This window comes from Peromyscus leucopus, unplaced genomic scaffold (genome assembly GCF_004664715.2).
Source record: "Peromyscus leucopus breed LL Stock unplaced genomic scaffold, UCI_PerLeu_2.1 scaffold_1379, whole genome shotgun sequence".
Classification (NCBI taxonomy): domain Eukaryota; kingdom Metazoa; phylum Chordata; class Mammalia; order Rodentia; family Cricetidae; genus Peromyscus; species Peromyscus leucopus.
Genome location: NW_023504533.1, coordinates 1 through 58009, shown reverse-complemented (window position 1 = coordinate 58009; position 58009 = coordinate 1). Strand labels below are relative to the sequence as shown.

General features: G+C 39.8%; 4 gene segments (V, D, J or C); all 4 read left to right on the top strand.

Moving 5' to 3' along the window:
* The first annotated feature begins 5017 nt into the window (after window positions 1–5017).
* Window positions 5018–5536, top strand: LOC114688477. The segment is given in 2 exon segments: window positions 5018–5121; window positions 5205–5536. Coding segments are annotated over 2 exon segments (378 nt in total).
* Window positions 5537–17184: 11648 nt separating this feature from the next.
* Window positions 17185–18040, top strand: LOC114688476. The segment is given in 2 exon segments: window positions 17185–17299; window positions 17383–18040. Coding segments are annotated over 2 exon segments (378 nt in total).
* Window positions 18041–35702: 17662 nt separating this feature from the next.
* LOC114688475 lies at window positions 35703–36211 on the top strand. The segment is given in 2 exon segments: window positions 35703–35751; window positions 35835–36211. Coding segments are annotated over 2 exon segments (423 nt in total).
* Window positions 36212–54522: 18311 nt separating this feature from the next.
* On the top strand, window positions 54523–55481 carry LOC114688474. The segment is given in 2 exon segments: window positions 54523–54882; window positions 54964–55481. Coding segments are annotated over 2 exon segments (426 nt in total).
* The last annotated feature ends 2528 nt before the right edge of the window (window positions 55482–58009 follow it).

The window sequence follows — 58009 nt, the reverse complement described above, 5'->3', positions numbered from 1 at the left end:
GGTGGTCAATGCAACTTTTGAGCATCACAAATATGGTTGATCCTAAGGAGGTTTAGATGATCCTTGAATCCTTAAAGTGTGGTCTACTTTAATAAACAAGAATGCGGTGACTAGATTCTCACTGGGATGAAAGAGCTCTATCTGCACAGGTGCCAAGATTAGCAGGGAATGCATTTCTCTGGACAGGTATAGTACTTGAACCTCATCCTCCCATTGACTAACATAAAAAGTCTCTCTGTTCTGTCTCAAAAAGGATAAGGTCTTGATCTGAGAAATACCATTCCTCATGTTTACATACATAACAGAGATTGTGATCGTAAATACAGGGATATCCACTCAAGCAAGTGTTCCACATTAGTCCTCATTTATCCAAAGTCCCTGAACACACAAGCTCTCACTGTGGACTGAAGTAGATCATCCTCTACATGGTGGCAGCAGCTATAAGTAAGTACATTCCTAGGAGAAGGCCTAATGGGGAGCCAGAGACTGAAGTGATCATAGCATCCTTTCTATATGTGATGTCCATTTCTAGGTTCAGCTGCAGTATTCTGGAGATGGGCTGAGGATTTCTGGAGATTCAGTAAAGTTTTCCTGTAAGGACTTTGACTCAGATAGCTTCCCTATGTCCTATATGAATTGAGTGAGGCAGAACCTAGACGAGCTTGAAACGATTGCATGGATACTCCCAATCATTGGCCAAAGAAACTAAGGGAAGAAGTTTTAGGACAGAGCCACACTAGATGCAGACCCAAGATCCAACACAGTGTACATGGAGCTCAGCTATCTATTACTGTGCGAAGATCACTGTCAAAGCACACATCTGATGTGTGTCAGAAACCCTGAAGGAGCAGGAAGCTACTTGGAGTTGAAAGGACAGGAAAGAGTAGCCTGAAGACTTTCTCAGAACTTGTGGTTAAATACTGAGGAAAGGAACAACAGACTAAGGATTAATTATATTACATGAAGAATTTTACTAGCCACACTGCATGCAAGATTCAGAGAGCAGGATTTTTAAATTAGGGAACTTGATCCATACATTCTTTTGAAGATATAAATGTGAGCATGTGGTGACCATAACTGAATCAATACATTGGAGTAGAAATGTTTGATCACATTTCACATCGATGTCAAATTCTTAGATGACCAATGTTGCTGTTGAGTTTTTATTAACAAAATTAATTCATCAAATGAGTTCATAATTCTGAGCATTTAGGAATAGGTTTTGAAACTAAGCTGTGATCACTTATTCCACATTCATAGTCTTGTCCAGTTTCAATACCTGCCTTGTAATCACAGCCTGTTACAGAACAGTGAACACAGTGACACAAGACGTTCTCCTCCAGTCTTTGGGATACATGGGTTTCACAATCATCCTCAGTGCTTTTCTCAAGACTGTTTAGTAGTTAGTGTTGCTGCTTCATGACATTTTCCCAGAGGAATCATCTTCAGAATTTGTCTATAACTTCCTGCAGAGGTAAGTTACAGAGTGGACCCTCCAGAGATGTCCAGAAACATCTCTAAACTGGGTCTTCCTGCATCTTAGATATCTGACCACTGAGAAAACCATAGTGCATCAAACTGTGGGAGAATCACAGTGAGGAGATGTGAGCCTGTTTCCAGACACAATCCTCCGCATGGAGGGCTTCAGAAATTGTATAAGTGGTGCTCAGGTCCTTAAGTGGTGTTTAGAAAAGTAAAACACAGCACAATTACAGAAGGAATTCCTGGAATTTATGATTATGAAAACAGGGCCAAGCCAGAGGAGAAGGGAAAATAATCCACAGACCAAAGAGATAATGGGAAAAAAGATAGAAATAAATGTGTGATGTGTGAGAATTTTGTGATTGGATGACATTGTAAGAGGAGGATAACTCTATGCTATTTAAGTAAGCATGCACTACTGTCCATTGCAATCTATGATAGACATCAGAATCTCATGTACTGAAATGCAGGTTTATAGACCTTACTCAGCCCAACAGAGATTCTGTAAAGCCAACACAGAACCATCCAGTACCCTGAACTATAGGAATAAGTGTTCCTCTACAATGAGAAGTGGGTGTTGCCTTGTGAACCAACAGTCCACATGACATCATATCAATTCTGACCAGTGACAGAAGAGAAGACATGTACCAGACTGGTCCCAGCTTCTTTTATCCTGTAACATTAGGTACATCTGATTCATGACCTGATATTAGAGCAAATGTACATGAATAACCTGAATTTATGTAGTATATTTTTGCTTTAATATTGTAGCAATACTTCAGATATTTAAACACACATGCACACATATCCCTACATAGTGCTATTGGATTGTTCCATCCCTGGGAGCATATCCCAAATCCACCATTTTTTTATGAAAATTTTCAGCTTCTGAAAAGCTTAATTAACACATGCTCTTTTTAAGAATAAGAGGACTCAGTACTTGGAATGGTAGATGTGGAGAGATAAAGCCGTGTAAGTACACATATCCTCCACCCAAGAGGATCCTTGTCAAGCAGATCTCCTCTTTCCCCTATTCCTTTAAATGTCAGTGAAGGCAGTGTGGAAAACAAATTGAGTCACAGTGCATATTTGATTCATTTCTACTTCCTTATTATGCAAGTGAATTTTTTGAAATTGCTAACTTTTCCATGAGTACCACAGTGGTTTGTACTCTTTCTGTCAACCCCTTTATCTACATGTCTTAGGAGTTCATATGTAGATACATGGGGGGGCTGCATCTGAGCTTCACACTCATTATGGTTCTCTGACATCATGTGCTCTGCCCCAGGTACAGTCTGAAGAAGGTAGTCAAGACTTTGTTCTCTCCTTTTGTCCCCTTACTGCAAGTGGGAACTGCTAGAGATGGATCCAACTGTCACCAGGGAGGAGCCTGACATCGAGAGGGGCATTGATCATAGTATAGGGACAAATTAACATCAATCTCTGATTCATCTAGTCAGCATCTTCAGATAAACAGGAGCCATTTCTGCCTGCACCTGAGCTCTGTGAGCACTGAAGTTTCAGGGATCTGTTACTGCTGCAGGAAGACAGTACAACTTCAGTGTAAGCCAGGACAGACCAACCTGCAGGGGAGCTCCTGACCAGCAGGGGGCACAATGGAACCAAGAATCCCCAGTAGAGGGTGAAGGTGGAATGAAGGGGACTCTACCCTCTGTGGTTTCCTTTCTTACTAGCTGACATGCACCTACTGTGATTGCCATGTGATGTCTCCATGCTCAAACACAGTAAAGATTATTTGTTAAATTCTTTACAGGTTTGTATTTTCTTGTTTATTTTATTCGGTTTTCATTTACTTTTTACAATTTTTTCAAAAATTTCATGCCATGAATTCTCATTCTACTCCTTCCAAATCTTTCCTATATCCTCTCCAACCCAACTCCACAGTCTGTCTTTCTCTCTGTAGGGAAAAAACAGACAAAAAAGCTTTTAAAAAAGAGATTAAAATCAAACAAAACTAAAACAATAAATATTCAGACACAAGCATACACAAAATCCTAAAAAAAATACTCTGACTGTGACATATAGGTAAAAGCCAAGTGATACAAAAAGTGCACATTGTGATAGAAAACATCTATATTTTGATACAGTGAGTTCATTTTGGTTTTTGAGAGCCTGTGAAGTTGCTGAGCAGGTAAACGTGTCTACTGGAAAGATTAGCAATATCAGTTTGATTGCTTGGACCCACATGATAGGATACAAGAATTGAATTCCATAAGTTGTCCTCTGAGGATCGCACAAACAGCTTGGTGTATGTGTGCCCTGTTCTCTCCATTAAAGATAGTATAACAATTTTTAAAACTGTTGCATAAATGGAGATGGAGATAAACTCCAGAGGACCCATGTCAAGCTGAGGATCCATTGGCATTTGATGACTGATGAGGAAAATATAGTCAATTTGCTTTGGAAGGTTTCTGGAGGTTTCCTATGTACCAGAGAAAGAACCCACTTATGTGTATATAGATAGCACTGATTGAACTCATTGCATTATGAGTTAATAAATAAGAGGTCAGGAAGTTGGGAGAGAGTCTTATTGGAAAGTCCCAAGAGGAACCAAAGGGCATAGTGGCTGTAGATACGATCATATTATATTTTATACATGGATTAAAATTTCAAAGAATATAAATTGTGAAATGTAAAAATAACAATTTGATATGTGTTTAGAATTTTTATACACATGTATTTTCTACGTTGCGTGTATTTCTGCCATAATCTCTACCCTTCATTTTCCTTCCCCTCCTACTTTGCTTTTATTCTACTAAACCATTTCACTTATACTTCACCATGTGTTTGTATTCCTAGTTGTACGTAAGTATGAAATATCTAAGAACTACTAATGAGAGTCTCATTTAATGTCTGTGTTTCTGAGATGGTCTAAATAAGTTTATCACTAGTTGCATCCTATAACTTATGAAGTTCCATACTGCTTGCAGGTAAAAAACTTGTTTGTTGTTTATATGAACATGTCTTCTTGGTGAAATTGTGTATTGACAGACAAATAGTTAATTCCACAATGTAGTTATTTTGATGTTTTTTGCAATAATCATTGTTGTGCAAATATTTCTGAAGTGTATTTACTTTGTGTCATTTGGAAGAGTTCTTTGGTATATAAACTGTTGGAAAGGCAAATATTAATTGCATATATCTGAAATGAGGTTGTAAATTTCAAACTTAGGAGCTTTCAAATTTCTTCTCTCTCTCATTATTATCACAACCAACATCTGCAAATTAATCTCATAACCTTGTCACAAAGTGGAGCATCTGCCTCAGGCCTGAAATATATTAAGAACTTAGGTCCTGATGCTATTTCCTCAGCATGTTCACAGGGCTCAGGGAAGGAGTATATTATACATTTCCTCAGAGAGGATTATGACTTGGCCCTCAGCATCCTGCTGTCTGACTCAAGTGTTCTCTACCTTCTTCTCCAGCTGTACTAGAACCTTATCTAAGAAGTACCCTGCTCATGAATATGCAAATCACATGAGACTATGATAGTAATTACAGAGATGTCCACACCCTAGAACAGCATATGATCAGTGTCCTCTCCACAATCACTGAGTACACAGATCCTCACCATGGGATGGAGCTGGATCATCCTCTTCCTCCTGTCAGTAACTACAGGTAAGGGGCTTTCCAGTTCCAAACCTGAAGAAGGAACAGGGACTGAGGTGACAATGACATCCACTCTGCCTTTCTCTCCACAGGTGTCCACTGCCAGGTCCAGCTGCAGCAGTCTGGTCCTGAGCTGAGGAAACCTGGGGACACAGTGAAGTTGTCCTGCAAGGCTTCAGGCTACACTTTCACTAGCAACACTATGCACTGGGTGAAGCAGAGTCCTGGACAGGGCCTGGAGTGGATTGGAGGTATTTATCCTGGAAATGGCGATACTGGCTACAATCAGAAGTATAAGGGCAAGGCCACACTGACTGCAGACACATCCTCCAGCACAGCCTACATGGATCTCAGCAGCCTGACATCTGAGGACTCTGCGGTCTACTATTGTGCAAGAGACACAGTGTTGCAGCCCACATCCTGAGTGTGTCAGAAACCCTGGGGGAGCAGGAAGCTGCCCTGGGACTGAGATAACAGAGAAGATTAGCCTGGAAACTAGCTCAAAAATATTCATTCTTAGTTTTCCTTTGTCTGTTATTTCACAGTCTTATAGGGTCTTTGTCAACTTTTCAAAAGGACTGTTAGGAATAAAATGATACTGATTCAGGAGGCATTAGAGTACACTGTAGGTAGAAGTTTATTGGTCCTCCCTGGCCCTGTGGTCCAGACTAATCTTTCCCATCCTCAGTCCCACAGCTGCTTATAAAATAATCACTTAACGGCTTTATATTAATTACAAACTGTGTGGCCTATGGCTCAAGCTTCTCCTTAGGTAGTTCTTATAATTTAAATCAATCTATTTCTATTAATCTATGTATCGCCACATGTTCAAGGTGGCTTTACCTGTGTCCCACCCATTACATGTTGCTTCTTGGACAGCAGCTGGTGTCTCCCTGGACTCTACCCTTCTTTGTCTCATCTTCAGTTTGAATGTACAGCCTAACTTTATCCAGCTCTGCTATAGAACAATGCAGCTTTATTTATTATCCAATGGGAGCCACACATATTCATAGCATACAGAAAGATATCCCACAGCATTATACCGTACTTTGACCAACTGTTTACCAGTGACCACTTTCACTGACATGATTCTTTTTTAATAAAGCAAAACAGGACAAGCTGTGGCAACACATTATGATACAAATATCTCTTAAATCTAAGGGACTCGAACTGTTGCTGGAGTGGCTGGGAATAAATTATAATATGAGTTACGCCAGTAAAAGAGAAATTAACAGATTTAATGTGCACAAACAAAGCCCCTTTCATAGTCCAATTTTGTTTGACTAAATCAAGCAAAAGCAGTTTGTTGTAAGGGATCCCCATAGATTTTGGGGTAGATGCTTTAATCTCTGCTATGAAATTCAATTTTATATCTTTACTTATTGAGACATCTGATCATGAATTGCTTTTGACAGTAGTAATCGAATCTCTTATTGTTTTAGGATTAGGGATGGAGCTGAGTGTCATATTGTGGAGTTCCCAGGGTGTGGAGTCTGATACTTTGACAACATGCTGGGCTCTTGCTCAGATAGTTCTGGGAAAGAGCAGTGGATTCCAAGCTGGGAAGTAGAGACCTGATCCTGTCATCAGCAACCCTGGGTGCTCATTCCCGTTTCCTGAAATTGGATTCTCTTTATCACCACTGTCCACACAGACTGGACCAGTGAAAATGCATCTTACATTGTACAGGTATTTTAGGGGGAGGTTTACTATATTGATGACAATTAGCAAGTTTTAATTTGTATTATTTTTGTAAATGGCCTCTTCCCTCCACATAGGAGGCCACAAGGACACAGCCAGAATCTAAGCCTTATGCTTCTCTGTGGCATCATTTTGACATGCTTTTACTAAATCAGCAATAGTAGTGGAAGTATTAGTAACTTCAGAATGAAGATTTCTACAGTTAAAGTTTGCATTTTAATATGTAATTAAAAAAGACAAGGTGGAAGCAGCTTCTTTATTATCTGTCTTCTGCTCCATAGCTTGTTGCAGATGATGGACAAAGTCATAAAGGGCTCTGTAGATTTCTGTCTATTGTGGAAAAGATGCCTGTGGGAATATTTATATCAGGAACTTTATTCCAAACCTTTATAGCAGTTTGGTGTTTTGGCTGTGAATCACGTGAAGGCTGGGAAGCAGTTGGGCCACGGTTTGGAAGTTCCCTTGTCTGTTAAACTGAATGACAAGTAATGTTTATACTGGTTCCTGAGTTTGTTCATGAGCAACAGTGGACACACATTTGTCCATCCATTAATGTAGCTACAGACTAAAGTCAAGGGTAGTGAGAATTGTTTACATAAGGGCTTGTCAGGCTAAGGGTATTATTTCGTAAATATTTTGAAAATGTCTATTATTCCTGTAGGGAAACGATTCTCAACCCAAATTTCCATAACATAATTTTTGAGAACTTTCTATCTTGAGAATGAGGGAGGGTTTTCATGGGCAGGATTCTTTATACTTTTCTAATGACTGGAAACACAGTCAGTAATTGTCCTGCCTGAGAAACATTTTTCAGGCCTTTTGTGGGTAAGAGTCATTTATTTATACATTAACATCCCAAAGGGATATATGCTGAGAAGATGCAAGAAGTTTAGTAGGAAAACTTTTTTTCTGGGACTTCCTTTTCCTTTGGTGAGAATGTAGTGCTAGCCTAGGCTGGTACCAAAGGATTAAAGTTGTTTTTTTTTTCTTTATTGGTGTGTGTGTTCTTTTATTATTATTATTTTATTTTATTCTACAATATAATTTAATTCTACATATCAGCCACAGATTCCCTTGTTCTCTCCCTTCCTGCCCCCCTCCCCTTCCCCCAAGCCCACCCCCCATTCCCACCTCCTCCAGATCAAGGTCTTCCCCGAGGACTGGGATCAACTTGGTAGACTCAGTCCAGGCAGGTCCAGTCCCCTCCTCCCAGATTGAGCCAAGTGTCCCTCCATAAGTCCCAGGTTTCAAACAGCTAACTCGTGCAACGAGCACAGGACCTGGTACCACTGCCTAGATGCCTCCCAAACAGATCAAGCCAATCAACTGTCTCACCTATTCAGAGGGCCTGATCCAGTTGGGGCCCTTCAGCCTTTGGTTCATAGTTCATGTGTTTCCATTCATTTGGTTATTTGTCCCTGTGCTTTATCCAACCTTGGTTTCAACAATTCTCGCTCATATAAACCCTCCTGTTTTTCACTAATTAGACTCCAATCGCTCCACCAGGGGCCTAGCTGTGGATGCCTGTATCCAGATTCCTCAGTCCTTGGATGGGGTTTCTGGAACAACTATTAGGGTGTTTGGCCATCCCATCACCAGAGTAGCTCAGTCCTGGCTGTCTCTTGACCATTGCCAGCAGTCTTTTGTGGGGGTATCTTTGTGGATTTCTGTGGGCCTCTTTAGCTATTTGTTTCTTCCTTTTCTCATGTGGTCTTCATTTACCATGGTCTCCTATTCTTTGTTCTCCCTCTCTTTTCTTGATCCAGCTATGATCTCCCGCTCTCTTTCCCTAGACCCTTGCCCTTCATTGCTCCCACTCATATCCAGGCTGTTCATGTTTTAAAGAGTTGCATGGACATAATACCTTAAAAAAGAGTAGAAATATACATACAATATAACAAAATTGACCTTAAATTTGTATCAATAAAGCAAAATCCATACAAATGTATAGTATTTTGAGATTAATAGTTGTTTTTGGACTAACGTAGATTCAATAATCTACTCATTTTTATCATTTCTATATCCTATCCCCCCTTTTTTAGAAAGAAATTGACTATGACCATTAACCATTATAATCAACCCCCTTTAAATAAAAGCAGACATTTATAAACAATATTTTGGGGATTTGGGCATAGTTTGTAGGCTTCTTCCTCCTGATTGGTGGGTGCTGGTGATCTTAAGGGACTCTGAGAAAATTTAGAATTACGATTAAGCCTTGGCTGTAGTAGTCTGTGAGCCTGCAGTGACTCAGCCAAGTTGCCTTGAAGCTGTTCTGGATGTTGGATCATCTGGGCCATTTCTCCATTGGAGACCTCTCAGGTCTTTCTTGATGGAACCATAGTAGCCAGGAAAGAACCCACAACTTCTCATCTTCTGTGGAAACAAAAGCAGAACCTCTTTTCCAAAGCAACATATCCTTAGACCCAAATTTTCAAGTCCAGGTAACTTTAAAATATATATGTTGGTTTAATTTAGCTGCCTTTACAATCAAATGTGTTTCTGGAGTTAGCTCATTAACAGTCAAACAATTCAAAGAAAATATAATCATATACATTATCCAGACTTTACGTGTATTTTCCATCTTTGTGTGGCTTATTTTTTTTATATTCCTTTTACTGCCTTTTTAAATACTTTTTTAAAAACCATTTATTTCATCGTATTACTGTCTATACTTCTTTTCCTCTCTCTTCCAAGACTATGTACATTTTAAAACACACTATAAACTGTTTAGAGGTTTTTTCTCATATAAATCTGTCCTATTATGTATCTGCAATCCTTTTCTAATCAGAAGAGGTTTTAAATTCCTAAGCTGTGTGGCTAGAACATAGTTTTGGTTGATGGCTCTGTCTTGCTCCATTTTTCAACATGGCAGAAGTACACTTACCGCCTGCTCTGGGAAGCATTGTGTCTGTGCCTCCACCAAGCAGCATGCAGGCCAGAAACTTAGAGCAAAAGCCAAATCTGCCAGGCAGCATGCTGCATGGCTTGGAGAAACCTCTGTGTACCATGGCAGGAATTTGCCATGCTGTGCTCAAGCAGGAATGCCACAGAGTCTCTGTGTCTCATCATCTTTGTACCATAGCTAGAGTTTTCCTGGTCCTGCCTGGCCCACCTTCAGGACAAATCTCTCTCACCCACCAGTCCTGCAGCCACTCAGACCCATCCAAGCAAACACACAGAGACTTATATTTCTTATAAACTGTATGGCCATGGCAGGCTTCTTGTTAACTGTTCTTATATCTTAAATCAACCCATTTCTGTTAATCTATAAGTTGCCACATGGCTCATGGCTTCCTGGTATCTTAACATCTGCTTCTCATCAGAGCATCTCTCTTCCACAGCCTTCGATTTCCCAGAATTCACTTCTCTGTTTGTCCCACCTATACTTCCTGCCTGGCCAATCGACATTTTATTTATAGAGGGCAAAATCTACAGCATTGTACCATGGACTGTATGAGAGACAAGAACTAGAGAGCTGCTCTTAGCTCCATTTTAAAGATTTTTTTTAACCTTTCAGGTTGTATACGGAAATTCTTGCCAAATGTCTGGGCATCATATGTAGCTGGAAATTTTCCTGTATCTAGCAGCCACTTGGTCCCAAATGAACACATAGATGCTTGTATTAATTGCAAACTATTTGGTCTATGGCTCAGGGTTTTTAATTGACCAGTTCATGCATTTTAAGTGAAACCATTTCTATAGGTCAATGTATCACCACGTGTCTCATGGCTTTACCTGTGTTGTATGACATCTTGCTTTCCTGGGCAGCTCTCAGAATCTCCTCCAGCCCCACCTTTCCTCCACCAGTATCTTCCTTGGATTTCATGCCTGGCTGTCTCCTGTCTTACCATAGGCCAAAACAGCTTCTTTATTAACCAATGGGGGGAACACATATTCACAGTGTAGAGAAGGACCATCCCACAACACATGGTCCTAAAGATTCTTCAATAAGGGGAGAATCTTTAGGGTCAGGTTTTATTGTAAATTCTCAGCTTTCTTTAGGAAGAATCAACAGCAGTAGCCTGTTTCAGCAATGTTAGAAAGAAACATCATGGAAACAAAAGTATCTACAATGTATGATGTATATCATTCATGTGAGCTTGCCTTCAAACATCCCTCTTTGTAGCAAGCCTTGAATACAGAAGGTAATTAAAGCAGTTACATATAAATGCAAAATCAATACCACGAAACAATTTAAGCTTTTCAAACATGGACAAACTTGTATGCATTAGACTCATGATCATATTGCTTACTTCCAAACAAATGCATCTACACCCTGATATGCAACTTATTTTTAGGAGTTAACATGTGTGCTTACATGTCACATGTATTCATGTGCAAGGCCACACATGGGTCATATACATTTGTGTTGGCTTCATTAACTCCTTGGAGCTGGTAGTCAATTACTCAATTCCAAAGCTGCCATTCACTAAGATTATGGCAAATACATCCACGTCTCTGAATATCATTAACCATGATCTTACATGAATAAGAGGATATTGAGCTTGGAGAAGCTAGATCCAATGAGAAGGGAGAGATACCTGAGGGCATAGACTGTAGTTTGAATCTTAAAGGTACTTATTAATAAAATCAAACCTGAGGCCAGTTATTGGGGTGAACTCTGGAAAATAAGAGAGACAGAACAAGCCACAGCTAACCTCACCTGGCCAACTTCTCAGCTGATATTGTTTCCTCAGACTGGAAACCTCTGAGTCCTCATCCAGAATGAATCTCAGCTGAACAGCTGCTCCAAAGCCTGAAAGCTTAGCCAGCTAAAGGCTTCTAGTTTCTGGTCCTCATGCCTTATATACCTTTCTGCTTTCTGCCATCAGTCCCTGGATTAAAGGCTCACTTTCTGGGATTAAAGGCGTGTGTCACCCTGCCTGGCTGTTTCCAATGTGGCCTTGAACTCACAGAGATCCAGATGGATTTCTGCCTCTGGAATACTAGGAGTAAAGGTGTGTGTGCCACCATTTTCTAGCCTCTGTATCTAGTGACTGTTCTGTCTCTGACCCAAGATAAGTTTATTAGGGTGCACAATATTTTGGGGAACACAATACCACCACAACAGACTGCATTTTCCACCCAGAAAGATCCATGAAAGAGGGTCAAACAATCACTTTTAAGTCTTTATATACAAATCTACAACCCATCCCTGATACAAATGCTGAATTAGCAGATTGAGTCACAGTCTAAATTTTTCTAAGATCTGGTTACTTCTCAAATGTGAATATATTTTCTATAGGTAGGAACTGAACCGGGGATACAACATTTGTTCCTCTTGCTGGTGTAGTGAGGTTTCTGTCCCAACACAGCTGCAGAAGCGGGGAAATTACATTGTTGAGCAATTATAAATTCAGCCCATCACTTGTGCTGTCTCTGGTAACTCACTTCAGTACCTGTGGTCACTGCTAAAGCAAGATCTAACAGCACCTAGAGAAAGGATTGTGGTTCTTGGAGACAACCTTTGAGGCACAGCTCATCATCCATCCTTGAAATGTCTACTCAGCATCACCAGGCACATTACAAAGAAGAGAAACAAGGGTCATAGTGAGCTGCCTGTGTGTGAGAACTTATGCGAGCCTATACTCATAAACAGCAGGGAGCGCTGTGGATTCAGCAATTCTCTAAGAAGTAAAGGGTAACTGAAGCAGGTAATGATGTTGTTCATTGAGGACATTTCAACAGCCTCTGTGGATTTCATTGCCAGTATCATTACATTTAGAGACCATGGTCTAGTTGACATGGGAGATCTCCAGGCCACAACATTGGAGAGGTTATTTGTTAAATAAAACCCATAGTGAGGTCACCAATGCAGAATGGATTCCTGCTGCTGCTAGATAGGATACTAGTTCATGAAAGATGTATCAGTAAAGTTTAAGGATATTGGAGCAACATTTTAGGAAATTTTGTCTGCCCAGGAGATCCCAGCTGATGTAAGAGGTGTGCATATTCCTGCTGATCACTGGTGTGGAATAGACAGCAGCCTGAAGCAGGGAATGAATTTTCCCAGACTTGAACTTCACTATCAAACTGGCTAAGATAGAAAAACCTACACCTGTTATGTCCCAAAAAAAGAGCAGGCCTGGCTCTAAGAAATACCATTCCTCACAGTTACATAAATTTTAGTTTGTGGTTATGAATACAGGGATATTCACAAAACAACAGTACCAAGTTAGTGCACATTGGCCACAGTCTGAGCACACAGGTTCTCACTGTGGTGATGATCTCACTGAAATCAGATCATCCTCTCCCTGGAGGCAGCAGCTGTAGATAAGTGTATTACTAGGAGCCAGGCTGTTGGGGAGCCAGTGACTGAAGTGATCATGGCATCCTTTCTACATGTGATGTTCATTCCAAGGTTCAGCTGCAGCAGTCTGGAGTTGGACTGAAAAGTCCTGGAGATTCAGTAAGGTTTTCCTGTGGTATGTGTTCCCTGAAATATTGTGCACCCTAATAAACTTATCTGGGGTTAAAGACAGAACATCCACAATATTAAACATAGAGGATAGGCAGTGGTAGCACATGCATTTAATCACAGCACTTGGGAGGCAGAGCTGGGCAGAAATCCATGTGCTCAATGATACAGCCAAGCCTGGTGACTCACACCTTTAATCTCAGGAAGTGATGGTAGAAGGCAGAAAGATATATTAGGTGTGAAAACCAGGAACTAGAAGTATTTGGCTAGTTAAGCATTTGACTGGTTAAGGTTTTAGGTATTGAGCAACACAGTTCAGCTGAGAGCCACTTGGATATGAGGACAAAGAGGCCTCCAGTCTGAGGAAATAAGACCAGCTGAGGATCTGGCGAGGTGAAGTAGCTGTGGTTTGTTCTGGTTCTCTGATCTTTCAGTTCGCCCCAATACCTGGCTGAGTTTATTTTATTAATAAGAACTTTTAAGATTCATGCTACATTTTCCTGCAAGGACGTTGACTCAGATAGCTCCTCCATTTCCTATATGAATTGGGTAAGGCAGAATCTGGACCTGAGCTTGAAAAGATTGAATGGATACTCCTAAACATTGGTCCAACAAACTACAGACAGAAGTTTCAGGACAGAGCCACACTAGATGCAGACACAGTCCAAAACTGTGTACATGGAGCTCAGTAGCCTGACATCTGAGGACTCTACCATCATTATTGGGGAAAGATAAGTGTCATAGCACACATCTGACCTGTGTCAGACTCCCTAAAGGAGCATGAACCTGCTTTGGGGTTGAGAGGACAGGGAAGAATAACGTGAAGACTTTCTCAAAACTTGTGTTTAAGTACCAAGGAAAGGAACAAAAGACTAAGGATTAGTTCTATTACATGAAGAATTTCCTAGTCACAGTGCATGCAAGATTCAGAGAGTAGGAGTTTTAAATTAGTGAACTTGATCCACTCATTCTCCTGTAGATATCAATGTGAGCATGTGTGTACCATAATTAAGTCAATACCTTGGAGTAGAAATGTTTAATCACATTTCACATTAATGTCTAATTTGTAGATAACTAATGTTGCTATTGAATATTAACAAGTTTTATTCATCACACTAGTTTACATTTATGAGCTTTTAGATATAGGCTCTGAGATAAAGCAATGATCACTGATTCCACATTCACAGTCTTCCCAGTCTTAATATCCTACCCTGTAATCACAGCCTGTTACAGAACAGTGAATGCAGAAAGAACAGGAAGGCAGAGGAGTCACTGCCAGCCACTACCATGACAAGCAGCATGTGAAGATGCCGGTAAGCCACAAGCCACTTAGCAAGGTATAGATTTGTGGAAATGGATTAATATAAACTATAATAACAGTTAGCAAGAAGTCTGCCACGACCATACAGTTTGTATGCAATATAAATCTCTGTGTTTACTTGGTTGGGTCTGAGTGGCTGTGGGACTGGCGGGTGAGAGAGATTTGTCCTCACTGTGGGCAAGGCAGGAAAGCTCTAGTTACAAATGGTGCCCAACATGTTGGCAAGAGTTTCCACCTAAAACCTGAATAAAAATATTCTGAAATGGAGCTAAAAACAGTTCCTAGTGGTTTCTCTCAAGTTAGTGGCAGCCTGCATGTTTGATCTACTATGGCGGGTTCCTGGTGTGTGTCCTCAACCTGCAGTTTGGCGGGAATGAGGCCTCTGCAAGTGGCACATGAAGCTGCATCATGGATTTAGCCTTTGCTAGTACAAAACAAAAGAGAGGTTTCTGGGCTACATGCTGCTTTGAAAGAAGCATAGACCCACTATTTCTGAGAGTTGATGGCTCCCAGAGCTGGCAGAAAATGTACCACTACCATGTTGGGAAGCTGAAGTGGGTGGAGCCAGCAGCCACAGTGCCAGTGCCCTTTCAGGCTTAGAAGGCTGCAGTTTAAAGCAATAGGCTCAAGGTAATATAAAAAATAAGCCACGTAAAGATGGATACCACACAGAGAATATGCATTATGTCCTCTTTGATATTCATAACTGAAGAAAAACATTGATTGCAAAAGCTGTTTAGTTATGCAAAAATGTATATTTTAAAGGTACCTTGACTTCAAAATGTGGATGTAAGGGTATGTTGCTTTGGAAAGGAGGCTCTGCTTTTGTTTCCACAGAAAGCCAGAGGCTATGGATTTGTTCCAGATTAAGATACATCAGGTTGTACCAGCCAAGACCCCCTGAAAAGTCTTTGATGACACCATGGCACAGATAATCCAACATCCAGATTGGATTCAAGGCAACTGGCTCAGACGATACACCCTCACGGACTTCTCTATAATCCTAAAATTTTCTTTGTGTCCCCATAAGATACAGCAGCCCCCTCCAGCAGGAAGTAGTAAGAGAAGCTACACCCAATTTCCCAAATATACTTAGCTGGCTTTGGAGATGTGTAAATGTTAAAACCTTCCTCTTTTAAAAAAAGAAAAAAGAAAAGGGGAAGTGCTGTGGGATGGTCTGTATGTCAAATTGCTCTGATTGGTCAATAAATAAAACACTGATTGGCCAGTGGCCAGGCAGGAAGTATAGGCGGGACTAACAGAGAGGAGAAAAGAAAGAACAGGAAGGCAGAAGGAGTTACTGCCAGCCACTGCCATGTTAACAGCATGTGAAGATGCCAGTAAGCCATGATCCACATGGCAAGGTATAGATTTGTGGAAATGGATTAATTTAAGCTATAGGAACAGTTAGCAAGAAGCCTGCCACGGCCATATAGTTTGTAAGGAATATAAGTCTCTGTGTTTACTTGGTTGGGTCTGAGTGGCTGTGGGACTGTCAATTGACAGAGATTTGTCCTGACTGTGGGCAAAGCAGGAAAACTCTTGTTACAGAACACAGTGACACAAAACATTCTCTTCCAGGCTTTGGGATACATGAGTTTCACAGTCATCCTCAGTGCCTTGTTGAAGGCAGTGTAGTAGTTATTGTTGCTGATTCATGACATTTTCCAAGAGGAATTGGATGCAGAGGTTGTCTGTAACTTCCTTCAGAGGTAAGTTACAGATTGGACACTCCAGAGAGGCCCAGAAACATCTCTAAACTCAATCTTCCTTCATCTTAGATAACTGGACACTGAGAAAACCATTTTGTACACTGCATATATTTCCCCATAATATCTACCCTACATTTTCTTTCCCTTCCTACTTTACCTTTATTATATTAGACAATTTCACTTATACTTCATCATGTATTTCTATTCCTAGTTGTATATAACTATGGAATATCTAAGAACTATTAGTGAGAGTCTCATTTAATGTCAGTGTTCCTGAGATGCTCTTAATTAATACATTTATTTCTAGTTGCATCCCTTTTTCTATAACTGATGTAGTTTCCATATTCCTTGCAGATGGAAGACTTTGGTTGTTTTGTTTATATAAACATGTCTTCTTGATGAAATCCTCTGTTGACAGATACATAGTTTATTTCCATAATTTATTGTGATGTTGCTGAAATATTCATTGCTGTGCAAATATTTCTGAAATATATTTAATTTTGGACATTTTGATAAGTTTTTTGGTATATAATCTGCTGGAATGGCAAATATTAATTGCATTTATCTGAAAGGAGGCTGTAAATTCTCATAACTTGACAGGTTTTAAATTTCCCATCACTATCATCATCATCACAGTCACTAATCTGAAAGCATTTTCACAAAGTGAAGCAACTTTCTCAGGCCTGAAATCTGTTGAGAACATTTGTCCTGATGTTATATCCTCAGCATCTGCACAGGGATCACAGAACGAGAATGCTGCTCATTTCCTCAGAGAGGATTATGACTAGGCCCTCACTATCCTGCTGCCTGACTCAGCTGTTCTCTCCCTCTTTCTTCTCCAGCAGAACTAGGTACTTATCTAAGAAGTACCCTGCTCATGAATATGCAAATTACATGAGACTATGATAGTAATTACGGAGATGTCCACACCCTAGAACAGCATATGATCAGTGTCCTCTCCACAATCACTGAGTACACAGATCCTCACCATGGGATGGAGCTGGATCATCCTCTTCCTCCTGTCAGTAACTACAGGTAAGGGGCTTTCCAGTTCCAAACCTGAAGAAGGAACAGGGACTGAGGTGACAATGACATCCTCTCTGTCTTTCTCTCCACAGGTGTCCACTCCCAGGTCCAGCTGCAGCAGTCTGGTCCTGAGCTGAGGAAACCTGGGGACACAGTGAAGTTGTCCTGCAAGGCTTCAGGCTACACTTTCACTAGCCACTATATGCACTGGGTGAAGCAGAGTCCTGGACAGGGCCTGGAGTGGATTGGAGGTATTTATCCTGGAAATGGCGATACTGGCTACAATCAGAAGTATAAGGGCAAGGCCACACTGACTGCAGACAAATCCTCCAGCACAGCCTACATGGAGCTCCGCAGCCTGACATCTGAGGACTCTGCGGTCTATTACTGTGCAAGAGACACAGTGTTCCAACCCACATCCTGAGTGTGTCAGAAACCCTGGGGTATCAGGAAGCTGCCCTGGGGCTGAGATAACAGAAGATTAGCCTGGAAACTAGCTCAAAAATAATCATTCTTAGTGTTCCTTTGTCTGTCATTTCACAATCTTATAGGGTCTTTGTCAACTTTTCAAAAGGACTGTTAGGAATAAAATGATGCTGATTTAGGAGGCTGTTAGAGTACACTGTAGGCAGAACTTTCTTGGTCCTGCCTGGCCCTGTGGTCCAGACTAATCTTTCCCATCCTTAGTCCCACAGCTGCTTATAAAATAATCACTTAGCAGCTTTATATTAATTACAAACTGTATGGCCTATGGCTCAAGCTTCTCCTTAGGTAGTTCTTATAATTTAAATCATTCTGTTTCTATTAATCTATGTATTGGCACATGTTCAAGGTGGCTTTACCTGTGTCCCATCCATTAAATGTTGCTTCTTGGACAGCAGCTGGTGTCTCCCTGGACTCTACCCTTCTTTGTCTCATCTTCAGTTTGAATGTACAGCCTAACTTTATCCAGCTCTGCTATAGAACAATGCAGCATTATTTATTATCCAGTGGGAGCCACACATATTCATAGTATACAGAAAGACATCCCACAGCAATATACCATACTTTGACCAGCTGTTTACCAGTGACCACTTCCACTGACATGGTTCGTTTTTAATAAAGCAAAACAGGACAAGCTGTGGCAACTCATTATGATACAAATATCTCTTAAATCTAAGGGACTGGAACTGTTGCTGGAGTGGCTGGGAATAAGGTATAATATGAGTTACGCCAGTAAAAGAGAAATTAACAGATTTAATGTGCACAAAAAAAGCCCCTTTCATAGTCCAATTTTGTTTGACTAAATCAAGCAAAAGCAGTTTGTTGTAAGGGATCACCATAGATTTTGGGGTAGATGATTTAATCTCTGCTATGAAATTCAATTTTATATCTTTACTTATTGATACATCTGATCATGAATTGCTTTTGACGGTAGTAATCGAATCTCTTATTGTTTTAGGATTAGGGATGGAGCTGAGTGTCACATTGTGGAGTCCCCAGGATGTGGAGTCTGCTACTTTGGCAACAAGCTGGGCTCCTGCTCACACAGCACTGGGGAAACTGCAGTGGGATTCCAAGCTGGGAATGTAGAGACCTGATCCTGTCATTATTTATTCATTAACATCCCAAAGGGATATATGCTGAGAAGATGCAAGAAATTTAGTAGGAAAACTTTTTTTTTCAGGGACTTCCTTTTCCTTTGGTGAGAATGTAGTGCTAGCCTAGGCTGGTACCAAAGGATTAAAGTTTTATTTTATTTTATTTTTTTTGGTGTGTGTGTGTTCTTTTTTTATTATTATTTTATTTTACAATATAATTTAATTCTACATATCAGCCACGAATTCCCTTGCTCTCCCCCCTCCTGCCCCCTCCCCTTCTCCCCAACGAACCCCCATTCTCATCTCCTCCAGGGCAAAGACTCCCCTGAGGATTGAGATCAACCTGGTAGACTCAGTTCAGGCAGGTCCAGTCACCTCCTCCCAGGCTGAGCCAATCTTCCCTGCATAAGCCTCAGGTTTCAAACAGCCAACTCATGCAATGAGCCCAGGACCCGGTCCCACTGCCTGGATGCCTCTCAAACAGATCAAGCCAATCAACTGTCTCACCTATTCTGAGGGCCTGATCCAGTTGGGGGCCCCTCAGACATGTGTTTCCATTCATTTGGCTATTTGTCCCTGTGCTTTATCCAACCTTAGTCTCAACAATTCTTGCTCATGTAAACCCTCCTCTTTCTTGCCAATTGGACTCCCAGAGCTCCACCTTGGGCCTGGTCCTGGATCTCTGCATCCAGTTCCCTCAGTCAATGGATGGGGTTTCTAGCACGACAATTAGGGTTTGCAGGCAAATGGATGGGTCTAGAAAAAATCATCCTGAGTGAGGTAACCCAGACTCAGAAAGACAAACGTGGTATGTACTCATAGGAGGATATTAGATGTGGAACAAGGATGACTGGACTGCTACTCACAAAACCAGGGAGGCTACCTGGAAAACAGGACCCCATAAAAGACATGGGAATCCTCCAATGACGGAGAAATGGATGAGTTCTGTATGAACAGCCTGGACGTGAGTGGGCGTAATGAAGGGCGAGGGTCTAGGGAAAGAGAGCCTGTGGGAGCAGGAGATTCCAGCTGGATCAAGAACAGAGAGGGAGAACAAGGAATAGGAGACCATGGTAAATGAAGGCCACATGAGAATAGGAAGAAGCAGTGTGCTAGAGAGGCCCACAGAAATCCACAAAGATGCCCCCACAATAGACTGCTGGCAATGGTCGAGAGAGCCCAAACCAAACACCCTAATTGTCGTGCTAGGATTAAAGTTATTTTTAATGTTTGTTTGTTTATTTATTTATTTTTAATTATTGAGAAATTTTCTACTCATTTTACATACTAACCCATAGATTCCCCCTCTCCTCCCTCATCCCACTTCCCAGCTTCCCCCAACCAGTCCATCCACTGTTCCCACCTTGGATTGCAAGCCAGACTAGTGGAAATACGGGAACTGTGGACAAAGAGCTGTATAGACCCCATGGTACTGGACTAGGCCCTGTGGATAGTCGAGGAATAAATGTTTTATTATAACTGGTCCCATAGATCAGCACAACATATCACCATTCTTTCCTCAAGATTCTTAGTCTCATGGTTGTCATAACATGGACGTTTCTTAGTCATGGTCAATTCTTGATGACTTTCTCTTAATTATGCTCTGGCTCCAATTCATTTATATATGTTTTCTAGTTGGTTTGAACACATTCATAATACACTCTGATTCATCAACGTTGTTTCCACATATTAAGGAAAGAAATAAAACCACTTCCCTGTGATGTCATTTACCCAAGAGCAAGCACAGATTTGAATTCCCTTCTTGATTCTTCCCATGTTGTCTCTGTCGTCGGATCTGAATCTCCGTATCTATCTCCACCTCTTCCTCTGCAGCTCTATCTTTCCCTCTGAGCCCCTCTATCTGTCTCTGTGTCTCTGTCTCCCTCTGTGTCTCTGTCTCCCCTTGCCTCTGTCTTTCTCTGTCATTAACACAGATCTTTACTCTGTATTTGTTGAACAACACAGAATGCATCACATTAGAAAAGAATTAGGGATATTAGACAGAAATCTTTAACAGAGTTTTACTGGAAATTGGTAACTTATTCCAGCTTGCTCATTCAAATAAAAAAAAAAACAGTGCTACAAACAGCTTTTCTTATTCAAACAATATCTGTATATTATTTTTAACTATTCTAGGTATTTCATAAAATTTATTGAAACCCAAATTTGTGTTTTAAGCAAATATTATTCATAACACACATATATACACATGTGAATTAGTCTTCCATCAGGTGCATGAAGATCACACAAAATAAGGTTAGAACTATGCATTATCTCATTTTGTAAAAGCTGAATATATGGGATATCATAGGTGAATAATGTTTGGTGTTACTATGTTCTCTTTTTTAAATAAGTATTTTTATTTTAGAATTAATTTAATTTTACATATCAGCCACGGTTTCCCCTGTTCTCCCTCCTCCCACCCTCCAGCCTTCCTTCCAATCCATTCCCCATTTCCATCTCCTCCAAGGCAAGATCTCCCCTGGGGATTGAGCACAGTCTGGTAGATTCAGCTGAGGCAGGTCCAGTCTCCTCCACCCTGCATCAAGGCTGAGCAAAGTGTCTCAGCATAGGCCGTAGGTTTCAAAAAGCCAGGTAATGCACCAAGGACAGGTCCTGGTCCCACTGCCTGGAGGCCTCCTAAACAGTTCAAGCTCATCTACTGTCTCACTTATCCAGAGGGCCTGGTCCAGTTCCATGGGGGCTCCTCAGCTATTTCACAGTTCATGTGTTTCCGCTTGTTTGGCTGTTTGTCCCTGTGCTTTTTCCAATCATGGTCTTAATATGTCTTGCTCATATAATCCCTCATCTCTCTCACCAGTGGACTCCTGGAGCTCCACCTGGGGTTTGGCCGTGGATCTCTGCATCTGCTTCCTCCAGCCACTGGATGAAGGACATGGTCAATAAGACAAAACGACAATGTTTTTTTGTTTGTTTGTTTGTTTGTTTGTTTTTAAAGCAGGAACTCATTTATTAAACATCAGCACACCCTTTATAAAGCACCAAACCACAAGCCAGCTTTCCTTCTACCAGTCACAATAAAGGTCATGTATCCATGAGCCTCTCTGGGCATAGCTCAGCACGATGATCACAAGGAGGTCATGCACCTATGTCATCTCTCCTGATCCCAAGAGCCAATCATAATTTTTGGTGAACAAGTTAGGTCCCCGCCCAGCTCACTTCCTCTCAGGGCCATCTTTGGCTTTTGCAGCCCAACATGTGCTTGGCATACCCACATCCCCAGTACTGGGATTAAAAGATATGTGTGCCCGGCAGAAGCCTAATTTTTAAGCATCATTAACCTATGACTTTACACATTAAGTTTCAGTATATTTTGTAGCGGACAAACCCCTTCACTATACCAGATCATGACTTCCAGAGATCGAAATTGACAGGAAAGTACACCTCAGTATACATAAATATTTCACTTCAATATTGAATGGGATTACATTAATAAGGCATAATAGACATTGAATAAATACAAACCAGTTCTGTTTTAAACATATCTATGCATATAGACATACATTCAAAACAAGGCAAGAATACTCCAGCCATGTCTATTTTAAAGATTTCTATATATTAAAACCTTCTTTATTTATCTGTATCCTCTCTCTCTCTTTTGTCCCCCCAAAAAGGAGAGAAAACTTAATTCTGAACTTAAGTTTGTGGTAGCTACATAAACCCAGAGTTTCAGGAGGCAATAAAAATGAACTTTGGTTATTTAGAAGCAAGAGAAACTATGACCTGCACAGTGAATGCAGTAACCAAATTCCACTGAGAGAATGGAGAGAAAGAGAGAGAGAGAGGGAGAGAGAGAGAGAGAGAGAGAGAGAGAGAGAGAGAGAGAGAGAGAATGTTCTCTTAAATGAAGGTTAAACTAACAGCGTGAGTGTACAGTATGAACACAGTACGAAGAATTTCAAAGTGTATTGTTCACTCTGGCTGTGTAGTCTAGCAAAACTTTCAGTCTCTTAGAGTGTCAGAAATATATTTATCATAATTTATTACCACAAAAATATAATTCTTATAAGCTGGTTAAAAGTACTATTAAAACATTTTTCACAGAACTCATTTACTGACAAAATATATGTATGTGTTAATTGTCAATTCTTCTGAAATTATGCATTATGCAGTATTCTCTAGTCTCATATTTACTGCCTTCCCAGTCTCAGTACTCTGACCTACACTCTAAAGTCTTTACAGAACATGGACCTACACTGATACAGAAATATCTCTCACAGTCCTTTGGGTAGTTGTTGGTCACACTTCTGTGAGCATAAGGTTTTGGTTAAACGTATGAATAACACCGAACATGGAGACCTGTGGTACTTGGCATTCTCAAGGATTTGATTCCATAAGAAGACTCAATATCAGAACAATAACATTTCATGCTCCTCTAGCAGACATTCCTTTTCTATGACTTGTATGCATCTATTTGGATAATATATTGTGGCAGGCATGATTTCTCTAGGCCAATTCTATGCTAAAGATTACACAAACTTATGTTGAGTTTTAAACACTGTTTCAAATACCAATGATTTCATAAAACATCTTCCTGTCTTCCTCCAACTGAAAAGCAGTGATTGTTCAGGAGGCAGTTGATCTGATAATATTGATCTGATAATCAGTAGCATTATTTCATATTAAGTAACAAATTTTATGTATCATAGGGCAATTGATATCCAATCACAGATTTAGACTCTGTGTGAGTTTACAAAGACATTTCTAGCAGACCTCATGGAAGACTCAGAGAACCTGAGCTCTGGCATCTCTGCCTGTAAAGTCTGAGGTCCCAAAACTCAAATATTATTCTACTCTCATGATGGGGAAATGCATTCTTGGTAGAGGGAAGTGCACAGGTCTCTGCTTACACAGGGTGGAGCAACCAGGGCAGGGACAGGTATGCTTTTCTTTCTGTTTCAGCTTCCCAAGTTCAGAGTTCCTGTCTGTCACCCATGAATGCAGTGTCTAGATTTCTGTCTGTCTTTGGGTACTCACAGGCATGGGTCCTTTATTACAGGAGGGCTACATGAAATAGCCCACAGCAGATAAATAATAAATACAAACACAGTAGTTCAAAACTGTAAGACATCATTCACATAGAAATGATGCTCTGTAGAATTAATGCAGTTTTATTTTTCAACACGGGGTATCACACACCCATTGTTTTGCATGAATAAGCACTAAGCTTCATTCTTGAAACCAGTTTCTTCACTTTAATATCTGGATTCAACATTCATAAACTTTGTTACTCCTTCTAAAGTTATCAACATTGTTCTCTATGGAGCACATGGCATTGAGTCTGAGCTGAGATTTCTCTATTGATTTGTAAAAAAAAATTAATTAAAATGATGTTTTTCTGAGAATATCTTACCGGAGTACTGTACCCTTCAATATCCATGCTCATATCCATCCCTCACTCCATCTCAAGTTCATTATTTCTTCACCTTTAATTAATACTTTTACATGAGTGTATTTCTCTCTGTGTGTAGGTGTGTATAACATTTGAGCACAGTTAATTTTATGTATATGTACATGTGTTTTTAGCTGACCTTTCGGGGAGCTTGATCATGGAGAAAACACGTCCTCCCTCTCTCAGCAGTCATTGATTACCTGACACTCTTTATTTAGTGGGGAGAACTGAGATGTCACCCCTATACTATGGACATCTAGTTTAGGAAGCAATATTATTGATCTTTCATAGCTGCAGTATCCCTGTTCTGTATAGAAGATACCATCTCACAATCACATCTTGGTTCTTTAGATCTTACAGTCTTTCTGCTCCCTCTTCAAGGATTTTCCCCTGAGCCTTAGATGTAGCGTTAACATTAAAGATGTATCAGGTGTAGTTGGCCATCCCAGGATCACTTGTTCTCTGCATGTTTACCTGACATGGATCTCTGTAATAGTCTCCATCTGTAATTAAAAACAAAAGCTTCTTTGATGAGGGAGTGGGAGTATTTATATGAGAGTATAAAGATAAGATTTTAGAAAACAGTTGGAAAATATATTTGTGTCTTGCAGACAGGTCACCATTGTAGGTCAAAGGGTTTGTAGTTGGGTTGCTGTTTACATTTCTCCTTTGGTAGCATGCACAGTATCTTTTGTCAGAGTAACCAAACAATATCTGATTGTAATTCTGACTGACCACCTAAGATTGAACCTGTTCCCATTCTGGAATGCCAGATAGTCTGACAGCACTTGGATGCAAGAACCTATTGGGTAAGAAATAGCAATGTCTACTCAGCAGTTGAGAGAAGCAAGGCCACTTAAGATGTGGGAAAGAGCAAAAACAACATGATGTGAGGGGGAGGGATGTCACAGGAAGAGATTAGACTGTAGGGAAAAAGGGACTGGACTCCCTAGTGGTGCAGGGAGGGGAAGTCTCTAATGGGCATGTGGTACTTTTCTTTAAGAGCGACCTGTAGCATGAATCTTAACAGGTCTTATTAATAAAAACAAACTCAGAGCCAGGTATTGGAGTGAATGCTGGAAGATCAGAGAAGCAGAATAAGCCACAGATACTTCACCTTGCCAGTTCCTCAGCTAATCCTGTTTCCTCAGACTGGAAGCCTCCCAGTCCTTATCCACAATGAATCTCAGCTGAACTGTTGCTCAAAAGCCTAAAAGTTTAACCAGCCTCTAGTTCCTGGTTTTCACGCCTTATTACCTTTCTGCCATCACTTCCTGGGATTAAAGGCGTGTGTCACCATGCCTGGCTGTTTCCAATGTGGCCTTGAACTCATAGAGATCCAGAAGGATTTCTGCCTCTGTAATGCTAGGATTAAAGGTGTGTGTGCCACAATTTTCTGGCCTCTCTATCTAGTGGTTGTTCTGTTCTCTGACCCCAGATAAGTTTATTAGGGTGTACAATATATTGGGGAACACAATACTACCACAGTGACCTGGCTCCTGGGGAGAGAAAGACAACCCCTTGAGGATCTGGAGAGCAGAAGAATGTGTCAGGGAAAGAAATGAGCCTACCTGGTGTCTTAGGGAAGTCACAGAAGAGCTGGGAGTGCCTTTGGGATGGATAGGAGGAGATCTGTACTGTGGGTGGCATAATTCAGGCCTAGAGGATCTAAATTGTAAACACAGGTCTTCAATGTGTTTTTAATATTGACCAAATAGTAAACTCAGATAGTATTTATATTTATATAACATTTCTTTTAATTTTTGAGGATCAATTATGGAGCTTTATCCATGCTATACTGTACCACTGAGCTGGAACTGCTTCATCCACATATTGCAACTCAATTTTATGAATTCATTATAAACAAATCCTTAAACAACATTGCTTAAATTATCATATTTTAGTTTTTCTCTTCTTAATTTTCTATGAATGTATTTGATAAGTTTGGCTAAGACATCAGAGGAGTTTACATGTACAAAGTACAAAAAAGTAAGGCTGCAAAGTTGTGTTTTTACTGTTAATAACTGAATTCATACTAAGAAGTCTCATTTCTTCTTTCCTTCCTTCTTTTTTCTTTCTTCCTTTCTCTCTTCTCTTTTGTGAGACACAGTTCATGTAGCCCAATCATAACTCGATCCCATGATTCTTTTGCTCCTCTCTCTTGCCTATCATGCAGTTCTGGGGATGAACACAGAACACTTCAGTTGATGAACTCTGTCGACTGAGCTGTACCCTGTTAGTGACAGTGATAGGACAATGACAAGTGATACTTTGATGCTGTAAATGTGACTTTGGCCCTTATTTCATCTCCTCTAAGGCTCCTACCTGGCCTGTCTATCTAGGGGCTGTTCTGTTCTAACCCCAGAACAGCCACTAGATAAGTCATGATATAGCAGGAAGATATGCAAATAATGTTCCCATCTGCTCGTGAAAACCACACTTGACCCTACAGCTCTGACAGAGGCTCCCAGATCTGGACTCACAGGTCCTCTCATTCTGTGATCATTACATCTAACATGTAGTTGAGACTGAGCTGAGTTTTCCTCATTGCCCTTTTAAAAGGTAATTAATAGATAAGGAAAGATACTCAGTGTGTGAGTGCACATGAGTGTGAGGGACAGTGGACATTTGTGGTATTTTACTGACATGATTTTCTGTTTGTAGGTGTCCAGTGTGAGGTACAGCTGGTGGAGTCTGGGGTAGACTTGGTGCAGCCTGGAAAGTCCCTAAAACTCTCCCGTGCAGCCTCTGGATTCACATTCAGTGACTATGCAATGAACTGGGTCTGCCAGGCTCCGGGGAAGGGGCTGGAGTGGGTTGCTCTAATTATGACTCAAGCTAATAATTATGCAGCATACTATGCGCAGTCTGTGAAATGAAGATTCACCATCTCAAGAGATGATTCCAAAAGCAGCCTCTACCTGCAAATGAATAGCTTAAGAGCCGAAGACACTGCCATTTATTACTTTAGTAGATACACAGTGAGCAATCTTGAGTGTGAATCCTGATACAAACCTCCTTGCAGGAGCACTAAGTACCAGCAGGGGGCGCAGTGCGTTCTTGGGGAACAGACACTTTGTAGAAATGTGTGCAGATATCATTGAGTGCTGATTTCTTGGTTCTCACCTTTCACTCCATCTAATGATTTCTCAGAATGCTCTCTACATATATGGTCTGTGACATCTGGGAAAACAGGGTTCCAATTGCCACAATATAAAACATATGCACTACTGTCTAACATGAACTAAGTGCAGAGAATCACCTCTAAACGCAGAAATGTGTCTGGTGAAGTTGCCGGGATCCAATGCTTAGGAAGGTCCAGGGTGACAGTGAGGCTTCTCCCTCGTGAGATTCAGAGCAAAGCCTCACTGCTAGTCGGATTAGGACAGTGTTTGGGATTAGGGTAACCAAGGGGAGGTGAGGCCTTAATCAGTGACCCATACACCATAACATGTAGCTGTAAGTTTTTCTGTGTCCTGACAGCTGCACGGTCCCTCAGACCCTGCTTATAAAATAATCACTAAGAAGCTTATATTAATTATAACTGCTCAGGAATTTCCTCAAGCTTATTACTGACCAGCTCTAACACTTAAATTAGCCCATATTTCTTATCTAAGCTTAGCCAAGTGGCTTGGTAACTTTTCTCAGTTCTGCCTTGTCATCTTGCTTCCTCTGTGTCTGGCTGGTGACTCCTGTCTCCTTTCCTCTTCCCAGCATTCTCCGAGGCTGCTTGCCTCCTATACTTCCTGCCTGGCTACTGGCCAATCAGCCTTTTAATAAACCAGTGTACAAAAGCATTATCTCACAGCATTTCTCCCTTTCTGTCTAATCAAAAAGGAAGATTTTAACTTTAACATAGTAAAATTACGTATAATAGAACAGTTATCAAGCAAGAATTACAGTTACAATATCTAGTTTATTTGTAATTGGCAAAATGGAAGAAATTATTTTATTATCTATCCTATATTTGTGAGTCTAAAGTTTCATACCTAATTTAACTTTTATCATAACTAAGGAAAATTATAACTGTAACTATCTAGTCTTAAACTACATCAAAGACCTCAGAAGGATATAATATTAACTATTAAACAGGAAGAGCATTATAAGCAACTTCCAAAAATCTAGAATGGCAGAGACAGCTGGCTGCCTGGAGAGTCACCCAAAGTCTCCAGTCTTTCTGTTTTCCCTGAGAACTGTGCACATCAGGCACAGATCTGACTGCTTTATATTTCTAGCTAATTCAATTACTTAATCTGTAAATTTCATCATCTTATCTCCCACAACATTTTGTTCATCTAGAAAAGCTTCAGACCTTTGTTCTAAACAAACGTGAGCCATTTACCTTAAACTCAGCTGAGGCCCAGGCTGTGCTCTGGGGGGATTTGACGAAGGTTGTTGGTAGATTTTCAGTCCACATTTCCCTGATTCCTTCAACCATTTCATGTCATAAACTCTTGTAATATGAAAAAGTACAGGCATCAGTTTGCTAAATGAAATATTCTGTAGATGAAGGACTCACCATGTTCTGTTCCAACATCACACACCACTTTTTGGAGATGGACAGATGGCTTTCCTGCTGAGCATCGAGCTCTAGCTCTCAGTGCCCAGGTCTCTGTGAACCATATTGTCCTTCTTCATGATGATTACCTTCCGGCCACTGAATCTTGTTTCAGGAATGTCTTGCCGTTGGTGGACCTCTATCAAGAGTCTGCCACATTAACCTACACTTACAGCAAAGGACAAAATAATTTCTTGTTTTCCACCCATTATTTATTATCAGTTGAAAACAGACATTTTCATTGAACAAAGATTGGTGTGAGGACAGCGTTAGCTCATAAAATGAATAATTAGAATGTACTTTATTTCATGCATGATTCTTGTGGACAGTGAGGAAAACCATTCACCTAACTGCACATGTCCTTTATTGAGTAACTCATTGCTTGACATGAAAAGACAGAAATGTCCTCATATACAGTAGAAGACTGGACTTGTATGACCTGCACTACAGAGAGACTTGAATGAGTCCCATTGTTAGTTAAGCCACATTGCATTTAATAGTTTGTGGGATCAGGGAAGATATCTCAACAATAGACAACACCCTTACCCTACAGACATGTGCTCATTTTGTCATTTGTAGATATTTACATTAAAAATAGATGTAAGATGAGAACAAGTACCATTTACACAAAACACAAATATTAAACAAATAAATGTAATTTCTGTGGTGATAACAGGCAAAATCCTCAAACATGGTGAATTATACAAATAGCATGTCAAAGAGTTCATGTGTGTGCAGTAAGGGAAATGGTTAGCAGAATAAAGAAACAGAACATGGTGAGATAAATCTCTTTATGCCCTGTTTTATCTCTTTATCCCCTATTACACTCCTTTCTCCATCTACCACTCCTGCTGACCCTGCTCAGCCACTCCTGCTGAACTTTTCTCTCTCTCAACCATTGCCCTTCCTATTCTCTTGCCTTTCTCATATGCAAATAGCCACATCCTCTGAATGTTCATGGCTGTGATGGCCTTGTCACATCCAAAGACAGTATTTCATGGCTCTTCTCTCCATATTCTAGCTCTTATGATCTTTCCACCTCATCCTCCATAATGTTCCTTAATCCTCGGAGGAGATGCTATCCATGATTCCTTTAATGCTTTGCACTCCAGAGTTTTCTATCCATAATACTTTGGCTCTGTTGCTAGTCCCTGCATTTGCTATCACTCTCTAGAATTAGAAAGAAGCTCTTTTGACCTAAACAGTGAGCAGAACTGAGCAGAACTATGATTATAAACATAAAGACTTAAACAGGAGTTTGCATACTTGTCCATTTAGCAGAATCTCAGCAGTACATTCTAACCCAGGGCCTATTACCTTCAGCTATATGCTTTGGATTAGGTGAAGAGTGCCAGGCATGCAATGAACTAGTGGTTGCTCTCCACAAACTGATTTGGGATAATCAACCATTTTTTCAAAAACGTGTATGTGAGCCATGAAACAGGAGATAATACAGGCACATTACTGTTCTTTCATTGAAAATAAAACTTTTATGCAATGTATTCTGATCATAGTTCTCTTCTCATCTCCTCCCAGATCCTCTCAACACTCTATCCTTCTATAATTCACCCCATTGCAGAAGATAACACTAAAATGAACCATTGAATATGAGGAAGTCATGCTGGTCTCTAATTAGAAGTTTCACCCACCCAGGCTGACTAGAATTCATAACTGGAAGGGATCCAGAAAACCTCTACCTGCTCTGTCTCAATCTGGGTCAGATCTTGATGTAAGAAATACACTGCCTCATGAATACAAAAATGAGAACTGGGATCTGCACACACCTGACAGAACCGAAAGAGCAGCCTCTGTCCACAGCCCCTGAGCACACAGATTCTCAACATGCACTGGAGCTGAGTCATCCGCTGCATTTTGGCAGCAGCTACAGGTAAATGGATCTCTATTCCCAGGACAGGGAAAGGGAGAGAGAGACAGAGAGAGACAGAGAGACAAAGAGAGACAGAAACACACACACACACACACACACACACACACACACACACACACAGAGAGAGAGAGAGAGAGACAGAGACAGAGACAGAGACAGAGAGAGACAGAGAGAGACAGAGAGAGACAGAGAAGCGACAATGGAGTTCTCTCTACAGCTGTCCACTCTCAGGTTTAGCTGTGACAGTCTGGGTTTGAACTGAGAACTCCTAGAGCTTCAGCACAGGTGTCCCGCAAGGACTTTGACTCAGATAACTTCCTCAGTTTCTCTGTGAATTGGCTGAGGCAGGAGCATGGACTTGGGCTTGAATGGATTGGAAACACACTCCCAAGCACTGGCAGAACACACTATGGACATAAGTTTCAGGACAGAGCCACCCTGGATGCAGTCACCCTCTCCGACACAGACTCCTTGGAGCACAGCAGCTGACATCTGGGGACTCTGCCGTCTGTTGCTGTGCAAGGCACAGTGTCAGCACACATCTGAGGTGTGTCAGAAAGGGGCAAATGTGTCTGAAGAAGCAAGAAGCCGCCTTGGGCCTGAGAGGACAGGGAAGAGCAACATGAAGCCTTGCTCAAAACTTGTGGTTAAGTACTGAGGGAAGGAACACCAGGACTAACAATTATTCTCTTTGCATAAGGAGTTTTCCCAGTCACCTTGCATGTAAGAGTCAGAGAGCTGAAGTTTTACATTAATGAACTTGTTCCATATATTCCTGTGCTGATGGTAATGTGAGCACAGGTTTTCAACATAATTGGGTCAGTTTCCTGGGTTGAAATATTTGATTATATATTACATCAGTGTCTAATTTCTAGGAGATGACCAACTTTGCTGCTGAATTACTATTAACAAAATTTCCTCAACAGCCCAGTTTGTCTTCATGATATTTGAGGGGTGGGTTCAAAGACAACCATTTATCCTGATTTCACATTCATTTTATTCCCTAGTCCTTATACCCTGCCCTATAATCACAAGCTGTCAGAGAACACTGACTCACAGTGACACAAGCTATCTCCTTCACTCTTTTGGACACAGGAGTGTCACAGTCATCCTGAGTGCATTACTTAAAACGTATTTAGTGATTTCAGATGCTGATTCATGAAATTTTTCAAGATGAATTAGCTTCAGAGCTTGTTTGTAACTTCTGCAGGAGGACATTTAGTGATCTCCAGAGACATCTCCAAACTTATTTTTTTCCCTGCACCTGAGATAGGTGACCGCTGAGGAAACCATGCTGTATCAATCTGGGAGTGAATCAGAGTGAGGAGATCAGAACTATGTTCCAGACACAATCCTCTTTGTAACAGGACTCAGGAATAGTGCAAGTTGTGCTCAGACCTTTCAGTGCTGTGCAGAGGATCAAACATAGCACAGTGACAGGAAGAATTGTTGGGCATTTACGATCAATAAAAATAGGCCCGCAGTGTAGAAGGGTAACATAATACAGAGTAAAGAATGAGTGCGAATATTAGAAATCAATGTACATGTATTTTACAGAAACTCTTGCCCAATTTCATAGACATTGCACCAGTTCAGTCCATATTGTGATCCTCACAAGAGTTTAACTTTGGAGAAAAAGCTCATGTCAACTTTTTATGATGCCACTGAGTCTAGACTTTGGTGAATAAATTCAGTGTTGAGAGGAAAATGTCTTTGTAAATCCACACAGATTGATCAGGCAAAACTCCTGCACATTGCCACCCTTGATAGTCACTATCAGCCCACCATGCTGGAGTATGGAGAACACCATTATATACATTACCCTGGAGAAAGAGGTACTGAAAGCCAAGGGAAGCACCTCCAGCACCCTGAAACAGGGATAACTGTTCCTCAACAAGGAAGAAAGTATATTATTCTGTGGGTGTTTCTCAGTGTTCTGGCAGTCCACAGGACATCTAAACAATTCTGACCAGTGATAGAAGAGAAGACATGCATCAGACTGATCCCAGCCCCTTCTATCCTGCAACAGTTGGTGCATCTGATTCATGACCTGATATTAGAGCAAAATATACATGAATAACCAGAATTTATGTGGTGCATATATTTGTATATTCTATCGACACTTCAGACATTTAAACACACATGCACATATATCCCTACATAATGCTATTGACTTTTCTCATTCCTGAAAGCATATTCAAAATCCATCCTTCTTCCATGAAAATGTTCAGCTTCTGCAAAGCTTTACATACACACGCCCTGTCCAAGAATAACAGGATTACTGGGAAGGTAGACACGGAGAGATAAAGCGGTTGCAACACACATATCCACCACACAGGAGAATCTTTGTCAAGAGACCTCCCCTCTCCCCTCGTTCCTTTAATTGCATGCAAATGCAGTGTGGGAAACAGATTGAGTCTCAACATATATTTGCTTGACTTCTATTTTCTAAAAATGTGAATATATTTTTCTGGACTTGTTAAGTTTTCTGTTCCACAGTGGTTCATCCTCTTTCTGTTCACTCCTTCATCTTCATGTCTCAGGAATTCCTACATAAATATATGGGGCACTGCATCCCACTTTAAGACTCAATGTCCTAAATGACATCAGGTTCTCAGTCCCAGGTACAGTCTGATGAAGGTAGTCAAGACTTTGTTCTCTCCTGTTGTCACCTCACTACAAGTGGGAACTGCTGGAGCTGGATCCAACTGTCCCCAGGGAGGAGGCTGCCATTGAGAAGGGCATTGATGATAGTATAGAAACAACTTAAAATGAATCTCTGAAACATCCAGTCAGCACCTCCAGATAAACAAGAGCCATTTCTCCCTGCAGCTGAGCTTTGTGAGCACTGATGTTGAAGGGTTGTGTTACAGCTCCAGGGAGACTTGCAACTTCAGTGTAAGCCATGGCAAACCAACCTGCAGGGGAGCTCATGACCAGCAGGGGGCACAATGGAACTAAGAATCCCCAGTAGAGAGATGGAATGTGTGCAGAGGGGACTCTGTAAACTCCGTGGTTTCCTTTCTTGGGTCTACTAGCTGACCTGCATCTGCTGTGATTGACATGTGATGATTCCATGCTCAAACACAGTAAAGATTCTTTGTTGAACACTTCACAGGTTTATACATTCTTGTTTATATTATTCAGTTTTCATTTACTTTTTACATTTTTTGGTGGAAAAATTTCATACAGTGTTTTCTGATCACTGATGCCCCTCCCTCTACTCTTCCTAGATCTTTCCTATGTTCTCCCCTAGCCAACTCCACACCCTGTCTTTCTCTCTGTAGGAAAGAAAAAATCAAATACAAAAAAAGAAATTAAAAAATGGAATAAAATTAAACAAAATTAAAACAATAAATACTCACACACAAGCATACACAAAATCCTAAAAAGGACAACTGTGACCATGCTATACAGGTAAAAGACAAGTGAAACAAAAAATGCACAATATTGTGATATGAGAGAAAATATCTATAAAATACCATTGAGTTCATTTTGTTGTGTGAGAGCCTGGGAAGCAGCTGAGCAGGTAAAGGTGTCTAGTGCCAAGATTAGCCATATCAGGTTGATTGCTAGGATCCATGTAATAGGACACAAGAATTGAATTCCATAAGTTGTCCTCTGAGGATCACACATACACCTTGATACATATGTGCCCTCTTCTCACCACTAAAGATAGTATAACAATTTTTAAAACTATTAAATGTATGGAGAGAAACTCCGGAGTTCCCACAACAGACTGTGGATCTTTTGGAATTTGATGATGGATGAGGAAAATATAACCAATTGTCTCTGGAAGTTTTCTGGAGGTTTCCTGTGTTCTAGTGAATGACCCACCTATGTGTATATAGGTAGCACTAAATGGACTCAATGTGTTATTAGTTTATGAAACAAAAGAGATCATGAAGTTGGGCAAGAGACTTATTGGAAGGTCCCAAGGGGGAACCAGTGGGGCATAGTGGGTGTACATATGATCATAATGTATTTTATACATGGATTATAATTTCAAAAAATATAAATTGTGAAAGGTAAAAAATAACAATTTTACATATGTTTAGAGTTTTCAGACTTGTGTATTTTGTACACTGTGTATATTTCCCCTATAATCTCTACCCTTATTTTCACTTACTCTTCCTTTACCTTATTTTACTAAACAATTTCACAAATACATCGTTATATATTAGCAGTTTTAGTTGTATGCAAGTATGGAATATCTAAAAAGTACTAATGAGAGTCTCATTTAATGTCTGTGTTTCTGGATTTCTCTTAGTTAATACCTTTATCTCTAGTTGCATCCAAGAACAACTGATGTAAGTTCCATATTCCTTGCAGATGAAAACCTTCCATTGTGCTGTTTACATAAACCTGTCTTCATGGTGAAATCCTCTGCTGATGACACATAGTTTGTTTCCATAACTCAGCTATTGTGATGTTGCTATCATCATTGCTTTTCATCTGTTTCTGAAGCATATTTACTTTATGTCATTTGAGTGAGTTTCTCAGTACATAATCTGTTGTCAAGGCAAATATCTGAAAGGAGTCTGTAAATTTCAAACTTTGAAGATTTTAAATTTCCCTACACTGTCATCATCATCATCATCATCATCATCATCATCATCATCACAAACACCCTCTCTAAATAAATCTGACAACCGGGTTACAAAGTGAAGCAATTGTCTCAGGCCTGAAATCTACTGAGAGCTCAGGTCCTGATGATACAACCTCAGCATCTGCACAGAACTCATGGAAAGATCGTGGTATGCATTTCCTGAGAGAGGATTCAGACTTGGTCTTCTGCATCTTGCTGCCTAACCCAGGAGTCCTCTACTTCCTTCTGAAGCAGGACTAGGTACTTATATAAGAAGTACCCTACTCACGAATATGCAAATTACTTGAGTCTGTGGTGGTAAATACTGGAATGCCTACAACCCATAACAGCATATGATCTATAGTCACTAAGCACACAGGACCTCACCATGGGTTGGAGCTGGATCATTGTCTTCCTTGTGTCATTAACTACAGGTAAGGGGCTTTCAAGTTCCAAACCTGAAGAAGGAACAGGAACTTTGGTGACAATGATATCCACTCTGCCTTTCTCTCCACAGGTGTCCACTCCCAGGTCCAGCTGCAGCAGTCTGGTCCCGAGTTGGGGAAACCTGGTTCCACAGTGAAGTTGTCCTGCAAGGCTTCTGGCTACTCTTTCACTAGCTATGATATCAACTGGTTGAAGCAGAGGCCTGGAAAGGGCCTGGAGTATATTGGATGGATTGTTCCTGGAAATGGTAATACTGGCTGTGCTGAGAAGTTCCAGGGCAAGGCCACACTGACTATAAACACATCCTCCAGCACAGCCTACATGCAGCTCAGCAGCCTGACATCTGAGGACTCTGCGGTCTATTACTGTACAAGACACACAGTGCTGCAACCACATCCTGAGTGTGGTCAGAAGCCCTGCAGGAACAGGAAGTTGCCCTGGGACTGAGATGACAGAGAAGATTAGCCTAGAGACTTGTTCAAAAATAATCATTCTGAGTGTCTCTTTGTCTGTTATTTTACAGTCTTATAGGGCTTTGGTCAACTTTTCAAAAGGGAAAATACTAGGAATAAAGTGATGTAGATTCATGATTCCCCTCAGAGTACACCAAACCTTGACCAGCTGTTTACTTGTGACCACCTCCATTAACATGATTCCTTTTTAATAAAGTAAAAAATGATCAACTTTGGCAATACATGATGCTATAAATATCTCTTAAATCTAAGGAACTGGAACTGTTGCTGGAGTGGCTGGCAATAAGCTATAATATGAGTCAGGCCAGTAAAAGACAAATCAACAGCATGTGCACAAACAAAGCCCCTTTTATAGTCCAATTTGGTTTCCCTAAAACAAGCAAAGTCAGTTTGTTGGAAGAGGTCCCCACAGATGTTAGGGGTAGTGCATTAACCTTTTCTATGAAATCCAATTTTATATCTTCATTTATTGATACATTTGATCATAAATTGCTTTTGGAAGTAGTAAATATAGCTCTGGGGAAAGAGCAGTGGGATTCCAAGCTGGGAATGTAGAGACCTGATCCTGTCATCGGCAGCCCTGGTTGCTCATTCCCCTGCTTCCTGAAATTGGAATCTCTTTGTCACCACTGTCCACATAGATTAGACCAGAAAAAATTTATTTTATATTTGCAGGTGTTTTAGAGGGAGGTTTACTATACTGAGGATTACTAGCAACTTTTAGTTTATGTTATTTTTGTAAATGGTCCATTCCCTGTACATCTGAAACACATTTAAGGCTATAATAACACATGCAGAATCTGAGCCTTATGCTCCTCTGTGCCATCATTTTGGGATGCTTTTATCAAATCAGCAATAATATGAGAGTTATTAGCAACTATAGAATGAAGCTTTTTCCAGTTAAAATTTGCATTTTGATAAACAGATGAAAGAGACAAGGTAGAAGCAGCTTCTTTACTATCTGCCTGCTGCTCTCTAGTTTGGTGTATATGAGGGACAAAGTCATGAATGGCTCTGTAGATTTCTGTGTACAGGGGGAAATATGCCTGTGGGAATATTATTATCAGGAGCTTTATTTGACCCTATTATACCAGAATGGCTGCTTTGGCTGTGAACAACTTGAGATCCTGCAAGCAGTTGGACCACTGATTGGAAGATTCCTTTTCTGATAATTAGAGATAAGTCATGTTTTTAGCAGTCTCTGCTTTTGGTTATGAACAGCAGCAGTGGACAGGCAATCCTTCATTCATTACTGAAGTCACAGACAAAACTGAGGAGTGCTGAGAATTGTTTTCATATGGGTTTGTCAGGTTAAGGATATTATTTCATGCATATTTGTGAAAATGTCTATTATTACTGTGGGGAAATGACTCTCAAACCATTTTCTTTTCCTTTTTTTTTATTTTTTGAGATAGGTTTTCTCCGTGTAGCTTTGGAGCCTTTCCTGTAACTCACTCTGTAGTCCAGGCTGGCCTCGAACTCACAAAGATTCTCCTGGCTCTGTCTCCTGAGTGCTGGGATTAAAGGCATGTGCCACCACCACCTGGCTTCAATCCCATTTCTATAACATTAGTTTTTCGATCTTCCTATTTGGAGAATGGAGGATTGGTTCATGGGCAGGATTCTTCATACTTCTCTAATGACTGGAAACACAGTCAGTAATTGTCCTGCCTGGAAACACTTTAAGGCCTTTTGTGGGTAAGGATCAATTTATATCAACATCCTAAAGGGACATATGAAGAGAAGATGCAAGAGGTTTAGTAAGAAGACATTATTTTCTGAGGCTTCCTTTTCCTTTGGTGAGACTAATCAACTAGCCTAAGCTGGTTCTACAAGATTAATTGTTTCAATATAACTGTCTCATAGAGCAGCTCAACTTGTCACCATTTTTTTCTTCAAAATATATGAATGAGTCTTATGGTTGTTACCCCATGAATGTTTTTTAATAACAGTCAATAACTGAAGAGTTTATCGTAATTTGTCTTAATTATGCTTTGGCTCCAATTCATTTATGTAAGTTTTATAGTTGGTTTGAACACATTAATAGTAAACGTAGATTCATCAATTATGTTTCTACACCAAATTTAGGAAATCAATCAAAACATTTTCTTTGAAGCCATTTAACCAAGAGCAAGCCAAGATTTTATTCCCTAGATATTGCCAATGTTGTCTTCTGATGTCCTGTTGTAGGAGGAGTTGGAATCTCTGTGTCTATCTCCATCTCTTGTTCTGCACCTCTCTCCCTGTCTCCCCGTGACTCTCTCTGTGTGTGTGTCTCTGATTCTCTCCCTCTCTGTCCTTAACAAAAATTTTTACTGTGTATTTATTGAAGAGTACAGAATGCATCATATGGTAAAAGAATAAGGGATATTTGACAGAAATCTTTAACAGAGTTTTACTAGGAATTAGTAACTCTTTTTCACGTGACTCAAATAATAAACAGTACTATAATCATCTTTTGAAAAATCAAACAATATCTGTATATTATTTTCAGTAATTCTGGACACTCATTTTATAAAATTTATATTTTAAATTATGTGTTTTCAGCAAATAGTTATCGTAATATACATACAAACACATGCATTGGTCTTCAGTCAAAGCATGGAACAACACACAAAATAAGTTAGAGCTGTGCATTATCTCATTGTGGAAATTCTAGGCATGTAATGTTGGATGTTACAATATTCTCTTAAAGACAGGTTTAACAGACTGAGTACACAGTTGATCACAGTCTGAAGAATTTCAAAGTGTATTGTTGACTCTGGCTATGTGGTCCAGCAAAAGTTTTAGTCTCTTAGAATGCAAGATATATTTTTATCATAATATATTGCCACAAAAGTATAATTTCTATAAGTTTGTTAAATGTACTATTAAAACATTTTCACAGAACTTTTTGATTGACAAAATGTATGCACATGTTAATTGTCAATATTTCTGAAATTATGTATTATGCCATATTCTCTAGTCTCATATTTACTGCCTTCCCAGTCTCAGTAGTTTGACCTACACTGTAAAGTCTTTAGAGAAAATGTGTAGCCTGATATTTTCTCTGGTTCTGCCAGGCCCACAGTCTCGCAGATGCTTATGAAATAATTACTCAGAAGCTTATATTAATTATAATCGCTCAGGCTTTTACTGCCTAGCTCTTACACTTAAATTAACCCAATTTCTTATCTATGTTTAGCCATGTGGCTTGGTACCTTCTTAGTTCTGCCTTGTCATCTTGCTTCATCTGTGTGTGGCTGGCGACCCCTGACTCAGCTCTTCTTCTTCCCAGAATTCTCCTCATCTGCTTGTCCTGCCTATACTTCCTGCCTGGCTAATGGCCAATCAGCATTTATTATTAACTCAGTGTTCAAGAGCATTATCGTATAGTAAACATGGACCTACATTGATACATTATTATGATTCCTTTGGGTAGCTGGAGCTCACACTTCTATAGAGCATGGGGTTTTGGATAAAGTATGAATAACAACCAGTGTGGAGACATGTGGTACCTGGTAATCTCAATGGTTGGATCTATACAAAAACTCTTCAGCTCAGAACAATAACATTTAATGTCCTTCTAGCAGACATTCCCCCATGAAAAATATCAATGTCATGTGTTTAATGTGTATGCAACCCTATGGGGAATACACTGTGGCAGGCAATAATCCCCTAGGCCAATTCTATGTTAAAGTTTATGCAAACCTATGTTGAAATTAAAATACTGTTTGAAATACCAGTGATTCTATAATATAACCTCCTGTCTTCCTCCAACTGGAAAGCAGGGATTGACCAGGAAGCAGGTGAATCTTCCACTTCAGCCCTCTGTTCAAAGTGACTCTCCAATGTACTGGGAAGGCATCTGTTATTTGGCTGTAAGAACTTGATTCAAAAGCTTCTCTAACACCTGTTGAACGAGTCATTTTAAAGTACCCAGGCATCTCATAGCACATTTGGGAGAGATCTCCATGGAGGGTCCTGAATGTCTGAAAGATCAAAAGGTGAATCCTTTAGGCTGAGATATGCTGTAGAAAATTTATTATACTTTTTCTTCTGCCCAGAAGAAGAAAATGATTGATTTCAATTTTACCACAAGCCTATGAGAGATAATTTTGCATAGTTACCACCCAGAGGTGCTGTCTAAATCACAGTATTCCCTAAAAATATATTTGAAGCACTTTGTATTAGGGATTCAAGGAAGAGATATAAATTTCATTTTCTCATTTGCTTTTAACCAATAATATAAACTTCATTGTGTGCTGTAAAAATGAATTCCCTTTCAATCTTACATTTGGTTATCTGCTTATCAGTAGCATTATCTCTTATTAAACAACTTATATTATATATCAAGGCAAATGATATCACATCACAGACTTACACTCTATGTGAGATTAACAAGAAATTTCTAGCAGACCTCATGAAATACCCAGCAGAACCTGAGCTCTGGCCATCTCTGTGTGTAAGTACGGAGGTCTCAAAACTCATATATTCTTCTAATCTCCAGGGGGCATTTGCATCCTCAGTAAAGGGGGAGTGCACACATGGGCTGAGGCTCCTGCAGAAGGGAAGGTTTCTGTTAGAAGATAATATTTTGTGTTAGTTTGAAAGAAAATGGCCCCCAAGGGAAGTGGCTCTATTTGGAGGTTGTAGATGTAATCATCTTATTACATAAGAAACACAGAGCCAATGTAGAGATGAAAGCTCAAGAGGTCATAGCTAAAAACCTTACCCTTCTGCCACTGCTGTCTTCCTCAGCCAAGAGACCTACTTCCTGTCTGTTTGTCTTTTTTTATAGACTTTCTATTCTGCCTTCTCATTGGTTGTAAACCCAACCAAGTGACCTCCTCATCACTGCTTGTCTGTACAGACCTCCAGGTCTTCTATGGTTGGTATTGAGATTAAAGGTGTGTGTCTCCATGCTGGCTGTATCCTTGAACACACAGAGATCTGCCTAGCTCTGCCTCCCAAGAGCTGGGATTAAAGGTGTGCACCACCACCACCACCACCACCACCACCACCACCACCACCACCACCCAGTATCTGCTATGGCTTGCTTTTAGCTCTGACACCCAGGCAACTTTATTTATTAACATATAAATAAAATCACATTTCAGTACAATTAAAATATCACCATATTTCCCCTTTTCTATTTTAATAAAAAGAAAAAAGGACAAAGGTTTTAACTAACATGAGAAAAGCTATATACAAAAGTACAATAACTATATACCATATATACAAGTAATAAATACCTAAACACTGTCTAGTCCATTTGTATTTGACAAATTCAGATAAAATAATTCCATTATTTATCCTATTTTGGTAAGTCGAAAATGTACCTAATTCACTTTCTGTTCTAACTAATCTTCAACTCCCTCAGAGACCCAAGAAGGAAATAATATTACCTCATAAAAAATAAAAACAGGAAGTTCATGCAAGCAGCTTCCAAAAAAATATGAATTGACAGAAACATCCAGCTGCCTGGACAGTCACCTGAGGTTTCTCCGCAGTGTTGGGGCATCATCTTCAGTCTACAGGCTTAGCATAACTGACTGACTCATTTGTGAAGTAGGATGTACACAAGGTCAACAGTTCAACCTCACATTGGGTGAGAGCAGTCCATGTACCAGAAACACCTGAATTCCACTAGTGTCATGTCATGATCCAGGATTTTAAATTCTGGAAATTGTTGATGTTTTTTTTTTTTTAAATTCAACTGTCCATTCTTCTTGACTATGTGTGTGTGTGACTTCATCTTGGCATCCCGTTCTTCTCCATATCCTTCTATTAAATGCCAGTCTACTTTTGAGAGGTATGAGTTTAGTTACTCTTCAAGAATAACTGTTTCAGCTGTTGTTCCACTGCACATCAGAAGCCATCAGCCCACTGCCTGTTCAGCTGCCTTCAAAGAAAAGGGCACTGTACCTTTTCCAGATTGCAAAGGCCACTTCAGGGATGGTGCCATGTTGTCCTGGCCTCACAAGATGCCTTTTGATAAATCTACAACCACAATTGTTTTGGCAAGAATCAGTAGTCCTTTGTTTCATGTCCTGTCTGTCCTGTTTGACAGCAGTTGATTCCAGGATACTTTGTTGTCCAGTGGCTAACTTTTGCCACAATGAAAATTAACTCCATATGCAGTTTTTTCAATGCCCATATTTTCTTTGAAGTAGATTGGTACTGCAAGGAGCCGACATGTCTCATAGTCATAACAGAAAAGAAAAATTTTCTAAGTTATTAAAACATTTTAAATGCCATATTCTGTAGATCTCTGAAGGGTTTGAATATGACCTGTCTAACTAAAATTTATCTACTCAATCTTGAAAACATACCTAATATGACCACAAGTTCTATTGTAATGTCTAACTACTAACTTTCATTTCTAGTTGGTAATAATAACATTCAAGGATCAGCAAATTGCATTACATTGTTAAATGGACGGTATAAGTACAATATATTGAACAAGATTAAAAATATATATATGGCATTTTTCTAACAATATCAATCTCTCTATATATAATTTGTACACAATATAATACAATCCATTCCAATGTAAAGTCTTTAAAACTAGTAATTGTCTTTTTCTTTTTTCTTTTTAAACAAGAACCTTAAATCTAATTTCCTTTGCATAGCCCTTTTCCTAACCCTTAACAACAACTTGTAACCAACCCTCCTAAACAATGAAAATTATCTCAGACCCAAAACCCATTAAATGACCAAAAAACCACCCGCCCCCACCACCTCTATGGGAATGTGGGCGTCGTATTCTTAAAATTGCTTCCTGCTGGGTATGGGTGAAGGTATCTTTATTCTGAGAAGAAAAATTTTAGGTTAATTGTCAAATTCTAGGAATAGTAACTATATCCTTCGTTGTCCAGTTTGAGCATAATGCCAAAGTTCAGGGTTTGTCTCAAGTCATTATTTAAGTAGTCTTTGAAACTGGATCATCTCAGCTAGCCCTCTAAAAATTGCTCTGAGCACTTTGTAGTCTAAAGTTGATCTGTAGATGATGTTTGTCAGCTTAGTGATATTATTATTATCCACATGGAATTGTTGTTGTTGTGGGGCCCCATCTTCTTCCTGGAGACTTCAGTTGATGTTAGGCCTGGCCATGATTTCCTGCAGAAAACTGATAAGAGACTCGAACACAAAGAATGTACAGGCAGCTAACTGAAGCCTTTTCTCTAGAATTAGTTAGTACTCTATATGACCATTAATATCTTAACAAAGTTTAAAATATATATATATATATACATATATATATATATTAATCTTGTAATTTTTATATAAAATTCATACTTTAAGAAAAGTTTAAAAATCAGAATAGAATCAAAGAATTGAGATTAGTAATAGAATAGTCCCTTAATTAATTTGGTCCCATATCAGAAAATGACTCTTTCTTCTGGCATGAAATAGGGAGTCTGCATTTTCCTTTTAACAATATGCTTGAGTTTAAAGAAGGAGAGAGCCATTCTCCAACTCCATAGCTGTTATTAAGTAATGTGCTGCTCCCCACTCTGCTCCACCACTATTGTTGGTGACTACTCCTCAGCTGGGGTATTCTTCAGGCAATCTACCCTTGGAATATGAAAAAGTACAGAGTTAAACTGGGCATCAGACTGATAATTAAAATATTCTGTGGGTTAAGGACTCACCATGTTCTGTTCCAACATTATATATCATTTAGTGGAGCCCAGTAGGTGGTTCTCCTGCTAGCATCAAGCTCTAGTTCCCAGGTCTCTGTGAACCAGGTTGACCTTCTTCCTGATGATTACCTTTGTACAATTGAACCATGTTTCAGGAATGTCTTGCCCTAAGTGGTACTCTTTCAAGAGCCTGCCACATGAACCCTACACTTACTGGCTGGTGAGACACAGTAACTGTCTCCTCTGTGGATTACTGGCTTCTTGTTGCCAGACTTTTGATCACACTGTGTAAAAATATGTCACTGTGACTTGTTTAATAAAAATTTGAATGGCCAATAGCTAGGCAGGGCTTCCAGGCACAGAGGATGCTGGGAGGAAAAAGGGAGGAGATTCCAGGAACACAGAGCAGGCAGCATGGGCATTACAAAGTAAAGATAACGAAGCCTAGTGAAAGGTTCATTAAAGTATAGAGGTTAATTTAACATATAAGAGCTAGTTAGAAACAAGCCTAAGCTATCCAACAAGCTTTCACAATTAATAATATATATCTGTGTTATGATTTGGGAGCAGACTGGTGGTATAAATAAAGAGACACGACAACTTCCTTTCTATCTAACAGTGTTTTTTCTTTCCTTTTTTTGAATTCTCTCTGCATTTATGGTATATATTATACTGCAATGCCTTTTAATATAAAATTATTTTTGATTTTGCTAAAATATAATAAAGTGTGAAATATGAGATGGTAAAAAACTCAGGAATTCATGCAGTCTTCAGTGTGATTCTGGAAATAAACAATGGCGTTTCCTGACTAGAATACAGTTTGAGATTTGAAATCAAATGGTAGGGTGGACCAAGCTGCTGGACCCCAGAATCTTCTCAAATTTAAAACCTCCCTTCCTCTTCCTGAGGTACATTCCAGGCTCAGATATGAACAATTAGACTTCTAGCAGATGCGTTTCTTTATCTGGCACCATTCCCAGCCATTCTCATATGTCTCACTCCAATTTTCTTAGGAATAAAAAGCAATTTCTGAATCTTGTAGTTTTTGTTCATATTGATGGTTAAGTTAACAGGACCCAGAATCACCCAGAAAATGAGTCTTGGGAAATCCTTTGAAGGATTATTTGGCTTTGGCTTGGGACAATTTTGTAAAGGAAGTTCTACATTAGGTAAATTGGGTTAGGAAGACCCATCCTAAGTACTGTCTACACTATTCCTATAGGCTATGGTCCTGGACCAAATACAAATTAGATAAGATCATAAGTATAAGCATTTATCAATGTCTGCCTTCGAGTATTGGTGTAATATGACTCACTAAATTAAGGTCTTGACTCCACAAATTAACTGACATGATGGACTGTACCTCAAACTATGAACAAAAATAAATCCTTTCCTCTATGATTTGATATTGTTATAGTTTGTCCCTATAATGCAGGTAGTGACTAACACAGAAAATGATTATTAAGAAGTACGGCTATTGCTGTGCTATACCTAAATGCAGTCTTAGTGTTCTATTGCTGTGAAGAGATAGCATGACCAAGGCCACCCTTATAAGAGAAGACATTTAATTGGGATCTTACTACAGGTTTTGAGGGTTTAGTCTTTTATAATCATGGCAGGGAACATTGTGGCATGCCTAACATTTGGTCAGCAGCTGAGAAATACATCCTGATCACAGGTAGATAGAGAAGACTGGACCTCTAAAGGGTTTTAGATCCTCAAATCCAACCCCAGGGACACAGTTTCTCCAACAAGACCACACTTATTCTAAGTCTGTCAAAGAGTTCTGTTCCCTGTTGACTAATTATCATAGTATAGAAGCCATTCTTTTTCAAACCACCATATGAGCTGAAGGTGTTTCCTGCTTTTGAAAGACTACAAAAACTTTATCCTGCACCTTTTAAAAATTATTTCTCTCTTTTTTTTAGATTTTTTGCCCATTAATGAAAATAGATTTTTTTCCACCATACCCCATACATTGACATGACCTATATTCAAATCTTGGAAGCTTAGCTTGGACTATCAAATAGGAGATATCAATGATGTTTTGTTTTTTGAATCATTAGAATAGGGAATCTCTACTGGAAAAAGGTTATTATACTATAACAATATAAAAATTTAATGGTGCAGTATTTGTGTTCTAAATGGCTTGTCTTGTAGTGTTATATGGTATTCCACTTTCATATGTAAAATTAAAATGTTGTAAAAATTGAGATTTTAGGAGTTATGTGTGCAAGGCCATTATCAGCTTTGATTATCTTAGGGATGGTCAGAAAGAGAAAGCAAGCCTCTAAGGGTGATATAGCATGAATAACAGATTTCTCAGGATGAGCTGCTGCCCATGTGATGATTGAGAATGTATCTACAGACAGATGGAAAGGTTTTGGTTACCAAATTCTGCAATTTTAGTAGTATCCACTTGTTAGATGTCATTTGTTCTCTCTGTGGGTAGAATCCCTCAAGGAAATAGTTTAGTACCCAATTTAGAACAATTAGGACATTGTAGACCTATAGGTTTTTACTAATTCTGGGTTTGTTGAAATTTTAGGGCAGAAATGAAGTATGATTGTGAGTTAGAGCATGCCAGTCAGTGGCCTTCTGACTGATGTAAATAAAGACAAAGAGAAGATTAAAGTATCTTCCAAAGTCCCAGGCAATCCTTAATAAGCACACATGTAGGTGATGAACAATTGTGAAGACCTAAAACAAATTATTTATAAGATCGAAAAAGAGTTTCAGATAGTGTTATCACTTGATGGTATGTAAGCTGTTTGTAACATAGGGATGATAACAGTAAGAAGACAGAATTAGGAACAATATTAACTAGAGAAAAGTGATGCTCTGGACCTTTATGACTGTATAAAATTCATTCTGTTAGGATGAGCACAAATTAGTATGAAAACCCACCTCATCTTATAGGGGAAAACCTGTGCTAACAATGATGTCATGGCTTGTGCCAAACATTCAGTATACAACACAATTGCTAATAAGCATTTAAGTTCTTCTAATTAATGAAGTTAATAAAGTTCTTCTTTTAAATGAATTTGAAATACACCAATGGTGAGCAAGAGTTGTGATCAATATGATATAAAAGTTTGTAGTTGATTCTCATTGAACCTTATCACTGTACCAAATGCTTCTAACCAGCTATTTTTTACCCTGAAACAGGTTCAATTTCCTCAAAATCTTCAACTAAGGGAGAATCTATATGCCCAGATAGTATTGTAAGTGATAGGCTTTCTTTATGAAGAATCAACAGAAGGAACCTAATTCAGGAATGCTGGGAAGAAACACCATGCATAGAAAAGTACTTACAATATACAACAAGTATTCTGTATGTGAGCTGACGTCAATAATTCCTGTCTATAGCAAGCCTTGTATATAGAAGGTAATTTAAGCACTTATATACAGAAATGCAAAATCAAGTACCATGCCACACTGAAAGTTTTCAATCCAAGACAAACTTATATAGGAGTGAAATGCACTTGATTCATGATCATGTTCCATCCATACAAATGCATCTACACCCTGATATGCAGCACATATTTGGGGTGTAACATGTGTGCCTAGATGTCACATGTAGTCCTGTGAAGGTACACATGGGTCATATGCATTGGTATTAGCTCCACCAAATCCTTGGACCTGATGTGGGTTTCACAGCTCCACAAGCGTAATTCACTATGCTTATAGTAAATACATCAAAGCCTTTGTAATCATTAGCCATAGAATTACATGAATAATAAGATTCTGTGCTTGGGGAAGTTAGATCCAAACAGAAAAGAAAGATGCCTGAGGACACAGACTGAATTTTCCACATAGAATGATGCATGGCATAGGTTCTAACAATCTTTTTTAAGTCTTTACATACAAGTCTACAGCTCATCCATGATACAAATGCTGAATTAGCAAACAGATGGTATCACAGTCCAAATTTCCCTAAATTCTGGTCAGTTTTCAAATGTAAAAATATTTTCTGTAGGTGGGAATTTTTCAGTAAGTACCGTATTTGTTGGTCTTCATGGTGGTGTGAGTTTTTCCATTTCAAATGTAGCTATAGGATGTTGGAAATTGCATTGTATATCAGTTGTGGATCCTGTAAATCACTAGTGCTTTCTCTGGCAACTCATTTCATTGCCAGTGGCCACTGATAACCTTGATCTAACATCCCCTAGAGAGAGGAATGTGGTTCATGGAGACAGCCTTTAAGGTACTGCTCATCATCTACCCTTGAAATATTTAGTCATCATCTCCAGGTACATTACAAAGAAGAGAAATAAGACCCTTGACCCCTTCAAGTGTGGTTCCTTATATCGAACACAGATGTGGTGACTCATTTGGATGGTAGAGCTCTGTGCACACAGGTGCCAGGATACAACAGGGAATGCATTTCCCAAGACAGGTTTAATTCTTGACTCTCATCCTCCCATTGACTAACAGAAAAACTCTACATGTTCTATCTCTGAAAGGATAACGTATGATCTAATAGACACCATTGACCAATATTTCATAAATTATAGAATTTGTGATGGTAAATACAGTGACTTTTACACAACCAACATTTGTCCTCAGTTCTGAGAACAAAGGTTCTCACTGTGGACTGAAGCAGATCATCCTGTACTGTAGTGGGAAGGTTTCTACAGTCCAGTCCGGCCACATGATCCCACAACCTCTTATGAAATAATTATTCAGAGGGTTAATATTATTTACAAATTGTATGGCCTGTGGCAGGCCTCTTGCTAGCTAGCTCTTATATTTTAAATTAACCCAGTTTCTATCAATCTGTGTTTTGCCACGTGGTCTGTGGCTTTACTGGTCTGCTGACATGTTGCTACTTGGGCAGGTGACATCAGCTTCTCTCCAGATTCTTCCTATCTCTTTCCTTTCTCTCTCTTTGGATTTCCTGCCTGCCTCTAAGCTGCCTTGCCATAGGCCAAAGCAGCTTATTTATTAACCAATGGGAACCATATATATTCACAGTGTACAGAAAGACATCCTCCAGCACTATACCTGGTGTCAGCAGCTATAGATATATGCATTACTAGGAGCAGGGATGATGAGGAGCCAGGGACTGAAGTGATCATGGCATCCTTTCTATGTGTGGTGCCCAATTTTAGGTTCAGCTGGAGCAATCTGGCATTGGACTGAGGAGTCCTGGAGAGTCAATAAAGTTTTCCTGCAAAGACTTTTACTCAGATAGCTTCACCATTTCCTGTATGAATTGGGTGAGGCAGAACCTAAAACTGAGTTTGAAAGGGCTAGATAGAGGCAGACACTATGTCCAACATAGTTTACATGGAGCTCAGCAGCCTGACATCTGAGGACTCTACCATCTATTACTGTGTTCAGAACAGTGTCAGAGAATACATCTCAGGTGTGTCAGAAATCCTGAAGGAGTAGGAAGCTGCCTTGGTCCTGAAAAGACAGGAAAGTGTAGCCTGAAGTCTTTCTCAATACTTGAGATTAAGTAACAAGGAAAGAAACAACAGATTAAGAATTAATTCTGTTACATAAACAGTTTTCCTAGTCACCCTGCATGCAAGATTCAGAGAGCAGCAGTTTTAAATAAGTGAACTTTATCCACAAATTCTCATGTTGATATCAATGCGAGCATGTGTCTGTCATAATTGTGTCAATACAATCATATTTCACGTTATTGTCAAATTCCTAGGATATGACCACTGTTGCTCTTGAGTTTTTATTAACAAAATATATTCATCAAACTAGTTCATATTTAGGAGCTTTTAGAAATAGGGTCTTCGACTAAGCTGTGATGACTGATTCCACAATCCTAGTCTTCCCCAGTCTCAATACCATGCCCTGTAATCACAGCCTGTTACAGAACAGTGAACACCTTAACATAAGACATTCTCCTCCAGTCTTTGGGATACATGTGTGTCGCAGTCATCCTCAGTACTTTGCTGAAGTCTGTTTAGTAGTTAGTGTTGCTGAATCATGACATTTTCCCAGATGAAAGGACTGCAGAGGTTGTCTGTAACTTCCTTCCGAGGCAAGTTACAGAGTGGACCCTCCAGAGATGTCCATAAACACCTCTAAACTGGATCTTCCTGCATCTTAGATATCTGACCACTGAGGAAACCATGAGCATCAATCTGTGAGAATCACAATGAAATATGAGTCCATTTCTAAACAGTCTTCCCTGTGGAGGGACTCAGGAATTATGCATGGTGCTCAGGTCCTTTAGTGGTGTTTAGAAGAGTAAAATACAGCACAGTTACAGAAGGAACTTCTGGGGGTTTATGATCGTTGAAACCAGAGCCCAGCCAGTGGAGAAGGGAAAAAACCCACAGAGTAAAGGGAGAATGCAAAAAAGCTAGAAATCAGTGTGTGGTGTATTCAAAAAAAAAAAACAGCTGCTCACTTTCATATTTGTTGCACCACATATGTACTTATTATAATCCTAATACTACTATAATTCAGGAGAATACGCTCATAGTATTGATACATATTTTCACAGAGCCCAGAATTTTGTGAATGGATTATGTTGTAAGAGGATTTCTCCATGCTATTTAAGTAAGCATGCACTCCTGTCCATTGCAGACTATGGTAGCCATCAGCATCCCATGTACTGGATTATGAAATGCAGCTTTATAGACCTTACTCAGCACAACAGAGTTTCTGAAATGCCAAGATAAAACCACATTTGCATCCTGAATTGTAGGGATAAGTGCTGCTTTATAAAGAGAAGTGGATGTTGTCCTGTGAACTAACAGTCCACAAGACATCATATCTATTCTGACCAGTGACAGAAGAGAAGTACATCAGACTCTTCCCATATCCTTCTATCCTGCAACATTAGGTGCATCTTATTTGTGAACTGATCTTAGAGCAAAATACATATGAATATCCTGAGTTTATGTATTTTTGTTTTGATATTGTAACTATACTTCAGACATTTAAACACACATGTACACATATCCCTACATAGTGCTATTGAATTGTCCCATTGCTGGGAGCATATGTCAAATCTATCCTTCTTCCATGAAAATGTTCTGCTTCTGAAAAGCTTATTTAACACATGCCCTGTTCACTGGACTTGAAAAGGTAGACATGGAGAGATAAAGTTGTGTAAGTACACTTCTCTTCCACCCAAGAGGATCCTTGTCAAGCAGATCTCTTCTCTCCCCTCATTCCTTTAAACACAAGCGAATGCAGTGTGGAAAACAGATTGAGTCACAGCATATATTTGATTCACTTCTACTTCCTTCTTAATGCAATTGAAATGTGTTTTTTGAAATTGTTAACTTTTCTGTGTGCACCACAGCATGTTGTCCTCTTTCTGTTGACCCCTTTATGTATTTGTTTGTTGCAGGAATTCACACATGGATACATGGGGGGCTGCATCTGAGCTTCAGACTCATTATGGTTCTCTGACATCAGGTGCTCGATCCTCGGTATAGTCTGAAGAAAGTAGTCAAGACTTTGTTCTCTCTACAAGTGAGAAGTGCTAGAGCCAGATCCAACTGTCCTCAGGTAGGAGCCTGCCATCGAGATGTACATTAATGATAGTATAGAAATATCTTAAAATCAATCTCTGAAACATCCAGTCAGCATCTTCAGATAAACAAGAGACATTTCTCCCAACAGCTGAGCTCTGTGAGCACTGATGTTTCAGGGATCTGTTACTGTTCAAAGGTGACAGTGTTACTTCAGTGTAAGCGATGACACACCAACCTGCAGGGGAGCTCATGACCAGCAGGGGGCGCAATGGAGCCAAGAATCTCCAGTAGAGAGATGGAATGTGTGCAGAGGGGACTTTGTTTTGGTTTTTGTTTTGTTTTGTTTTGTTTTTTGTTTTTTCAATACTGGGGACATTATTTGGTAGCATACAATGTCTGGTTACTGTATTGTCTTTCCCATTACATGGTAACTATATTTAAAGTCCATTTATATGTGTATTTATTTTGGCAAGCTTCTACAGTAATAGTTTTCCATAAGGTCTTAGCACTAGTTGTCCCTCTCCATATCCTTTCCTCTACCCTGCCCTCCCACCCCCTCCCAAATTATAATTTTCCTATTATAATTTATCTTTTATTCTTTTATAACACCATATTCTATTTCCTCTTCATTGGAACATCCCTCTTCTTTTTTTTTTTTTGAAAAATTTAATTTACAATGCTATTCAGTTCTACATAATAGCCACAGATTCCCTTGTTCTCTCCCTTCCTGCCCCCCTCCCCTTCCACCCAGCACACCCCCCAGAAATGGATGAGATCTACATGAACAGCCTGGACATGAGTGGGAGCAATGAATGGTGAGGGTCGAGGAAAAGAGAGCGGGAGATCCCAGCTAGATCAAGAACAGAGAGGGAGAACAAGGAATAGGAGACCATGGTAAATGAAGACCACATGAGAAAAGGAAGAAACAAAGTGCTAAAGAGGCCCACAGAAATCCACAAAGATACCCCCACAAAAGACTGCTGGCAATGGCCGAGAGACAGCCGGGACTGACCTACTCTGGTGATGGGATGGCCAAATACCCTAACAGTTGTGCCAGAAACCCCATCCAAGTACTGAGGAATCTGGATGCAGACATCCACGGCTAGGCCCCGGGTGGAGCACTGGGAGTCTAATTAGTGAGAAAGAGGAGGGTTTATATGATCGAGAATTGTTGAAACCAATGTTGGATAAAGCACAGGGACAAATAACCAAATGAATGGAAACACATGAACTATGAACCAAAGGCTGAGGGGCCCCCAACTGGATCAGGCCCTCTGAATAGGTGAGACAGTTGATTGGCTTGATCTGTTTGGGAGGCATCTAGGCAGTAGTACCAGGTCCTGGGCTCGCTGCATGAGATAGCTGTTTGAAACCTGGGACTTATGCAGGGACGCTTGGCTCAATCTGGGAGGAGGGGACTGGACCTGCCTGGACTGAGTCTATCAGGTCGATCCCAGTCCTCGAGGGAGACCTTGATCTGGAGGAGGTGGCAGAGGGGACTTTGTAAACTCCGTGGTTTCCTTTCTTGGGTCTACTAGCTGACCTACATCTGCTGTGATTGATATGTGATGTTTCCATGCTCAAACACAGTAAAGATTCTTTGGTAAACACTTCACAGGTTTATATTTTCTTGTTTATGTTATTCAGTTTTCATTTACTTTTTATAATTTTTTTTGAAAAATTTCGTACAGTGTTTTCTGATCATTCCCCTCCCTCTATTCCTCCTAGATCTTTCCTATGTCCTCTCCTACCCAACTCCCCTCCCTGTCTTTTTCTTTGTAGGAAAAAAATCAAATAGACAAAAAAAATTAAAAAGGGAATAAAATCAAACAAATATATATATATATATATATATATATATATATATATATATATATATATTCACACACAAGCTTACACAAATTCCTAAAAAGCACAACTCTGACCATGATATACAGACAAAAGAAAGTGAAACAAAAGATGCACAATATTGTGATATGAGAGAAAACATCTATGAAAATACCATTTAGTTCATTTTGTTTTGTGAGAGCCTGGGAAGTAGCTGAGCATGTAAACGTATCTAGTGCCAAGATTAGCCATATCAATTTGATTGCTTGGGTCCATGTAATAGGACATAAGAACTGAATTCCATAAGTTGTCCTCTGAGAATCACACATACACCTTGGTACATATGTGCCCTATTCTCACCACTAATGATAGTATAACAATTTTTAAAACTATTAAATTTATGGAGAGAAACTCCTGAGGTCCCACACCAAGCTGTGAATCTTTTGGCATTTGATGATGGATGCGGAAAACATAATTTTCTTTGGAAGGTTTCTGGAGGTTTCCTATGTACTAGTGAATGACCCACCTATGTGTATATAGACAGCACAGACTGGACTCAGTGTGTTATTAGTTAATGAAACAAAAGAGATCATGAAGTTGGTAGAGAGATTTATTGGAAGTTCCCATGGGGAACCAGTGGGGCATAGTGGGTTTACATATGATCTTAATGTATTTTACACATAGATTAAAATTTCAAAGATATAAATTATAAATTGTGAAAGGTAAAAATAATAATTTTACATATGTTTAGAGTTTTCAGACTTGTGTATTTTGTACACTGTGTATATTTCCCCTATAGTCTCTACCCTTATTTTCACTTACTCTTCCTTTACCTTATTTTACTAAACAATTTCACAAATACATCATTATATATTAGCATTCTTAGTTGTATGCAAGTATGGAATATCTAAAAACTACTAACGAGAGTCTCATTTAATGTTTGTGTTTCTGAGACGCTCTTAATATGTTTATTACTAATTGCATCCATTTTTCTATAACTGATGTAAGTTCCATATTCCTTGCATATGAAAAACTTCTGTTGTGCTGCTTAGATAAACATGTCTTCATGGTGAAATCCTCTGTTGACAGATGCATAGTTTGTTTCCATAATTCAGTTATTGTGATGTTGCAATCATCATTGCTGTTCATCTGTTTCTGAAGCATGTTTACTTTTGGTCATTTGAGTGAGTTTCTCAGCATATAATCTTTTGGTAAGGCAAATATTAATTGCATATATCTGAAAGGAGTCTGCAAATTTCAAATTTGCATGTTTCAAATTTCCCATCAATGTCATCATCATCATCATCATCATCATCATCATCATCACAACTACCTTTTGTAAATAAATCTGACAACCTGGTTACAAAGTGAAGCAAATGTCTCAGGCCTGAAATCTAGTGTGAGCTCAGGTCCTGATGATACAACCTCAGCATCTGCACAGGGCTCATGGAAAGATCGTGGTATGCATTTCCTGAGAGAGGATTCAGAGTTGGTCCTCAGCATCCTGCTGCCTGACCCAGGAGTCCTCTACCTCCTCTAGCAGGACTAGGTACTTATATAAGAAGTACCCTACTCATGAATATGCAAATTCTTTGAGTTTATGGTGGTAAATACAGGAATGTCCACACCCCAGAACAACATATGATTAGCGTCCTCTCTATAGTTACAGGAAACACAGGTCCTCACCATGGGATGTAGCTGGATCATCCTCTTCCTCCTGTCAGTAATTACAGGTAAGGGGCTTTCCAGTTCCAAACCCGAAGGAGGAACAGGGACTGAGGTGACAATGACATCCACTGTCTTTCTCTCCACAGGTGTCCACTCCCAGGTCCAGCTGCAGCAGTCTGGGCCTGAACTGGTGATGCCTGGAGCCTCAATGAAGTTGTCCTGTAAGGCTTCTGGCTATACCTTCACTAGCTATGGTATGAACTGGGTGAAGCAGAGGCCTGGACAGAGCCTGGAGTGGATTGGATGGATTGGTACTTCAAGTGGTAATACTGAGTACAATCAGAAGTTCCAGGGCAAGGCCAAGCTGACTATCGACAAGTCCTCCAGCACAGCCTACATGGATCTCAGCAGCCTGACATCTGAGGACTCTGCGGTCTATTACTGTGCAAGAAACACAGTGTTGCAACCACATCCTGAGTGTGTCAGAAACCCTGAAGAACAGGAAGCTGCCCTGGAGCTGAGATGACAGACAAGATTAGACTGGAGACTTATTCAAAAATAATCATCCTGAGTGTCCCTTTGTCTGTGATTTCACTGTCTTACAGGGTCTTTGTCAACTTTTCAAAAGGAAAAATAGAGGGAATAAAATGATGTTGATTCATGATGCCTCTAAAGTACACTGTAACTTGACCAGCTGTTTACCAGTAACCACCTCTGTTGACATGATTCCTTTTCAATAAACTAAAATAGGAAAAACTTTGGCAATACATGATGCTATAAATATCTTAAATCTAAGGGACTGGAACTGTTGCTGGAGTAGCTGGAAATATTCCATAATATGAGTCAGGCCAGTAAAAGACAAATCAACAGCATATACACAAACAAAGCTCCTTTCATAGTCCAATTTTGTTTCCCTAAAACAAGGAAAGGCAGATTGTTGGAAGTGGTCTCCATAGATTTTGGGGTAAGTGCTTTAACCTTTTCAATAAAATCCAATTTTATATCTTTATTTATTGGTACATCTGATCATGAATTGCTTTTGGAAGTAGTAATCAAATCTCTTATTGTTTTAGGATTAGGGATGGAGCTGACTGTCAGGTGGAGTCCCCAGGGTGTGGAGTCTGCTACTTTGACACCAAGCTGGGCTCCTGCTCAGACAGCACTGGGGAAAGAGCAGTAGATTCCAAGATGGGAATGTAGAGACCTGATCCTGTCATCAGCAGCCCTGGGTGCTCATTCCCCTGTTTCCTGAAACTGGATTCTCTTTGTCACCACTATCAACACAGACTGGACCAGTGAAAATGCATCTTACAATGTGCAGGTGTTTTAGGGGGAGGTTCACTATTCTGAGGATGATTAGCAAGTTTTCGTTTAAATTACTTCTGTAAATGGCCTGTTCCTTCCATATGTGAAATTCATATGAGGCCATAATAACACAGCCAGAATCTGAGTTCCTCTGGGCAATCATTTTGTAATGCTTTTATTAAATCAGCAATAGTATGAGAAGTATTACCAACTAGAGAATGAAGCTTTTACAGTTTAAATTTACATTTTAATAGGCACAGGAAAGAGACAAGGTAGAAGTAGCTTCTTTACTAGCTGGCTGCTGCTCTCTAGTTGGTTGCAGATGATAGACAAAGTAATAAGTGGCTCTGTATATTTCTGTGTACAGCGGGGAATATGCCTGTGGGAGTATTAATACCAAGAGCGTTATTCCAAGCCGTTATAGCTGTGTGGCTGCTTTGGCGGTTAGCAGCTTGAGGGCTGGCAAACTGTTGGGCCACTGTTTGGAAGTTTCCTTTTTTGATAATTTGATGATAAGTTAATTTATAGTGGTCTCTACCTTTGGTTATGAGCAGCAGTGGACAGGCATTTGTCCATCCATTACTGAAGACACAGGGTCAACTGAGGGGTGGTGAGAATTGTTTTCATAAGCGCTTGTCAGGCTAAGGGTATTATTTCATACATGTTTGTGAAAACATCTACTATTCCTATAGGGAAATGACTCTCAACCCTGTTTTCTGTAACATTATTTTTTAGATCTTCCTATATGGAGAACGGATGATTGGTTCATGGGCAGGATTCTTCTCTAATGACTGGAAACACAGTCAGTAACTGTCCTGCCTAGAAACACTTTACGGCCTTTTGTGGGTAAGGATCAAACAATATATTGACATTCTGAAGGGACATTTGAAGAGAAGATGCAAGGGGTTTAAGGTAGGAAGACATTATTTTCTGAGATTTTCTTTCCTTTGGTGAGACTCACCCGTGGTAGTATTGTATTCCCTGAACTCTTGTGCACCCTAGTAATCTTATCTGGGGTCAGAGACAGAACAGCCACAATATTAAACATAGAGATAGGCAGTGGTAGCACATGCCTTTAATCCTAGCACTTGGGAGGCAGAGCTAGGCAGAAATCCATGTGTTCAAGGATACAGCCAAGCATGGTGACTCACGCCTTTAATCCCAGAAAGGGAGCCTTTAATCCCAGGGAGTGATGGAAGAAAGCAGAAAGGTATATAAGGCGTGAGGACCAGGAACTAGAAGCATTTGGCCTGGTTAAGCATTCAGGCTTTTGAGCAGCAGTTCAACTGAGACCCATTCTGGATGAGGACTCAAAGGCCTCCAATCTGAGGAAACAGGATCAGCTGAGGATCTGGTGAGGATTGAGGTGAGGTAGCTGTGGCTTGTTCTGGTTCTCTGATCTTCCAGTTCACCCCAATACCTGGCTCAGGTTTGATTTTATTTGTAAGAACTTTTAAGATTCCTGCTACACTAACCAACTAGCCTAAGCTGGTTTCACCAGATGGAATGTTTCAATATAACTGTCTCATAGAGCAGCTCAGCTTGTCACCATTTTCCTCACGATTCTGAAGGAGTCTCACGGTTGTGATCCCATGGATGTCAATCGGGGGGATGCAGGCTGTTTATAACATAGGGGTGGTAATGGTAGTAAGACACAATCAGGGACAATATTGGCTAGAGAAGAGTGATGCTCTATACCTTTATGGCTGTATAAAATTCATTCTGTTGGGATGAGCACAAATTAGTATGAAAACCTTCCTGATTTTAAAAGGGAAAACTTATGCTAACAATGATGTCATTGCTTGTGCAAAACATTAAGTATGCAATGCAATTGCTAATTAGCATTTAGGTAAATGAATTTCATGTATACCAATGGTGAACAAGAGT